This window comes from Marmota monax, unplaced genomic scaffold (genome assembly GCF_021218885.2).
Source record: "Marmota monax isolate L192 unplaced genomic scaffold, Marmota_monax_Labrador192_F-V1.1 WCK01_AAM20220418_F8-fsc00086, whole genome shotgun sequence".
Lineage (NCBI taxonomy): Eukaryota > Metazoa > Chordata > Mammalia > Rodentia > Sciuridae > Marmota > Marmota monax.
The window spans coordinates 7,709,719-7,781,649 of record NW_026693086.1 but is presented as its reverse complement, the minus strand read 5'-3'; the positions used below and the strand labels follow the sequence as shown (position 1 = coordinate 7,781,649).

General features: G+C 44.2%; 2 protein-coding genes and 1 non-coding gene across 7 annotated transcripts; 1 reads left to right on the top strand and 2 right to left on the bottom strand.

The window, feature by feature from the left end:
* Positions 1-384: 384 nt before the first annotated feature.
* LOC124099448 (histone H2A.V-like) lies at positions 385-1,139 on the top strand. The gene has a single exon (XM_046454559.1). The coding sequence runs from the start codon at positions 485-487 to the stop codon at positions 869-871; it is 387 nt and encodes a 128-aa protein (XP_046310515.1). The 5' UTR covers positions 385-484; the 3' UTR covers positions 872-1,139.
* An 18,423-nt stretch (positions 1,140-19,562) lies between these two features.
* On the bottom strand, positions 19,563-19,669 carry LOC124099585 (U6 spliceosomal RNA). The gene has a single exon (XR_006854001.1). It is a non-coding gene; the product is annotated as a U6 spliceosomal RNA (small nuclear RNA).
* Positions 19,670-30,485: 10,816 nt separating this feature from the next.
* Positions 30,486-70,490, bottom strand: Crcp (CGRP receptor component). 5 transcript variants are annotated; one of them, XM_046454608.2, is made up of 7 exons: positions 70,256-70,372; positions 62,288-62,324; positions 60,024-60,122; positions 59,358-59,437; positions 52,905-52,999; positions 45,300-45,357; positions 30,486-32,572 (listed from the first exon to the last, which is right to left on the bottom strand). In XM_046454608.2, exons 5-7 carry the CDS (start codon positions 52,925-52,927, stop codon positions 32,423-32,425), a joined length of 231 nt encoding a protein of 76 aa, XP_046310564.1. In that variant the 5' UTR covers positions 52,928-52,999; positions 59,358-59,437; positions 60,024-60,122; positions 62,288-62,324; positions 70,256-70,372; the 3' UTR covers positions 30,486-32,422. The 5 variants fall into 5 exon arrangements, with proteins under 5 accessions (XP_046310564.1, XP_046310562.1, XP_046310563.1 ...); XM_046454606.2 differs by lacking the exon at positions 59,358-59,437 and having other exon boundaries at positions 70,359-70,490; XM_046454607.2 differs by lacking the exons at positions 59,358-59,437; positions 70,256-70,372 and adding an exon at positions 69,843-70,147.
* Positions 70,491-71,931: the final 1,441 nt, after the last annotated feature.

Genomic DNA, 71,931 nt, shown 5'->3' with positions numbered 1-71,931 from the left:
TTGGCAATACTTGGGACTTCCTAACCCGTTTGTTAGAAAGGCATCATCTTGGACCTACTCCAGTCCTGCTGAGTAGTTTTTGTTTTAAGTTTTTTCTTCTTTTTTAAGTTGCAGATGAACACAATACCTTCATTTTATTTGTTTTTATTTTTATGTGGTGCCAGGGATTGAACCCAGTGCCTCACTCACGCTAGGCAAGCACTCTACCACTGAGCCACAACCCTGGCCCCCTGAGTCGTTTTGTTTTTTTGTTCTGGTACATTCTGTGAGGATCTCCAAGGAATTTGTGAACACAGATTGAGAAGCCATAGCTTAGTATGATTTCAAACACTAGTTGCACCTTAAAACACACTGAGGACCATTAAAAGAATGATCGAGATTGTCCCGACCGGCGGCGGCGATCGGAGCTGCGAGAGCGGCTGCGGCAGCGCGGGGCGGCAGCGGGTGGTCGCGCGGCCCAGCGAAGGCAGAGGCGGCGGAGACCATGGCTGGAGGCAAAGCTGGAAAGGATAGTGGGAAGGCCAAGGCCAAGGCAGTGTCTCGCTCACAAAGAGCTGGACTACAGTTTCCTGTGGGCCGCATCCACAGACACTTGAAGACTCGCACCTCAAGCCATGGACGGGTGGGTGCCACTGCTGCCGTATATAGTGCTGCGATTCTGGAGTACCTCACTGCTGAGGTGCTGGAGCTGGCAGGTAATGCTTCCAAGGATCTCAAAGTAAGGCGTATTACTCCACGTCACTTGCAGCTTGCAATCCGTGGTGATGAAGAGTTGGATTCTCTTATCAAGGCTACAATAGCTGGGGGTGGTGTGATCCCTCATATCCACAAATCTCTGATTGGAAAGAAGGGACAGCAGAAAACTGCTTAGAGGGTTGTTTTAACCAATCCTCTTCCTCCCCGTCATTGTACTGTAACTGGGACAGAAGATAACAGCGGGGATGTGTGGAATTTTAAAAAACAGTTAAATGGAAAGGCATAGACAATTACTGTAGACATGCTAAAAGAAACATTTGTATGTTCTTAGACTCGAAGTTTGATAAAGTACCTTTTCATGTGGTGACAGTGTGTGTTGATTGGCTAGGTTTCTCCCATATGTTTTATACAAAAATGGAATTGATAAACCATTTTTTACAAAATTATTGTCTCAAAATTGTTCTGTTCATGATGTATTGAAAATATTTTGCTCAGCTTTTGAATTTTTTTTAAATCATAATCATTATTCAGAATAGTCTTAAAGTAGAAATTGGGAATACAGCTTTATCGTGATTGATATTCCATGTTGTATTGAATGTTAGATGCTATCAATTTGTTATAATGCTCCATTATCCTATTATATACCACTAAGGAAGGAAAACTCCTTGAATTAATGCCATCAATTATAGGATACATCTCAATTTCAGAGATGTTAGAATATGGAAAAATATGCATTTAAGACCGAAATGGGGTAGTAGATTTACTGGAATCTTTTACTGAATACTTACCACGTGCCAGGCCCTGTGGTCTGTGCTTTACTAATCAAGAAATCTTATCACATTATAGACATGGTTCCTGAGGTTCACAGAAATTAAATGATCTGCCAAAAAATATTTAGGACTAACAGAGCAGAGCTAGAATATACACCTAGATCTTATTGACTCTATAGCCCACACCCTTACCTAGATTTAATGTTAGATTTATCAAACATTTCTGCTTTTGGCTTAAAATTCCAACTTTTGGTGGTCTTTTATTGATATAGTAACAGTAATTTGTACAATCTTTTAAAAATTATTTTTCGTTGTCAGTTTCTAAATAACTGTTAGAAGATTTAAGTTAATGTACTAATTAATGGTCCATCAGAAAATTCTATTTTTCTGTCTGGAAATCTTCATAAAGAAGGAAATTTTTGATGTTTTATAGTATAACACTATCAAAACAAAACTCAATTTTAAAAATATTTTAGTATGGAAATCCTCACAAATACACAAAAATAAAGAGAACAGTATGATTAAGCTCCCCCCCCCAAAAAAAAAAAGAATGATCGATGTCCAATTCCATCTTCCATAACATTGACTTGGGCAAGAACGGAGGTCACAACCACAGGGCAAAAGGCAGTGTGGAACAGATTATTTGCAGAGCTCAAAGAATCTCCCCACAGGTCACTTATTCGTTACCGAGGGACAAGAACCATCTTCTCAGCAGGTACAGCTGGCAGAGCTGCCACAGGGAGAGGGAGGCTCCCTTCACCCAAAGCACTGACCCCTCACTTGGGCCTGCAGGTGGTCAGTAGGCAGTTGAAGTCAGGAGGAAGCACGGCAGCTGGGCCCTCGTTCCATATCTCGCCTTTACTGCCGTGAACTTGGGGTGGGATTCCTGCTCCACTCTGCACCCAGGCATGCCAGTCATCTCAAGGGTGATTACAAAGTCGGCCTCTCCCACCTCAAGGGTGAAGTCTCCAAGGTCAGAGCATTTTCAAGATCTGCAGCGGCGCCAACACCAGCCCTCCCGGCTCCCTGCCCAGCTCCATTCATGGCCCTGCCCCCTCCAGCAAGTGCAACAGCACTGGGCTGACCCGCTGAGCAGCAGCAACCAACTGTGGGATCACACTGGCCCTGGCTGGGATCACAGGTCCAACAGGTGAACGTGGAGCAGCGAGTGGAAACTGTCCCCTTGAGCCAGGGGACCTCTCTGAGGCCATCTTGCAGAACCAGAACTGAAAGACAGTCAACCACATGGGTCTGACTAGACTGTTTACTGGTGCACACTCTCAGCCCCCACCCGGGGTGTGCTCTGTGTGGTCTGGGCTCCTCCCGGGCACCCCAGACAGGGCTGCGGCGCTGGACCACCGTACCTCCCATGGCCATATCCACTGACATCCCTCTCCTGTTTTCCATCATTGTTTTTATTCTGGCTTTTGGGGCGAGTGTCGGGACACCCAGAGTCAGGCCTTGGGCTTAGGACTCTGGCAACAGCACCACCCAAAGAAGAGATAAACCTTCACACACGAGGGACACAGTGACTGCGTGAGCCCCAGGTGTGAAGCCATGGGGACATGGCACCCTCTGTACAGAACGCCTGCCAAGCCCACGGACCTGCTTCTCACTGAGAGGGACAGTGGGAAATCCAAACCAAGGGACAGCCTGTGGAATGGACTCCTGAGAGATTGACCCAGACTAATAGCAGCTGACCCCAATTTCACACAACCTGGGGCTGACCACTTCACTTTGGGGCTCTGCATGTAGCAGAGCAGCTTCAAAAGTCAGCCCTTGGCATAGGGTTTGATTAAAAAAAAAAAATAGGAAAAAAGACACCACTCCTCTGCGCACCTTGTGATGAATCACGTGCTGTCATGGGGGGGCGGGGAGGCAGGCAGGACGTCAGTGTCCCCTCCCAGGTACACTAGCGTTAGCCCTCTGGGAGTAGCAACACAGTGTGCCTCATGCAGGGGGTCGTGCTTACTCTCAGTGATGTGCCAAAGTGCCACAACATCTCTGCTTGGTTTTAAATGGTTCGGGGAAATCCATGTATGAGAGAGAGAGAGAGAAAGAGAGAGAGAGGCGCAACACACCCACTGCTAGGCACACGGCCAGGCTGACAAACCTAGGTCAGGGCTCAGCAACATTTTTTGGTGAAGATAGTAAATACTTGTGGCTTTGTGGCCCGCTCAGTCTCTGTCACAATACTTAACTTTGATGTTTCAACACAAAAATGCCATAAACAATATATAAACAAATATGCATGGCTGTGTTCCCACAAGTTTCTTTCTATGCAGTACTGGACTCAAACCCAGGGCTTTGTGCACCCTGGGCGAACATTCCACCTCTGAGCTACATCCCCACCCCCTGAATTTCCCATCATTTTTATGTGTCATGAAATATTTTCTTCTAATTAGTACTTCTCTCATTAAAGTTAGAACACACTCATTTCAAAAATTTTTCTCTGAAAGGATACCACCAAAGTGATGTCAGTAACTTCCCCTTTAGGAGCAGAAGGGATGAATTGAGGGGAACTTGGTTTGACTTTATTTACTTCTGAACTGTTGGCGTGTTCCAAAGAGGGCTTTGGCTTTTGGTTGGTTTTTTGTTTTCTTTTTTCATTAAGCTGCTTCTTAGATTAGTCAGCTTTTGTGCTGCAGCAACAACAAATGTGAACATCTCTGAGGCTCCTGCTCTGTGAGGGCTGAGCAGGGCCTGCAGATGGCCTCCCTGTGTCCGCTCACTCTGGAACGGACGGTCAAGAACACCCCGCTCCTGGCCAGGGCGGGACCACTGACTACACTGGCCAAACCTTGCAACTGCACTGAGGCTTCTTCTGACCCAGGATGAGCCCTGCACTCCTAGGCCAGAGGTGCAGTGGGCAAGCTGCCCAGGGAGTCTGGGAGGGCAGAAGCCAGTGATGGTGAGACCCTGACACCTTCGCTGCACTTCTTCCAGACTAAGAAAATCTATTTTGAAGAATATTTTCTTTGTTCTTATGTAATTTTCCCCATTTCCTCATTTTTTTCCCTTTTAAATTCCCTATTTATATGTGAAGACTGAAGACTGTTTAGTAGTGCTTTTCAAACTTGTGGGTGGCAACCCATTATTGAGTCAAGAAATTAATTAAATAGGGGCACAATCACCATTTTTGCAGGGGTTGGGGGAGAACCAGGGATTGAACCCAGGAGTACTTAACCACTGAGCCACATCCCCAGCCCTTTTTATTTTTTGACAGGGTCTTGCTAAGTTGCTGAGGCTGGCTTTGAACTTGTGATCCTCCTGCCACTGTGCTTGGCACAATCAGAATTTTTGTTTAAAACAAGAAGAATAGGATAGAATAGATAATTATAAGAAAACATTAACACAGCAAAATAAGAATTGTTTCATGAAATTTTTTTAAATATTTATTTTTTAGGTGTAGATGGACACAACACAATGCCTTTATTTTTATGTGGTGCTGAGGATCGAACCCGGGTCTCGCCCGTTCTAGGGGAGCACTCTACCGCTGTACCACAATCCCAGCCCTTCATGAAATTTTTATTTGCCGTGTCTGTAAGTCTATGTTCTGACATAAACTATATATGTGTATGCACGTGTGTGTGTATTTATTTACTCACTTTTTGTGGTGCTGGGGGCTGAACCCAGGGCCTCATGCATGCCCAGCAATCACTCTGCTACTGAGCCACACCACCAGTCCTAAACATTTTTTTTTTTTACTTTGCATTTCAGTCAAGACACTTTTTTTAAAAAAATATTTTTTTAGTTGTAGGTGGACACAATATCTTTATCTTATTTATTTATTTGTTTATGTGTGGTGCTGAGGTTCAAACCCAGTGCCTCACACTTGCCAGGCAAGTGCTCTACCACTGAGCTCCGGCCCCAGCCCCTCAGTCAAAACACTTTAAAGCTTAGACATAGAGGACAGTCTAGATTAAAGAATGAAGGGAAGTCTGCCATAGAATTTGGTCACTAAGACACGACTGAGCAGAAGCTGGTGGATAGAGCAGACTGGCTGCCCTGGCGTCCACCCCATCCTCCACATTGTTATGTGACTGCCTATACTGCAGGGACCAGAAATCCTAACACTACACTCCCTATTCCAATGGGGGCTGGGTCCCAGGCATCCAGGTGGACAGAGCTCCCACCAGTCCTGTGGCTGTTAAGACTGCACACCATTCTTTGCTACTCCTCCCACTGAGGGGTGGGATCTGGTCCTCCCCTAGAACCTGTTCTGGATTTGGAGGTGTGTTTGGCCAACAGAACACCATCTCTGAGCACAGTCCATAAGAGGCCTTGCAGCTCCCTGGGCCTCTCGGGACGCACGCTCTGAGCGGCCATGTGGGGAGAAGCCCCAAAGCAGGAGATGGCAAGTGGAGGTGCTCCGTGGCGGAGTGAAAGCGCACTCCTGGAAGTGGGTCCCCCAGTCCCCGCTGCCCCAGACAGATGGGGCGGAACCTGAGTTAAGCATGATGGTGGCCTTCAAGGCTTCCCAGGGAGAAAGGGTGGCTTTTTGTCTGGAAGCCCTGAATCGGGTCTGAGAGTAGGGCTGGCTGCAAACAGGACACCTGGGAATCCAGAGCTGGCACTAAGAACCACGGGGGAGCCCAGAACCTGGGCTGGAGAGGCAGAAGTGGGGCACTCAGCATGGCAGGCAGATAGCTCACACCGCTGAGCGTCCGGGCGTTGACTGGGAATATGCCAACCTTCTACAAGCATGGCCACACTTGACCTCCCCACGACCTTCAATGACTCACATGGCAGATGAAGAAATTGAGGCAAGACAAAGTTCAATGACTCCAGGTCACAACCAGGAAATGGGAAAGGCTGGATTCAAACCACCCGACTCCAAACTGCCTCCCACCAGCCACTCACCCCAACATGGCTTCTGAGAGCAAGGCCAGTCCCCGGGCACTCTGAAACCAGGGAGAACACCAGGGACCCATGAGGTGGGCATGTGTTCTTGTACACCGTACAGATGGCTGAACCTCACAAGGTAACTCATGTAGGTGTTCCCATGCCTCATCCTCTAGAACCGGCTGCAGCCTCAGAAACTGTTCCCACACTGTGAGACAGGAAAGTTCCACTGGGCCAAGGGCTCTTTCCATCCAGGTAACCTGAGAGCCTTGGTATTACCGAGAGCCCCAACAGCTCAGACCTCTTACCCTGGTGTAAATGTGACTCAGTGGATGCTGGCAAGGGTAACTGCTAGAAGGAGGCTGGGAATTTTAAGATGTTCCCTATATCCTTCTCCTCTGGTTACTCCCGTGATCATGCCATGTTATGCGGCAAGAGACATCATCCAGTGTTAGCAAGCTCCCTGTTACTACAAGAAAATACCCGCGGTAATCAACTTTGAAAGAGGAAAGGTTTATTTTTGCTCATGGTTTTGGAGTTTTCAGTTCATGGTCAACTGGCCCTACTGCTTTTGGGTCTGTGGTGAGACGGCACATCAAGACCGTGTGCATGGCAGAGCAAGATGCTCACCTCACTGCAGCAGGAAGGAGAGGGTGAGAGCAAGAGACCAGCACCTCACAGTCTGCACTGAGGGCACGCCCCAGTGACCTGAGACCTCTGCCAGGCCCGCCTCTTAAGGTTCCTCCACTTCCACGAGTGCCTTGCTGAGGACCAGCCTTCAGCACCTGGGCCTGGGGGGATGTTCCAGATCCAACTGCCATGCAGTGAGCCCTGTCTAATCCATAAGCCCTTTTCTTTTTAAATTCCACTTTTTTCTTTTTTAAAGTGGAATTCCCTGGCAGGTGCCAGAAGTGACAAAGATACTTCACCAAACTCTCACCAGGCTCCTCTGAACTCTTTTCTCTACTAGGCCTTGACCTTGACCACAAAGACTATAGCAAACTAAGGCGATTTCTATCAGCTCAAGGCTGTACCACTCTTACTCTGTTCCAACATCTAGGGGTAAGATCTCCCAGCCGGTGGGAAGAGAGCCCCCTAACTCCAGTAATGGCCAGCTGGCAAATGTGGTGGGCATAATCACACTCACACTGGCCTACCCTTTTGTAGCTTTCCCTTTCTTGGCTCTATACTGAGAACCTGCTAGCCCCCTCCTACTTGTTCATTCTTTCTTTAAAATGCACAGCCACCTCTCTAAAAAATTAACAAAGTTGAGTTTCACTTGCTCTGGACTCTTCCCTATTGCAATACTGATACTGATTATAATCTGTCCTTAGACTGGGTTTATAGCTTGGTGATGGAGTGCTTGTCTAGCATGTGAGACACTGGGTTCGATTCTCAGCACCACATATAAAAAAATTAAATCTGTTCTTACCACTTTAACTAGATTGCACCTGTGTCTTTGACAGAAGTCAGAGCAGTTCTTTTTTTTTCTTTCTTATTTTGTGCCACTGGGGGATTAAACCCAGGAGTACTCTACCACTGAGCTATCTCCCCACCCCTTTATTTATTTATTTTTTTAAATTTTGAGATAGGATTTCTCTAGGTTGCTCAGGTTGGCCTCAAGCTTGCCATCCTTCTTCCACAGCCTCCCAAGTAGCTGGGATAACAGACATGCACCATGGTGCCTGGATGAAGCCAGAGGATTCCTGAGCCTGAGAATGAATGCACACACAGTTGCTGGCTGGACCCCCGTCTGAGGGGCCACTTGGTTTACATGTCGGGCAGCCTCTGGAAACTGAAGAAGCCTCCAGCTGATAGGCAGCAGCAACATGGAGACCTCTGAGCTAGCAACTGAGTCCTGTCACTGAATTTCTTGGAAGTGGATTCTTTCTAGAACTTCCAAGTAAGACCAGCCGACATCTTGATTGATGCCTATGACAACCCAGGCACCCTAAATATATCTGACCTGTAAAACTATGGGTGTTTGCATAGTAAGTATGCAGTAACTTACTATGCAGCAAAAAAACACACTAACACCCGCTTTGTGTGACCCCACAATCCCACATCTAGGAGTCTGTCCTGAAGACATGCTGTCAACAGTTCAAAAACATGTATTCACTGCAAAAATTTAAACTAGAAATACTGGAAACTATCTAAATGTCCACAAAGAGGAGACCGGTTGACCATACTGGCGTGTATACCACAGAGCTCCAAGAACAAGGACCATTTCTATGGACTGAAAGGAAGTGACCTCCAGAAGATGTTAGGTGAAGAAACTACACTGCAGAAAAGTACATGTATGTATTCTGTCTTTTGCATGAGAAAGGGGAAAGTAAAACATTCATATCTCTGCTTATCATAAAATAAGACACAAATCAGAAGATGATGCAGCTGTTTACATACACAGGGTGAGCAGAAGAGGTAGGAATGATGCATCTCTGAGCATACACCCCTTTTCCACGTTTTTCACTGGTGCATTGCAGTATGTGATGACAGGATTTGTTGTTCCATATTAGTACAAGCACACAGCACAACAATAATGATTTGACCAATGTCACTCCCCAGCATGTCCCCCTCTCCCCTGCCTCTCTCCCGCCCTCTGGTTGAGTGTACTATTTTTTTTTTAATTTTGTAGTTGTAAATTAAACTGGACAGAATGCCTTTATTTTGTTTATGGTGCTAAGGATCGAAGTCAGTGCTTTGAACATGCTAGGCAAATGCTCTGCCACTAAGCTACAGTCTCAGTCCCAGCGTACACCTTTTTGATAGTTTTGAGTTTTAAAAGCATGGCAGTATCCTACATATTCAAAATATATTTTATATGTATGTACATATGTGTGTGCATATATATATATATATATATATATACACACACACACACACATGTGAATGAAAATAAAATAAAAACTGAAAATAATTAAACTGATTCTATTGCAAAATAGTTCCATAACCACACTGAAAGTGGGGGAAAGGAACAAATTCCAGTAACTGAACACAGTGTTTGACTATACACCCTCAGTTAGGGGGCAGTTGTATGGTGAGGAGAACTGTGAACCAATCCTAGGTGTGATGCTGCTAATGGTCTGGGTGAAGCCATTTACAATAGAAGATGAAGCTGATGTGTCGATATAGCTGGGAAACAGATTCTCACTGAGGAAGAAGGAAGTGCAAATATGGAGCAGGGAAGGCAGGAGCTAAAGCACCACAGGGAGGGGTCCAAGTGAATGAATGGTTTCTAAATATGTATGAGGCTTGTGTCATCACGCATTACGAATGTGCAGATGAGCATGCAGATCTGTGTGAATGCACATGCACCTATTTCCTAACTCTGTCCACTGAAAGAGCCAAGCAGCAAAGCAGCGAATACACGGAATCTTCAGTGTCTCCTTAGTGCCACCTACCAAAAGAAATCAGGGCTTCTCAGAGAAGAGGCAGAGCCCAGGGCTGGCGAAACACATGGCAGGAAAATCCTTTTACACCAAAGCAAGGAAGTGATTTTAAAAAAGTATGGATTACATTACAAGGGCAGAGGAGACAGCCTGAATGGGTTCTCACAGGCAAATCTGTGACAATCTGAGTGTGAAAATAATTACGTAATGAGTTGTAAGTTGTTAAAAACAGGAACCCACACATTCCTTATGTGAGTCCATAACCAGGGACAGATAAGGTCTCCCACTCACAGAAGGAAAGGAGGGCAGGTGGAAAGGTGGAGGGGTGCTGAAGCTGGCAGCCATCACGGTGAAGGCTGGATGAGGCCAGGACAGGCGCCGTGGGGCCAGGGCTGAATGCAGAGGCAACTTTGATGAAGAGCACAGCAGCACCTGGCGCCCCTCACCGTCTCACTGCTTATGAGCTGAAAGGCAGGAATAAACAGAAATGACCATCCAGCGTGGCATGGGGCTTAATTCATTTCAAGATGATTTGGGGAAAATGTACATTTATGTTTATATTGTGCTTCTTTTATTTTTGCAACTTTTTATGAATTTGAATTTATTTCCAGTAGTTTTAAAAGTGTGGGAAAAGGAGGCATTACATAGAAAGACTCTGCATAAGGCGGGCTGGGGGCTGACGGCTGACCCAACAGAGGAGGAGCCAAGTATGGTGACCCCTGCTGATGGGCCTGAGGGGCCCACGGGAGTCCCCGACTGCAGTTGGAGAGGCGGATGCCTATCATGCAGCCTGATCTTGGGGCGTCCACAGCAAGAGCACACGCCCGACCTCTGAGCCCCAGCCCTGGGCTAATGGGGAGACCTCCAACACAGAGCTCTCCCAGCTCACCCCGTGTGATCCTGCCTGGCTGGGGCCTGTGCTGGCTGCTGTCCCGACTATAGTCCCCTTCCATGACCTCACCTGCATCTGGCCATCTACCCCGGATCCCAGCACTCAGCCTGTGTTTCCCTCTAGTTGTTCTGGCTCAGGGTGCCCTGCCCTGGCCCTGACTCCATGGTCTGCTTATGACTCAGGACTCTGGCTCCTCGACCCAGGACCGCACCCTGCCTATGTTCTCGGCCTTCCCAGGGGAAGAACGGGGCCTTTTAACCCAGAACCTGCCCAGTTGTCCTGAGAAAGGTCAACATGAGCCCTCTGGTCTGTGACCCCAGCTACTGACCCAGCTAAGCCTGGGGACAAGCAGTGACCCACGGAGCTTCACACAGGGCACCAGTGTGAGCAGCGAGTGCTCTCCTGGGGACCCACATGTCACAGCCATGGCCTGCCTGCCCTACCCCCCTTGCCCCACTCTGGTTAGGGGTGCTTGGGACCCACAAGGAAGGAGCTTCAGAAACAGGATGACCAGGAGGAGCTGTGTGAGTTGTAAACAGAGGAACGACACTTTGGCCCACTGTCCTGAGCCAAGGCTGAGGGGCATCTGGCGATGACTTTCTCACTAGCAGTGCCACAGCACAGGGTGTAACATGTCCCTTTGGTCTCTCTCCCTCCCCTTGTGACTGACGCATGGTATTCAGCATGGGCTTCACTCCCTGGCCTAATCTGACCTCCTCCCTCTCAAGAGACCCAGTCTGTGTTGTGTTATGAGCAACAGAAAACCAAAAAGACAAATTCAAATGGATGCGTCTCCAAAAGAGACACCTGTGGCCAATCTGCACACGAACAGACACTCAACTAGTAATCCTTAGAGAACTGCAACTCAAAGCCAATGTGAGATACTACTTCACACTGCTCAGGATGGCTACTCTTAGAAATAAGCGGGGAAGAAAACCCCCAGAAATCGAAGAATCCCCAGAGTTGGTGAGGAATAGGAGGCTGGAACTCGCACTATGCACGGCTCCTTGGAGTGTAAAACAGCAGCTGTTGTGGAAGACACCTGGGCAACTCCTCAGAACATCAGGTGCAGAACTGCCACAGGGCAGGCAATCCCACCTCACACAGACAATTAAAAGCAGAGACTCAGACACACTTGCATGTGAGCATTTAGCACAGCCAAGATAGGGAAACAAGTCGAGTGCCCATCAACAGATGAAAGGGTATGCAAGCATGGCAGAGATATACAAAGGAATATTAGCTGGCCATAAAAAGGATGGAATTTGGATAATGGCACACGTTGGACAAACCTTGAAAATTCATATGTAGTGAAATAAGCCAGACACAGATGGACCATGCAAGGTACCCAGAGTACAGAAGAGGGTACCAGGGCTGAGGGGAAAGAATGAGAGTCACAGTTCTGGAAATTGCAGTGGTGATGGTCACAGCATTGGGAATATACTTTAAGCTACTAAGTCATAAGCCTAAAAATGGTACATTTAATGTTGTGCGTATTTTACTACAATAAAAGACGTGGGTGAGGGCAAAGGCTTTGTGCTAAGAGCTGAAATATCTTGAGCATCACTGTGAACCCTCCAAACCAGCTGGTGAGGGATCCTTTCCAGCCCAGGCCCCATACTGAGGAGAAACTATGGGGGCTGTCAAAAAACGGAACAGGGCCAAGGCACCCAAGACAAGGGAAGTCCTAGGCCAGAGTGACAAAGGGCCAGCAGGTACACATTCTGGAGGGCAGAGTCCATGGTGTAGCTCCTCAGCGCTGCTGATTCAGACTAAGAGCACCCATAAGCAATACACAAAAGATGCACATGGTTGTATTCCAATAAAACACTACTTAAAAAACAGATGGGCCAGAACTGTGGCTGTGGCTCAGTGGCAGAGCACTTGCCTAGCACGTGTGAGGCACAGGGTTCCATCCTCAGCACCACGTAAAAATAAATAGTAAAAATAAAGGTATCATGTCCATCTACAACAAAAACTAAAAAAGCAGGCAGGCCAGGCATGGTAACTCCTAATAGCTTGGGAGGCTGATCATGAGTTCAAAGCCAGCTTCAGCAAGTTAGTGAGGTCTTAAGCAACTTAGTGAGACCTATCTCAAAATAAAAAAAATAAAAAGGGCTGGGGATGTGGCTAAGTGGAAAAGCACCCCTGAGTTCAATCCCTGGTATCAAGATTAAAAACCAACCTGCCGCGTCCGGCTAACGGAGCCGAGTCCGGCGAGGGACAGCGGGGTTAAAAAATACACAGGACACCAAGGTTCTTCATCCAGGAGGGAGCATGTGCGCGCTTTATTGCCAAATTTGTTCCCCTTATATATCTTTTTAACAGCTGCGGGAAATCACTCAAAAGTGAGGAGGGAAGAGTAATAACTGCGTCCTTGGGTTACCGTCACATCACCGTCCCCTATCAGGAGGCTCGAACAGGTCAAGATGTTCCCGAGAGACACATATGCGTGAGGCAGATAAACAGGGAACCGCAAGCCCGAGTCATGGCCTTGTGAGCTGGCCACATTGACATGCATAACAAAGAACTGGGGGTTGAGTCCCCAGGGGCCAGGGCGGGCCTGCTACCAGCACAACCAACCAACCAGCAACATAGCAGCTCTGAAAGGTAATGATGGGATATCAAGAAAAGCAGGCTCATAAAATAGTGAACCACTTTATTTTTATTTGATAATGGCAACTGAATCCACAGGTGCTTAGCCACTGAGCCACATCCCCAGCCCTTTTTATTTTTTTGAGAAAGGGTCTCACTAAATTGCTTAAGACTTCACTAAATTGCTGAGGCTGGCTTTAAACTTGTGATCCTCCTGCCTCAGCCTCCAAGATTACAGGAGTGCACCACTGCGCCTGGCCAATCCACTGTATTGAGACAACGTTGATCTAGAGATAAAGCTTGTATATTTCACACAAACAACTTGATGAAATCTGGAGATGGATACACGACCCTGAAAGCATTGTGGTCTATGCCATTGACCTACCCATCACCCTGGAAGTTTCTTCCTACACTCTTGATTTATTACTATGACTTCTTGTGACAAGAACACTTGTGGTGAGATTACCTTCTCTGCAAATCTTTGCATGCACAATGTAGTATTACTAACTGTACTTCCTGCTATAGGAGACATCTTGGGACTTACTCATCTTGTATAACTGAAAATCTGTGTACCTCCCTTGCCCCCGTCTGTCAACCACCATCCCACTCTCTGCTTCTGGAAGTCCATTTTAGATTCCTCCTATAAGTTTGGACCTGTTAATTTAAGACCAGCTAAAAATCATTAAGAAAATAATTTGAGACATGAAAACACCACATTAAATGAATTGAGAAAAACTCAGAAATTAGTAAATAAGAAAGAAAAAAAGCAAAAAAAAAAAAAAAACCAAAAAAAAACCAGGAAACAAATAAACACAATAATGTCATAAAGAAATAGGAAAGAAAAAATTTAAATTGTGAAGAAATCACAGAAGACAGCAAAATGATTTCAACGCAAATGAAAGAGATAAAGAGGAGTCAAGAAGTGAGACACAGTGGTGCACGCCTATGATCCCAGTGACTCGGAGGCAAGTTCAAGGTCACTTCAACAACACAGTGAAACCCTGTCTCAAAATAAAAAAAAAAAATTTTAAAGAGCTGGGTTGTAGCTCAGTGGTAGAGCACCCCTGGGTTCAATCCCGAGTACCAAAAAACAAACCCAAGAAGTTTCATTTTTCCTTTTGATAGATAATTCCTATGTATGTACTGGATTGCATCTGCCTGGCCATAGAAAAATGGCCATGTGCCCGGTGATTTCCTCCACAGTCTCCTAAACAGATTGCCTATAATGTGTAGTACAGTCTGGCTCAATGCTTATTCAATACTACAGCTGCTTTTTCCCTGAATTTTGTAGAGAGCGATTTTTGCATTGACAGTTTTTAGTTTTAAATATATTTCCTCCAAATATGTACCTGAATACATATTTGAGGGAAAATATCTCATTATAAAAATATCCCATTTGGGGCTGGGGTTGTGGCTCAGTGGTAGAGTGTGTGCCTAGCACATGAGAGGCCCTGGGTTCCATCCTCAGCACCACATGAAAATAAATAAAAGTACTGCGTCCAACTACAACTAAAAAATAAATATTTAAAAAATCCCATTTTATAAATGGAATTGATCTGAACTAAGCAGAACAAGTTAAAAAATAAAAATAAATAAATGGAATAGATTTGATAGAACTAGAGTTGGGATCCCCTGTGACCTAACAGATATAGGCACCGAGAATCAACAACTGCCTTTATCACAGATAGATACACAATACCATCTGTCATCCCAGAGGGATCACACCTGAATAGTACTAGCTTCTGCATTCAAATGCTAAACTGCAAGATAAACTCAAGACAGAGCAACCAGTTTAGTGGTACTGTAAGGAGGCATCAGCAAAGCCCAGGGCTATGGGGAAGCCTACAGACCAAACAGCCTGGGCTCTTCTCTGAGGAATATGAGATAGAGGCTATGCCTGCGATGAAGAGACTTGAAGGTATGTTAAAAAAACAAACTACCAAGAGTAAAGAGAACAATCATAGTGAGGGATGCCCACATGGGCATGAACCAGGCAGGAAACCAAAGAGCATTAGAAAACACTGAAGTATCCTCAGGACCATGGTCTACTCACCCTTCATACCCACACACTACTCGAGAACCTTCCTGACTCTCCCAGCAGGCTCAGGACTGCATCTGGGACTGGGTAAAAGTAGGGCTCTGGAGCAGCTGGCCGAGCTCTGCTTTTGACCTGGGAGTTGTTAACAAGGATGCTCTCCTTGTAATCCATTGAGCTATGAATTTTAACCCACAATCACAAGCTGTCCGTATCATTCCCTCCTCATGACCCATGTCTTGTATAGAACTTTTTGGTAACTGTGTTTTACTGAGCAATAAAAAAGTTAAGATCATTTCAAGCCAAGTCCTGTCATCACTGCTGTCCCCAATATCCTATGTGGACACACAGCAGATGTGACTCACCTTGAATTGAACAGAAGTGGAATCAGGGGCAGTTTCTGATGAACACAAGAGGGCCAGGCAAGCATCGCTACACATGCAGGGCCATATCTGGCTTAGAGCTGGGTCAGGAACAGATGGTCCTGTCCACAGCAGAGTGGCCCTGCAGCACAAGGTGCTCAGGAAGGATTTCTCAGAGAAGGGCAGGAGCAGCTCTCAAGCTGGAATCTGGGTATTTGAAAAACCAGGTAGTACAAGCAGATGGCACAGTATGCACGAAAGCACGGGCTAGAAAACACTGAAGTATCCTCAGGACCACGGTCTACTCATCCTTCATGCCCATACACTACTCTAGAACCTTCCTGACTCCCCCAGCAGGCTCAGGATCTCCATGATGTGCTGCCTTGGTTCCCTCTCATTTGAAACTCTATCCACAGCTGCAACTCACTAGTGAATAGTGAAGATGGTCGTTCAACATCTCTGCTCTCTTCCTGGTGGTTGGCAATCTCCCCAGACAGCCCAAAGCCTGTATGATCAACACATAAGAATCCCTTCAGGAAATGAGTGCATGAGCCCATTGGCTGGCAGGACATAGAGATAAACCCAATTCAGATTCATTTCTTCCTAACAGGCTCCCAACACAAGTCTCTTCCATGATCACAACATATGTGGGGGCTTCTCCCCACTGGCCACCAAGCCACCAGGTCCACAGCAGACACCAGCTGGGTATCCTTTACCACACTTCTGACACAGGGGCTGAGACTGCTCTCTGCTTCCAACACCAGTGGCAAGTCTGGGCCTCTGGAACTTCTGACTAACTGGCTACGAAGTGGGGTTCACATGCCCCCTTTCTGAGTTCAATTAATTTTCTAGAGTGGCTCATAGAACTCCGGCAAACACTTCCCAGTTATTATGTACAGGATGCAGACAAGGACACAAATAACAGTTGCATGAAGAGGCAGGCAGGGAAGGGTCCAGAGTGCAGGAGCTGCCCTCCCAGTACAGTTGGGCGCAGCACTGTCCATTATGTGGACACATTTTGCTCAACATCCTGCTGTCCTCCATGTGCTCAGCTACCCAGATGTTCACTGAGGCCCTTCCTTTGGGCTTCTATGGGATTTCGCCCTGTGTGCATGGCTGAAGCATGGGCGAACCTGCGGAAGCACGATTAGACAATATGGGTGTGATCCACTATGATCAGGCCGAGTAGGGAAATGCAGCAAGGCCTGTGTACACCTTCCTGGCTGCCTGCAAAGTGCTGCTCCCTCCAGAGTAAGGAAAAGGATCCTTCTGAAATGGGGTCTTACTATCTACTATCAGACAAGGCAGGCCAAGAGCTTAAGGCCAGTTCTAAGGGGGAAAGGCTGGGAAAATGATGATTCTAGCTTCTGCAGCATCCCTTGGGGAGAAGGAGCAGGTGAAGGAGGGTAGAAGGCCAGAAACACTGCTTCCTGTGCCCTGAAGTACCTCATGTTACTATATTATAAACAACAGTAATGACGACTCACCTTTAGTATTTCGAAGCTGTTCTGAAAGCTGCTTCAGGAACCAAGTACAAAAGGGCAGATTTATGAGCTAGGAACCACAGATGAAGTATGTGTACACCAGGGAATCAGACGGCTGTGTGAGAAACTGACAAAGCCGGAAGCTTCTGTGAAGACCAGATGCGAGTGACCAAGAATTCCAGGGTTACATGTTCACTTCTTGGATAAGAGAGGTGCAGCTCGAGGGTGGGCGTCATCCGATGGGGCTGGATTATACCCACTTGTTTGTTGTAACTCTGCCCCTTGCCTTCTTTGAATGGCTTCTCCCCAATAACCCAGGTTAGAGGCGTGCTCTCTTTCTTGCCTGCCTTGCCCCCTTGTGGAAGCTGTGCCCAAGGAGTGGTCACTGAACCCCAAAGGGTACTTTCTGTGTCTGTATCTTTATTTAGCCAAAATTCACTTGGAGTGACCTTGACCACTTTAGTCGTGTGTCGTGACAGAAGGGCACTGACACCCTTGATGAAAACCATCTGCCCTACGTGAGGGCTTTGCTTCTGGGCTCTCCTACCCTGTTCATCTATATATCTGCATTTATGCTAGTATAACTCTATTTTGGTTATTCACTTTGTACTATATTTTGAGATCAATAAGCAATTTTCCAGCCTTTTTAAAAATATCTATTTTTTAGTTGTAGTTGGACACAATACCTTTATTTTTTTTATATGTGGTACTGAGGATCAAACCCAGGTCCTTGCACATGCTAGGCAAGTGCTCTACCACTGAGCCACAACCCCAGCCCCTACCCTTTCCAACTTTTAAAAAATTAGTTAATTTTAGCTACTCAAGGTCCCTTGAAGTTCCACCTGAAGTTTTAAATGTTTTTCTATTTGCACCAAAAAAAAGTCATTGGGGGGCTGGGGTTGTTGCTCAGCGGTAGAGCATTTGCCTAGCTTGGGTGAAGCACTGGGTTCGATCCTCAGCACATCATAAAAATAAAATAAAGGCTTTGTGTCCACCTACAACTAAAAAAAAAAAAAGCCATTGGGATTTTGATAAGAGTTATGTTGAATATATCAGTCACTTTAGGTAGCACTGACACATCTTCCAATGCATGAACATGGAATGTGGGCTGGGGATGTGCCTCAATGCCAGAGAACTTGCCTAGTTGGAGCGGGAGGCCTTGGGATTTAATCCCCGGCACCACACACACAAAGAACGTGGAATGTTTTCCATTGATTTGTATTAATTTCCTTTAGCAAGGTTTTAAAGTCTTTTGTTTTGTTTTTAAGCATTCAAATATTTTTCTTGGTCATTTTGAATCTTAACTATTTTTTAAAGACAGGGTCTTGCTATGCTGCCCAGGCTGTTTCAAACTCCTGGGCTCAACCAACCCCCTCAGACCACAAAATCCCAAGTAGCTGGAACTTCTTTATTTTCAATGTGGTTACAAATGGAATAGTTTTACTGATTTGCAGATTGTTTGTTGTTGGGGTAAGAAAATGCAACTGAAGTTTGTGTTGATTTTATATCCTGTCACCTGCTTTTTCTGAGCTGATATGCCTGTAGGCAGGTTCCCCCTTGTTCTGTTGATGTGGTACATAATGCCTACTGATTCTTACTTGAGGCATCCTTACATCCAGGAATAAATATCATTAAGTCACAGTGCATCACTGTCCTTATACACTAGTGTATTCTCTTGAGGATTCTGCATCAAAATTTGCAAGGGAAATTGGTCTTTAGCTCTCTCTTCTTGAGGTGGTATCATCTAGATTTGGTATTGAGGTTAGTATTGGCCTCACAGTTAGGAAGTGCTTCCCTTCTTCAGCATCTTGGAGGATGCTTGGTAGAATTCATCAGTGAAGCCCAGGAGGGCATTTCTTTAACACAGGGCTTTGATTATAGACTCAGTCATACGCGCGCGTGTGCGCGCGCACGCACACACACACACACACACACATACACCGTTGTTTATTTACTTTTATGTGGTATTGGGGATTGAACCCAGGGGCTCACTATGCTAGGCAAGTGCTCTACTGCTAAGGCACAGCCCCAACCCCTAGATTCAGTCTTTTTTTTTTTTTAATTTTTTATTGTTGGCTGTTCAAAACATTACATAGTTCTTGATATATCATATTTCACAATTTGATTCAAGTGGGTTATGAGCTCCCATTTTTACCCCATATACAGATTGCAGAATCACATCAGTTACACATCCATTGATTTACATATTGCCATACTAGTGTCTGTTGTATTCTGCTGCCTTTCCTATCCTCTACTATCCCCCTCCCCTCCCCTCCCCTCCCCTCCCCTCCCCTCCCCTCCCCTCCCCTCTTCTCTCTCTGCTCCCTCTACTGACATTCGTTTGTCCCCCTTATATTATTTTTCCCCTTCCCCTCACTTCCTCTTGTATGTACTTTTGTATAACTCTGAGGGTCTCCTTCCATTTCCATGCATTTTCCCTTCTCTCTCCCTTTCCCTCCCACCTCTCATCCCTGTTTAATGTTAATCTTCTTCTCATAAAAATATGGAACGCTTCACGAATTTGCGTGTCATCCTTGCGCAGGGGCCATGCTAATCTTCTCTGTATCGTTCCAATTTTAGTATATGTGCTGCCGAAGCGAGCACTAGATTCAGTCTTTAAAAGCTGTGGTCTATTGAGATTTTCTTAGCTTTTTCATTTATCTTCTGGTGTTGGGGATTGAGTCAGGGTTAGGGTTAGAGCACACGCTCTACCAGAGCCAAACTTGCATCCCCAAGATTTTTTCTTTCTTGGCACTTGCCTGGCAGGTTTGCAGGTATTTGCACATTTCATTCTGGTTGTCAAATTTGCTGATGTACAGCTAGCTGTCCATCATACTTTCTTATAATCCTTAGTCAGTAGCAAGGTCCTCTTTCTGATTTTAGCAATCTGAATTTTCTTTTCACTTAGCCAATCTAGTTAACTGTTCATTTGTTACTCTTCAAAGAACTAAATTTTGATTTTTTTCTTATTCTTATCTAAGTTTTTAAAAAATATTTTTATTGTTGATGGACCTTTATTTATTTACATGTGGTATTGAGAATTGAATCCAGTGCCTCACACATGCTAGCCAAATGCTCTATCACTGAGCCACAATCCTATCTCTTAAGTTTTTCAAAATAATAAAATCTAATTTTTTTCTGTTAGCTTTGGTTTCAACTTGTTCTCTTTTCCCCATTTCCTTAAGGTATCTGTTTAGGTTGCAAATTTGTTTCTTTTTAAAATAGAAGTATTTGCAACTATTCATTTTCATCTGGCACTGCTTTTGCCACATCCCTTAAATTATGGAATGTGATTTCATTGTCTCATTTTCTAATTTCCCTTGTGATTTCTTCTTTGTATCATTGGTTCATAAACCTGTTTAGTTTCCACATAACTGTTAATTTTCCAGTTTAAAAAGTATTTTTAGTTGTAGATGAACACAATACCTTTATTAGGCTTATTTTTATATATTTATGTTGTGTTAGGATCGAACCCTGTGTCTCATGCATGCAAGGCAAGTGCTCTACCATTGAGCTAGAAACCTTTAATTTTCCAGTTCTTTTGTTACTGATTTCTAGTTTCATTCCATGGCAATCAGAAGAGAGTCTGTATAATTACCATACTTTAAAATTTGTTCTTGGGCTGGGTATGTGGCTGTTGGTACAATGCTTGCCTCATATGCACAAGGTCCTGGGTTCAATCCCCAGCATAATTAATTAATTAATTAAAAATTTATTCTTATCTGGGCAAATAGCACACAGCTCTGTGGTCCCAGCTACTCAGGAGGCTGAGGAAGGGGAATCACATTTGGAGGTCAGGCTCAGCAACTTGAGGCCCCGTCTCAAAGAATAAAAAGGGCTGGGGGTGTTGCTCAGTGGTAAGTGTCCTGGGTTCAATCTACAGTGCTGCAACAAAGAGTGCATCATCTTGTCTTATCCTGATACATGTTTCCTCCTGGAGAATGTTCCACATGCACTTGGAAAGTGTGTGTGTTATTGTTTTTGAGGGAAATGTCTTCATGTCTGTTAGGCCCGGTCAGTGACGCTGTTGGAGTCCTGAATCTCTTTACCAATCTCACCTCATTGTTCTATTCTGTATTGAAAGGAATACTGAGGTCTCCTATAATTAGGCAATCATTGTTCTCTTCAATTGTCAATTTTAGCCTCATGTATTTGTATGGGCTATTTTTTACAGATGTAAACATATAATTATTGTTAAATATTCTTGCCATGTTGAACCTTTCAATATCTTTTAAAAAAACTATTTACAAAGCATTTTGTTTATTGTAAACTTCTTATTTAAAATTTAGAATATTTTGTCTGATATTAGTATATTCACTTCTGCTCTCTTTTGGTTACTGTTTTCAAGAAATATATTTTTTTACCCATTCACTTCCAACCTATTTGTGTGTTAAATCTGAAGTGAATCTCTTGGTGATAGCATATCATTGGATCATGTTTTCTAAATCTATCCCGTCAACTTTTGCCTTTTGACTGGAGAATTTAATCCATTTACATTTAAAGTAAGTGCTGATAGGGAATGACTTATTTTTGCCATTTTTATATGTATTGTTTTTGTTCATTTCCTCCATTACTACCTTCTTTTTTGTTCAGTTAAGTTTGTTACTATGACGTTTTAACTAGCTTCTCATTTCCATTTGTATACATTATAGCTATTTTCTTTGTGGTTACCATGGGCGATTATATATAATATCCTGAAGTTATAACAATCTCTTACATTTCTTGTTGTAGTAAAGCACACATAAAAACTTACCATCCTAGCCATTAAGTGTCTAGTTCAGAGACGTTAAACACATGCCACCTGTTGAGAAACATCACTATCATACCTTTCTATAACTTTTCATTTGGTGAAATCTGAAACTCCACACCAGTAAACAATGTTGTCACGAGCAGCTTCTCAGCCTTGTCTGGTTACCAGGAGTTCCCTTCCGGATATCTGCACTGGACCCCGGACCGCGACGTACGCGAACACCAAGCACGAACTCGATTGCCTTTTGAAATGCTGGTTTATTCGCACACCACACAAAGCAATACACGAGGTGGCTGGCACACAACTGCACGATCTTACTCTCAGGCAACGAGAGTTAGTTGTGAGCAAATACATGGAGTTTCCCTCGCGCTTATATACTCTATATGTTTTACATTACATCATTCACTACTAACTTATCTAACATTGGCATACTACCTCTACCTTACATCATTTACTTATCATAGGCATACTGCCTACATTACATCATCTTCTTCAACTTATCTAACACGTACACACTATCTAGTCATCCTCCAGCCAGAGCATGTTTGTAACTAAAAATCACTCAGTCACTGCAAAGCCACTACAAAGTCCAAAACAAGTTCAAACAAGTTCTCCTGCTGCTTTATGCTGTTTATTCATCCTTGATGTCTACTCCTGTCAAATGTCTCCCCATTCCTTCCTCCCCCAAGTTCTTGGCAACCGCCATGTTAGTTTTTGTTTCTATGATTCTGACTACACTAAGTACCACATGAAGGTGGAATCATACTACTTTCCGGGGCTGGGATTGTGGCTCAGCAGTAGAGTGCTTGCCTAGCACATGTGAGGCTAATAAAGACATTGTGTCCAACTACAACTAAAAAATAATAAATATTTAAAAAAAAATTTTAAATCATAGTGTTTTCCTTATCATGGCTGGCTAACTCAGTATGATGTTCTCATTCCATGTCACAGAATGTAAGAATTTCCCTCTTTCTCAAGTTTAAGTAACATTCCCTGAGCGTGTGTGACACATCTGGCTCACTGGTGCACCCATCAATAGACAGCTAGACTGTTTCACAGGTGTGAACAATGCTGCTGTGAACATGGTTATGACAGATATCTCAAGACTCTGCTCTCAATTCTTTTGCATATACACCAAGAAATGGAATAGGATATGGTGCTTCTCTTTTAATTTTCTGACAAACTGTCATATTGCCTCTCAGAGCAGCTATGCCATTTCACATTGCCACCAGCAGTACACAAAGGTTTCAGTTTCTCCATACTTTTTTGCTATTGTCATTTAAGATTAGCCATTCTAATTGGTGTGAGGTAGTTCTTCCTTATTTGAAGGAGACTTTCAGGTACAAAATTTTCTTGGTTGATAGTTTTTTTATTTCAGTTTCTTAAATACATCATTCCATTGCTTTCTGGAATCCATAGTTTTTTTCCTGAGGAGACAGTTTTGAATAATCTTTTTCTTGCTTTCTGCCCTTTTTTTGTTGGTACTGGTGACTGAAACCAGAGGCACTTTAACACTCAGCTTCACCCCCAGTCTTTTTTATTTTTTAAAGACAGGGTCTTGCTGATAGTAGGCCCTCCCTGGCCCCTGGGGACTCAACCCCCAGTTCTTTGTTATGCATGTCAACATGACCAGCTCACAAGGCCATGACTCGGGCTTGCGGTTCCCTATTTATCTGCCTGGAGCATATGTGTCTCTCGGGAACATCTTGACCTGTTCGAGCCTCCTGATAGGGGACGGTGACGTGACGGTAACCCAAGGACGCAGTTATTACTCTTCCCTCCTCATTTTTGAGTAATTTCCCGCAGCTGTTAAAAAGATATATAAGGGGAACAAATTTGGCAATAAAGCGCGCGCGCACATGCTCCCTCCTGGATGAAGAACCTTGGTGTCCTGTGTATTTTTAACCCCGCCGTCCCTCGCCGGACTCGGCTCCATTAGCCGGATGCGGCATCTGGAGGCTCCCACCGAGATCCGGAAAGTAGGGGTAAGCGGACGGGGCTCACCTTCTAAAGGTAGAAGGGGGAGGATTGGTTTAAAGGTAATTTAAAGAGACAGGGTACGTACCATGGGTAACTCAACAGCTAAGGTTCGTCTGGCCAACGAACTAAAAGAGCTGTTAAATACACAAGGAACAGGAATAAAAACTAAGACTGCAACCGAATTCTTTGAAGTTATAGCCCAGGCTTGTCCTTGGTTTCTGACAGGAGGCTTTCTCAATAACAATGATTGGGATTTAGTTTGGCAACAGCTTCGCAGGGCTGTGTTGTCTGGAGGGGATTTTTTGTTGTGGAAAAGTGAAAATCAAGAGAGGTGTCTCGAGCTAGCCCAAGTCAATCAGGACGCCGGCTTCCCACGGCGTAACCTCGAAATGTTAACAGGCTCGGGACAATATGCTGTCATAAATCAGCAAATTAATTATGATCCTGGGGGTCTATGCTCAGATAGCCTCAGCTGCGGTCCATGCCTGGAAAGCCTTCTAAGACTGAAGCAAAAATTTCCAAGATCTCTCAAGGGCCCTCTGAACCTTATTCGGACTTTATAGCCCACCTAATGCAGGCGGCTGGAAAAATATTCCCTAATCTGGAACAGGCTATGCCACTTATTAGACAACTGGCATATGAAAACACTAACACTTACTGCCAAAATGCTATTAAGTCCTCCCGGGCCAAAAGTATAGATGACATGATTCGAGCATGCAAAGATATAGATGGGCCTCATATTACTGGTCAGGTTTTGGCTGCTGCCCTTAAGACTGGAATGCAAAAATCTGATAACAGGGGAACCCGCTCTAAGGGGTGTTTTAAGTGTGGGAAAGAGGGACATATAAGGAGAAACTGCCCGGAAAGGAGCGAGGGTGCTGGCAGAGGGATGCTTGGAATTTGTCCTCGATGTCATAAAGGAAATCATTGGAGTAGTGAGTACAGGTCAAAATTTGACATCCAGGGTAACCCAATACCGTCGGGAAACGGGAGCAGGGGCCCGCCCCGGGCCCCGGAAGCCAAAGTGTACGGGGCAGTGCAGGGATGAAACAGTGCCCCGGGGAGTGGGCGTCTCCGCCGCCTCCCCCTGACCAACCCCTTTCCATCCGGGAACTCCCCAGGGGAACACCGGGAAGTGCAGGATTGGACCTCAGTTCCACCTCCCGAGCAGTACTGACTCCGCAGATGGGTCCCCAGACCCTGCCTACTGGAGCCTTTGGCCTTTTGCCGGAGGGAATTGTGGGACTGATACTGGGAAGAGGCAACACCTGTAAGAATTCTGAGCCCTTTATGCAGAGTGTTGCTCTGATTACCACGGGGAGTTAAAAATTGTTGCCGAGGCTACCCAAGGGATCGTTATTATTCGTCCCGGAGAATGCATAGCACAATTATTGCTGTTGTTGGCGGCGTCCCTACCCAGCCGCGCCCTACAGGCAGCCCGGGGTAATGGCAGTTTTGGTTCCACCGGCTCCCCTCAAACCTTTTGGGTAGCACACTTGGACTCCCGGCCACAGTTAACCATTAAAATACAGGATAAAATCTTCAAGGGGATATTAGATTCAGGAGCTGATGTCTCTGTTATCTCTAAGAAACAATGGCCATCTGCTTGGCCTCTCCAAGATCCCTCAGCTGTATTACAGGGGATTGGGCAGACGAGACCAGAAAAAAGTGCCTCCTTTCTAATATGGAGAGATGAGGAAGGACACAGTGGTTATTTTCAGCCTTATGTAGTGGCTGGACTCCCCACAAACCTTTGGGGAAGGGACCTACTTCAACAAATGGGAGCTATCCTCACCACTCAGACCCTAAAAGGGAGTAATAAATTTGTTAATGACATGATGTTAGATATGGGATGGCTTCCCGGAAAAGGACTGGGGAAAAGACATGAGGGAAGGGCAACGCCTGTGGACCCTACAGAAGAAATTACCAGAAGTGGAGGAGATCGGAGGGGACTAAAAAATTTGTCCTAGGGGCCACTGAAATGCGGCCACGTCCTCTATCTATTACTTGGTTATCAAATGACCCTGTGTGGATAGAACAATGGCCCCTAACTAAGGACAAATTGCAGACCACGACCCTTCTGGTTCAGGAACAGCTTAGGGTAGGGCATATAGTGCCTTCCACTTCCCCCTGGAACACTCCTATTTTTGTCATAACAAAGGGGTCTAAAAAATGGAGGCTTCTCCAAGACCTGCGGGCTATTAATAATACCATGCAGCCCATGGGACCTTTACAGCCAGGACTACCCTTCCCCACGGCTATCCCTAAAGATTGGCATCTTATTATTTTGGACCTAAAAGAGTGCTTCTTTTCTATTCCCCTGGCCCCCCAGGATTGTAAACATTTTGCTTTCTCTTTACCTTCAATAAATTTTAGGGAACCCTATCAGCGGTTTGAATGGACTGTCTTACCTCAAGGAATGGCCAATAGCCCTACTATGTGTCAGTACTTTATAGCAAAAATTCTGCAACCCTTTAGGCAACAATTCCCAAACTTTTACCTCGTCCATTATATGGATGATATATTGTTGGCAGGCCCTGATAGGAAAGCACTTTTCTGGTCTTATGAAGTCCTCCAGTCCCTGTTAAAGGGGGCCGGACTGATTATAGCCCCAGAGAAGGTGCAGATTCAGTATCCTTATAACTACCTAGGATATACTATTAACAAGGTAGGGATCACTCCCCAGAGGCCTCAATTTCAGGTGAACCAGCTCAAAACCCTGCACCAATGGCAGACATTTCTGGGGGAAATCCAATGGCTGCGGCCTTCCCTCCATGTCCCTACTGGTGAACTTAAACCCCTGTATGACCTTTTGAGAGGAGACCCCTCACCCACCTCCCCGCGAAAACCTACTCCAGAAGCCTTGAAGGCGCTTAGATTGATAGAGACAGCCTTACAAGAGATGCAGGTGATGCAGGTGGACTACTCCCAGTCCTTGTTATTCATTGTTCTGCCATCAAAACTCACCCCGACTGGAGTCTTTTGGCAGACTGGTCCTATTTATTGGGTTCACTTACCTGCATCCCCCTCCCGGGTCTTGATACCTTTCCATGATCTGGTAATACAATTAGTTTGGAAAGCAAAATATCTAGGAGATGCCTTGTTTGGGAAAACCTTTGATGTTCTCATATTACCATATAATCAAGACATTCTTTCTAAATTAAGACAGGAACATGATCTCTGGTGTCTTTTCTTCTGTAGTTTCATGGGACAGGTTGACAATCACTACCCTAAAAGCAGGCTCCTTGAAAGTCTAAAGACATGTCCAATAATTTTCCCAAAGATCCTAAAAAAGGATCCTCTCCCGGGGGCACAAACCGTCTTCACTGACGGGGCCAAAAATGGGTTTGCTGTCGTTTCAGATGGGACCCAAGTCATCCGCAAGAAAGTGGCCAATTGTTCGGCCCAAAAAGCAGAGGTTGCAGCCTTAATATTGGCCTTACAGACCTATAGCTCGGTGCCCCTTAATGTTTTCATAGACAGTCTCTATATCGCCAGGCTCGCCTCCGCGATTGAGACGGCACCTTATATTGGAAAACAATCCACTATCATGGATCAACTACAAACAGTGCAGCTTCTTATATGGGCTAGGGCAGACCCCCTCTTCATAGGTCACATTAGAAGTCATTCCGGACTTCCAGGTCCTCTGGCGGCGGGCAACGCCATGGCAGACGCTGCCACACATGCCACTAATTTTATATATACAATAACTGAGTATGATAAGGCCCTACAACTTCATAATAAATTTCACCTAAACGCACAAACTTTGCGTTTCTGCTCAGGATGTTCCCGGGATCAAGCTTTAAAAATTGTCTCCCTATGTCCTACTTGTGCACCTTTTATCCATTCCCCTTCTCTGGGAGTCAACCCAAGGGGCCTTCAGCCAAACGACATCTGGCAAACTGATGTAACTCATATTCCTAGTTTTGGAAAACTGTCTTTTGTGCATGTCAGTATAGACACGTTCTCTGGTTTTATCTCCGCTACTTTACATTCAGGAGAAAAGGCTAAGGACGTGATACAGCACTATGTTAAAACCTTTTCCTTTATGGGAACCGCTCGATGTATAAAAACAGACAATGGCCCAGCTTATATTAGTCAAACCTTCCAAAAATTTTGCTCACAGTGGGATATTATACACAAAACAGGAATCCCATATAACCCCCAAGGACAGGCCATTGTTGAACGGGCCCATCAACATCTTAAAACCTATTTGCAAAAAACAAAAGAGGGGGAGATATACCAGAATTGTCAGGGACCACAAGCATTCCTAAGCATAACTCTATTCACTTTAAATTTTTTGCTCACTGACGCCGAAGGCCGTACAGCGGCGCAGCGTCACTTTTCCCCTCCCACCATACAAAAAGCACAGATAAGATGGAAGGATCTGGCTACAGGGAAGTGGCAACCCCCTGCTCCACTCTTGGCTAGAGTGAGAGGAGCTGTATGTGTCTTCCCTCCAGGGACGGAAAAATCCATTTGGATCCCGGAACGCTGCACGAGACCGGTAGACGCAGACTCGGGAAGGAGCAACGACCCTGGGACTTCAGGGGGAAATTGACTCCTATCTTCAGTTGGCTGGGTGCCAGGGTCAAGTTGGTAAGCCCTCCTGTTGGCCCACTGAAGCCCCCACAGGGATCTCTGACTGGGGGGGGGGGCACGGATTCTGTTAAACATCTTCAAATCATCAGGCTTTTGAAACCACAGGTCCCTGACCTCATATACCACCCCTTGGTGCTGCCTAAGTCTCAGCTCCCAGATCTGGATGCCAATACATTAGATATCCTAGAAACTACCTTTTCTTTACTTAACAGTTCCAATCCTACCCTTGCTGGTGATTGCTGGCTCTGCATGACGGCAGGTGCAGTCATGCCATTGGCAGTCCCCATTAATTATACCATTGATGATGACAACACATGTCAATCTGGGCTACCCTTTAAGGTGCAGCCTCTAGGTGGTTTTATGTCTTGCCTTCTGGGCATGATGCAAAATAATACCTATGATGTTGATGTTGGAGTCTCTTCCTTTGGGAACTGCTCATTAGTAAAGAATTATTCTTCACCTACTCCGCCCATTTGTCCCCCTAATGGTACAGTTTTTATGTGTGGTGGAAATTTAGCTTTTCCCAGGCTCCCAGCAAATTGGACTGGCGGTTGCGTTCTGGCATTACTGCTTCCTGATATCACGATTATTTCAGGAGATGAACCCCTACCCATTCCTAGCCTAGACACCCTAGTTAGAAGACACAAGAGAGCTGTTCAGGCCTTACCACTCCTTGTTGGCCTTGGAATAACCGCTGCTGTGGGCACAGGCACAGCTGGACTGGGTACGGCTATACATTCTTATCGCCGTCTATCTCAACAGCTTATAGATGATGTGCAGACCCTATCTGGCACTATTAGGGACCTACAAGACCAAATTGACTCTTTGGCAGAAGTGGTCCTCCAAAATAGGCGAGGCCTAGACTTACTGACTGCCAATCAGGGGGGAATCTGTTTAGCCTTAGGAGAAAGGTGCTGCTTCTATGCCAATAAATCAGGCATAGTTTGCACTAAAATCAAGGAGCTTCAAGAAGACCTAGAGAAAAGGAGAAAAGAATTATTCGAGAACCCTCTTTGGACTGGGATGAATGGGTTCCTGCCCTACCTTCTTCCCCTCCTGAGGCCCTTACTGGGTCTTCTTTTGATTGCAACCTTGGGACCTTGTGTTGCAAATAGGATAACTCAATTCATTAAGGACCAGATTAACATTTTAACCTCCAAGCCAATACAGGTTCACTACCAACGCCTGGAGATGGATGACTCCGCCCACGAGGTGTACTTACGACCCATCCGGAGATGAGATGTAACTGGACAGGAGCCAATACCCGAGCCCTCCTATGTATGCCTGCTTTTGCCCAGGTCCCTAATTACCTGCCGACTTGGTGCCGTCATCCCAGACCCTTACGTTCAGAAAGCTCCCTGGTCATAGCTATCCCACTGGCAAAGATGATGACTGGGATCCGCAGTTGTGTCCTGCAGGCCATGACATCCTTACTGAAAAGTGTCCGTTTACGTAGGACAAGAGCTGATCTTGTAGTACCCAGTGACGGGCAACTTCCACGCTTGCACTGCAACCTAAGCCAGGGGAATGGGGCCTCCCCAGAGATGGGTAAGCAATGCAAGGGCGGTGGACGACCTAAGACAGGGGCTACTTGATTCCCATTGACATGCAAAAAACAAAAAAGGGGGACTTGCTGATAGTAGGCCCTCCCTGGCCCCTGGGGACTCAACCCCCAGTTCTTTGTTATGCATGTCAATGTGGCCAGCTCACAAGGCCATGACGTGGGCTTGCGGTTCCCTATTTATCTGCCTGGAGCATATGTGTCTCTCGGGAACAGGTGGGAACATCTTGACCTGTTCGAGCCTCCTGATAGGGGCCGGTGACTTGACGGTAGGGTAGGGTAACCCAAGGACGGTAACCCAAGGACGCAGTTATTACTCTTCCCTCCTCACTTTTGAGTAATTTCCCGCAGCTGTTAAAAAGATATATAAGGGGAACAAATTTGGCAATAAAGCGCGCGCGCACATGCTCCCTCCTGGATGAAGAACCTTGGTGTCCTGTGTATTTTTAACCCCGCCGTCCCTCGCCGGACTTGGCTCCGTTAGCCGGACGCGGCAGGGTCTCAATAAATTGCTGAGGCTGGCAGCATTACAAATACAAGTCTCCTCTTTACTCTGTCCAGCAAACTAAGTAAGAAGACAACACAAGTCAAGAACAACGAAAGAGATCTACACACATAACATCCAATGACAGCCACTAGGCCAGACACTGGCCTGGTCAGATGCTGCAGTCTTCCAAGCTCCTCCCAGAAGGCAAGAGTGCCTGGGCTGGGTTCAGCCTCCATTCAGGAAAATTCAACTGTCAATTCCAAGAGCAACAAGCAAATGGACATTTTTTTTTTTTAAAGACTAAAACAGTCACATAGCCAAAAATTAAAACAGTACAGAAAGATACAAAATGAAAAGCAAGCTCCGCTCCCCAGATGTAATCCTGGTTTTCTTATATAAAATGACCTTATTTCTGAAACATTTAACATGGCAGGAATATATACATTAGGGTGTATGTATTTCTCATGCATGTTAGATATGTTCTGATAAAGGTTAAATCTTCCAGAGACTGATTGCTGAGGCTAAATTCAGGCCCCAAATATAGAGACAAAATTTTCTTGAAATCCGATAAAGAATTTAGAACAGATTCAACCTTTTTTGAAAAAATCACATTTTATCCTTTAAGTCATTTTACTTTTTCAATCTGTAACAATATAAACTCTTGAAGAAAAATGACACCTGCACCTGGATGCTCTGACAGATAATCAATAGCTCCAGATGAAACTCCAGACCTGAAAAGCTTAGCATAAACTCTCCTGGTATACCCAATGCCGCCCACAAGCCATTTCAGTGGATCCTCAGTCTGTGGAGACAGACACAATGCAACTGCTTGCAAGTGGAGTAGAAAGGTCTTAAATGGACTGGGAAATATAAGGGGCAGAGGTAATCCAAGTAACTTTTAAACAAAATGAGTACCAATTTGGAAAATTAATGTTTATGGGCATTTTCTTCCCCAAACAGGGACCAGTGAATGCAAGAAATCAGGCTTTAAGCAAGACTCCTAGGATCTAAGGCAATCACATACTTGGAACAAATAAACTTTCCAAAGAACACTTAAAATGTCTTGACTGTAATTATCTTAATATTTTACATTAAAAAACTGATGCAAACTTGCAATGGAAAGCAAATCCAAACTCTTATTAATCATCTTCTGGTTTATTTTTTCAACCTCCAGTTTTTACATGATCTGTTCACAAAAGAGCTAAATAACTGTGCCCCTTTTAAAGGTGTAAATGACTTGCCCATCATGCAAACAAAGCTCACCTGGTCTCAACAGGCACTGTGTGGCCCGGGCTGCTGACTCAGTCAGAAAGACAGCCAACACAGTATTCCTGTTGCCACTGTCATACTGTTTAGAGTTTCTACCTTGAATTGGAATGAGTTCGTCTCTAACATTCAAGACTCATTAGTAGGTCAGTAAACAAAGTCTGTTTGGGCAAAAGAAAGGGCAGGCTGGACACAGTCTTATCTCTTTTTCTTATCTCTGCTCTCAAGGAAGTTCCTTTAAGGTGAGCCAACTTTGTGGTTCATTTTAATCTAGAGCCACTATATGCTGCTCTGGGAGTCTTGAGCCAGCTAATTGTTCTCACAGTTCAGCTCACATCCCAACAGCACACTGAGCTTGGGACTTGGGAAGTTCCTAGGGAAGCAGATGAAATTCATTAAGACAGAGCCCATCAAAGGCAAGAGCATTTTGCCATCTGTGTATACAGACCTCCCACAGCTGTGGCAAAGGCCACAGAGGAAGTATTTCTACCACAGAGAGGTCCAGTCATTGTTCTCCCCTCTTCAGCTCTCTGCCTTGACAACCTCAGCTGCCTCCACCATGTTTCTTCTCTCTGAGGCACAGACATTTCTTTTCAGCTTATTTTTGTGATTTTTTCCCCCCAACTAACCATGAAATTGGGCCTATTGGGATAGAGGGTAAAGTCAAATAAGCAATCCTTTGTATGTCCAGGAAACGGCCACCGGGCTCCTCTATGCTGGGTCCTCTTCGTCCATTGCTGCATCGCTACTGGCATTCTTTGTCTGCTCAGCCTCTGGCCCTGCAGGCAGAATGCTCATGACAGTGTGGAGAAGAGCTTCAATCTGCTCCTCCGTGAGCCGCTCTTCACTCTCTTCCACCATCTGCCCAAGGAAAGAAAGTCTTCATGAGTCACATTGAGCCTAGCCATCCTGCCCCACCCTGCCCAGAGTTCAGCATCAGGGTCCTGAGCCACCTGGTCCCCAGGAGCCTCTTCATCTAGGCTCCAGGGTCGGGCAAAGCCAGGTCAAATCCCAGGACATGTCAGTGCAAATGCTCAAACTGCAACTTGCAGGATTGCTGGGAGCCATTAGCCAAGTAGGTATGACAATTTCCTTGCCAGCGTACCCCATGTTGCTGACATGTTGCAGTGACATTGAATGTAAGTGACCTTGCTCAAGGACCAAGGCAGATTAGGGTGTTCCCGGTTTTAAGATAATCTTGTTTAGGGCGTTCCCAGTTTAGGTTCCAGGTTTAAGGTTTAAGATTATTCCTGCTGGGAATAGGGCGTATCCTGCTGCCTGAGTTCCCCTTGAGTTCTCACGGGATTCAGACAGTATATTTTGGAGATAGAAGCCCAGTGGAGGTGAATTTGGGAGAGAAGGTGGATTTGGGAAGAGAACGTGGATTTCCCCAGAACATGATTGTAGACGGCTGGTGTGAGTTCGGGAATAAAGAGTTGCTGTTTGAATCTACAAGCTGTGTGGTGGCTCGTGATTGTGTGCCCAGCCAGACTGCGGCATTTGTGCCCAGCCAGACTGCGGCATTTGGCGGCTCGTACGGGGAACTTCTGAAGCTTAGAGGTAAGTGAAATTGCTCGCCCCTGAGGAAGAGCGAAAGAATGGGTGACCAACTCAAAAAACAATGTGTTATTGTTTTGATTTATCTTGTTTTTGTTTCAAGCTGCCTATCCCTAGAAATTTCTCAGGCAAACTGGAAAAAATGGTTGACTAAAGGTTTGAAGTTTGTCGGCCCTGAGGAAGAGAAAATTGATACAACGATTTTTTATTCCGTTTTTGTTTCATTCAGTTTCGGCTTTGTTTTGTGCTATCTTATTGGGTTGCGTTATCTTTATAGTAGATTAGAAATTAGTAAAAAACAAACCGAAAAGATGTTAAGTAAATTGTTAGAGGTTCAGACCATGGAGAAAGACATTTTTGATCAAGCAAAAGAGAAGGTCTCTCGAGCTAGTCAGACAGAGGAAGAAAATTTAAAGGAAAAGGGGTTGTTAGGAAAAAGGCCACAACAGGAGGCTGTTACTAACTCCATTTTATCACAAGAGGGCATAATTCAACCAACAGCCCCACCGATGGAGACAGCTGAGTGGCCCTCAAACCCCGTAGTTGATAAATGGGATCCTGAGACAGGACCTCAAAGATTAGCATGCCCTGTACTTGAACAGGCAGGAGGGCAGCGAATTCACCGTGCTTTAGATTTTAAAACAGTGAAGCAGTTAAAGGAGGCTGTAACAACCTATGGTCCCCAAGCTCCCTTCACGGTAAGCATGGTTGAGTCCATTACTAACTTGGACATGACGCCAGCAGATTGGGCTAGCATGTGTAAATCTGTACTAAATGGAGGACAATATTTGTTATGGAAGGTTGCCAATGAGGAATTTTGCACGGAGACAGCTAGGCGAAATGCAGCAGCCGGTTACCCTCAAAGAAATCTAGATATGTTGTTAGGAAAAGGACCTTATGAGGGTCAACAGCAACAAATTGAATATGATCCTGCTATATATGCACAAATTGCTGCAGACGCAGTTAGGGCATGGAAGACTTTACAAGGACATGGAGATTTACAAGGTCAGCTATCTAAGGTAATACAGAGAGCTAATGAACCTTACGCTGACTTTGTAGATAGGCTAATTCAAACGGCTGCCAAAATTTTTGGGGATACAGAACAAGCAATGCCATTAATAAAACAACTGGCTTATGACCAAGCAAATCGTTGCTGCAGAGAGGTTATTAGACCATGGAGACATGAAGATTTAAACACATATATTAAATTATGTAGAGATATTAATGAACAAGGGCAAGTCTTGGCAGCTGCAGTACAACAGGCTTTAGATGCCAGGCCAAAAACATGCTATGATTGTGAACAAACAGGACATTTTAAAAGGAATTGCCCCATAGGAGGAGGGTTTAACAAAAGTAGGTATCAAAGGAATAGAATACCAGGTATTTGCCCACGATGCCGTAGAGGGAGACATTGGGCTAATGAATGCCGTTCTCAAACCACCATAGAAGGTACTCCCTTATCAAAAAACGGACAAAGACCAGGTATTTATCCAAGATATCGTGGAGAAAGGCATCAGGCTCCATTGCCAAAAAACAGACAGGGGGGCCCAATGCTCCGGGGCCCACAACCACAAATATACGGGGCAGTGGAGGATCCCAGCAACACCATCAGGGTAGTGCCCAGGACACATTGTCCATTAAATCCCTCATCAGACAAACCCGAGGGAGCGCAGGGTTGGACATCTGTGCCTCTGCCAGAGCAGTATTAACTCCAGAGATGGGAGTTCAAATCATTCCCACAGGAGTAAAAGGACCTCTTCCCCAAGGAACAGTAGGCTTATTACTGGGACGTAGTTCATCTACATTAAAAGGACTTATGATAAGTCCTGGGGTAATTGATCCCGATTATGTAGGTGAAATAAAAATTATAGCTAGTTCTCCAAGAGGTATATCAGTAATTTCACCTGGAGATAGAATAGCACAGTTGTTAATAATACCCAGCCTACATAATAAATTTCCTAGTCATAGTGTAGAAAGAGGTTCCAGGGGATTAGGCTCCACAGGTGTAGATTGGGCTATGTTGTCTTTAAATTTAGATTCTCGCCCAATGCTAAAACTAAATATTCAAGGTCATGAGTTTAATGGGCTACTGGACACAGGAGCTGACCTTAGCATCATATCTCGTCAAGAATGGCCAAAACATTGGCCATTACAACAAGCCACTCAAACGCTTCGAGGCCTAGGAGTGGCGACTAATCCCCATAGAAGTTCTATGATATTAGATTGGAAGGATCCTGAAGGATGTGAAGGAACTATACAGCCATATGTATTGGATCATCTTCCTATAAATTTATGGGGACGAGATGTCCTAGATCAATTAGGTTTGACGTTAACAAATAATATCAATCCTAATGTGCCCACTACTAGAGCTAGACAAGGCTTTAGGAAAGAAAAAAGATTAGGAAAACAAGGGCAAGGTATAGCAGCACCAGTACAAATAGATCAAGGAACAGACAGACATGGGTTGGATTTTCAGAAAGGGCCACTGAGACAATCAAAATTACTTGGAAATCAGAAAGACCAGTGTGGGTTCCTCAGTGGCCCCTGACTAAAGAAAAGATACAAGTAGCCCATGATCTGGTCAAACAACAATTAACGGAAGGACATATACAACCTTCCATATCTCCCCATAATACTCCCATTTTTGTCATCAAAAAGAAATCTGGTAAATGGAGATTATTGCAAGATTTAAGAGCCATTAATAATGAGATGGTTGTTATGGGACCTGCTCAATAAGGGATTCCTCAATTGTCTGCTTTGCCAAAAACCTGGCATGTTTTAGCTATAGATATTAAAGATTGTTTTTTTTCAATTCCAATTCATCCCGAGGATAGTCCACGTTTTGCATTTACTATCCCTGCATTAAATCATGAAGGTCCTGATCAGAGATATGAATGGAAAGTACTCCCTCAAGGGATGGCTAACAGTCCAACTATGTGTCAAATATATGTTAACAAAGCAATCCAGCCACTTAGAAATCAAAATCCTGAACTACAAATATTTCACTATATGGATGATGTATTATTGGCACATAAAGATAAAAACATATTGCTGGAATGTTATGCCACACTTACAAACTTATTAAAAAATTATAATCTAGAGATAGCAATAGATAAAGTACAATTAAATTTTCCAATTAATTATTTAGGAGTTCTATTATCCTCAACCATGGTCCGTCCACCAAAAATTCAAATACGAGTAGATCAACTCAAATCACTTAACGACTTTCAAAAGTTATTGGGAGACATAAATTGGATAAGGCCTTATCTAGGTATACCAACAGGAGAATTGGGACCTTTATTTGATATTCTAAAAGGTCCATCAGATCCAAATTCACCCCGCATGTTAACTCCTAAAGCAAGAAAGGCATTAAAAATTATTGAAACATATATGGAAAACATACATTTGGATAGAATTGATATAAGTTTGCCTTTATTATTTATTGTACTACCAACAAAAAATATTCCTACAGGAGTATTTTGGCAAGAAGGTCCATTATTGTGGATACATTTATCTTATTCTCCTAACACTATTCTTACTAGGTATCCTGAGGCTGTAGGACAATTAATACTCAAAGGAATAAAAGCAGCAAAGGGAGTGTTTGGAATTTCTCCCAATAAAATTATTACTCCATATACTATGGATCAAATTGATGAGTTAGCTAATGAGTTAAATACTTGGGCAATAATCATGTGTAAATCTAATGTTTCATTTGATAATCATTTACCATCTAATCCTTTGTTGTCTTTTTGGTCTAAGCATCCTGTAGTTTTTCCTAAAATGACAAGAAAAACACCTATCATGAATGCTCCAAATATATTCACTGATGGGTCAAATAATGGTACAGCAGCAGTAGTTACCCCTGATCAAACTTTTACATTTTTAGTACCCAAACAATCAGCTCAAAAGGTAGAGCTTAATGCAGTTTTACAAGCTTTTGTGATGTTTAAAGATTCTGTATTTAATTTATTTTCTGATAGTCAGTATGTAGTTAATGCTATAGTATCTCTTGAAGATGCTGGTAGGATTTCCCCTTCTTCTACTGTTTTCTCTTTGTTTTCCACTATACAAAGTCTAATCTGGGACAGAAAAGATCCATTCTTTATAGGACATATTAGGGCACATACAGGATTGCCTGGAGCCCTTAGTTTAGGCAATGATTTAGCAGATAAAACTACACATGACATACATATTTTCTCTACATTTGAAGAAGCTACAAATTTTCATAAAAGGTTTCATGTTAATGCTAATACTTTACAAAAGCGTTTTAAAATAACTAAGGAACAAGCCAGACATATAATAAAACAATGTCAAAATTGTGTGACATTTTTACCACAAGTTAATCTTGGAGTCAATCCTAGAGGACTGATACCTAACCATATTTGGCAGATGGACGTCACACACTTGCCAGAATTTGGAAAATTAAAATATTTACATGTTACAGTCGATACTTCTTCTGGATTTTTGATGGGCTCCCTTCATGCCGGAGAAAAAACTAAAGATGTTATAGCTCATTGCTTACAAAATTTTGCCACTGTGGGCGTTCCTAAACAGTTAAAAACCGATAATGGTCCTGGCTATACCTCTACCTCTTTTAAACAATTTTGCTCATCATTTGGTATTACTCATATAACAGGAATCCCATACAATCCACAGGGACAAGGCATAGTTGAAAGAGCTCATCAAACTATTAAAACATACTTATTAAAGCAAAAAGAGGGAATTGGAAGGGGGTATATATCCCCCAAAGATAAACTTAAAATAACGCTTTTTACTCTAAACTTTTTAAATTTGGATTCATCAGGACTTAGTGCTGCGGAAAGGCATATGTATCCAAAAAATGTACATAAGCCTAAAGTACTTTGGAAAGATATTCTAACAGGACAATGGAAAGGTCCTGACCCAGTGATTGTCTGGAGTCGGGGGTCTGTTTGTGTTTTTCCACAGGGAGAACAGCAGCCCATTTGGATTCCAGAGAGATTAACTAAAACAGTTTCTACAGATCGAAAAGAAGATGATTTGACTCAAATCCATAACAGTTGATATCCAGAACTCCAGCTTGGCCATTCTTACATCTGCGACAGTGATTAACCAGGATGCTTTTTTCAATAGCTATTTTATTATTGCATTTTTCCACATCATAAGGTTCTATTTTTATTTTTTGAGCTCATACAAACCTAGGTTAATGTTTTTCTGATCAGTTTTATTTTTTGACTGTGGAGTTTTTAAACATTGCAATGGAGATTTCACCTAGGTAAAGCTACAAGGCCTTTACTATTTTCTTATGTGTTGTACGTTTGTGTACACTCTTGTGTTTTGTGTTGTATGTCTGTATGTGCGTATGTCCATATTTCTTGTATGAGGAGCGCTCATGAAAAAATGGATCCGAATTATTATTATTTTTTTATTCACGTGATTTAAATGGTTTAATTTAAATTAGGTAAACAGCTGTTAAGGATTGTTTTTAAAGGTGGTTAACAGATCTGTTTGTTTACTAATTTAAATTAGGTAAAAAGCTGTTAAGGATTGTTTTTAAAGTAGGTTAACAGATCTGTTTGTTTACTTTCACCTTTCCTTTTCATTATATTTAATAATTCTTTTCAGGATAATGTCTCTTTAGCATCATTGCCAGAATTCCTATCTCCATCCCAGTGCCGGTGAAGAACTCAACAAGTAATGCTCAATCAAAGAGTCAACTTACTTTGGGAGGAAACGGATTTTGGGAGGAAATGGACATACTGATAGATTCCTCTGCTTTGAACTGCTTGCAGAACTTGCCTGGACTATGTAACTATCGTTTGGTGCAGCGAATTGTGGTAATGCTGGCATATCTTTGCTGATGGTGTCACTAGTGATGCAATTTTTATTTCCTTGCCAGCGCACCCCATGTTAATTGTGGTAGTGCTGACATATCTTTGCTGATGGTGTCACCAGTGATGCAATTTTTCCCAAGGAGCCGTCAATTGGCTTGGTGTCGTGGCATTTCTGTATCCTCCTCCCTTCTGCTAGTGATGGTCTAAAATTTGGGGGCCAATGGCTTATGCTGGACCGGTAGTCAGTGACGGGTATGATCCAATTGCAGTGGTATCAACCTAAGACAGGAGGCTGACGCCTAAAGGTCAGTTTTCCGATGACGGGTAAGAACCATATGTTGAATTGGACAACCTACCAGGCACGGTCCTTAAGCCACATTGCTTGTTGTTTAATTAATCAGAAGGGGGGAGATGCTGGGAGCCATTAGCCAAGTAGGTATGACAATTTCCTTGCCAGCGTACCCCATGTTGCTGACATGTTGCAGTGACATTGAATGTAAGTGACCTTGCTCAAGGACCAAGGCAGATTAGGGTGTTCCCGGTTTTAAGATAATCTTGTTTAGGGCGTTCCCAGTTTAGGTTCCAGGTTTAAGGTTTAAGATTATTCCTGCTGGGAATAGGGCGTATCCTGCTGCCTGAGTTCCCCTTGAGTTCTCACGGGATTCAGACAGTATATTTTGGAGATAGAAGCCCAGTGGAGGTGAATTTGGGAGAGAAGGTGGATTTGGGAAGAGAACGTGGATTTCCCCAGAACGTGATTGTAGACGGCTGGTGTGAGTTCGGGAATAAAGAGTTGCTGTTTGAATCTACAAGCTGTGTGGTGGCTCGTGATTGTGTGCCCAGCCAGACTGCGGCATTTGTGCCCAGCCAGACTGCGGCACAGGATCATATTAAAACAAAAACAAACAAAAAAACCTAATCAAGGGCTGAGGTTATAGTTCAGTGGTAGAATGCTTGCCTCACACATGTGAGGCACTGGGTTCAATCCTCAGCACCACATAAAAAAAAATAAATAAAGATATTATGTCCATCTTTAAAAAAAAAAACTCTCAAAAAAACAAAAAAACCTAATCATTCTATACTCATCCACTTCCACATACAGATATGAATTTTTTTTGTGCAAAGAAAATCCACCTCTGGGGAGTAGAACAGCACTTTATAAACACATCTGTACCATGATCAACTGTATCTACAACTCCTCTTTCTCCTAATTCTTACTAGCACTCAGGAGATCCCTTGGGGGGCCTCCCATGTACCCGGGGATGCACATTGTGCATGAAGACTACTATCTTCTTTTAACCCTCACAGCAATCCTAGCCAGGGGCAGAACTGGAATCTGAAGCCCCGCCCACGCGAGTCTAGTGCCCACCACCTCACACCCTTCACATGATGGTTTGGATCTTGAACTGAATCTGTACACAAGGGGGCCTGGACCATCTGTCACCACACCTTTCTCGACTCTACCTTCCCGACTGAGGGCCTGTTCTATGGTATGTATCACAGCAATCTCTTGAAACCTGGCAACAGGTACCAAAGGAATTCCAGAAAGAAATCCTGGCAGATTTAAGTAAAACAAGGTTTACAGTCCTCAGAGAACCTCTGACTGTCCTATTTCAAGATGATAGCACAAAAATTAGAGAAGTTACCAGACAAGTCCAAGAGCACACCACTCTCTCCTGACAAAGCAGCCAAACAGCTTCTCCACAACTAGAAAATTGTCCCTGGTATCACAATGGGAAAGATCCTGAGCAAACCAATAGCGGCTACTTTCCTTCATGCAGTGAAATACAATGACATTTTCTGATGATTCAGTGGCTCAGTAAAATGCAACTTCTTTGCTGATCAAGAACAATCCTCAAAAATACATATTTTCCAAATATTTGGTTTTTAGTAGTATGAACACCATACCTTTATTTTATTTATATGGTACTGAGGATGGAACCCAGTGCCTCTCATGTGCTAGGCAAGTGCTCTGCCACTGAGTCACAACCCCAGCCCATTCTTTATTTATTTTTATTGCATTGGAAATTGAACCCAGAGTGCTTTACTACTGAGCTACATCCCCAGCTCTTTTTATTTTTTAATTTCGAGAAAGGGTGTGATTTTCCCAGGCTGGCCTTGAACTTGCGATCTTCCTGCCTCAGTAGCTAGAATTACAGGTGTGTTCCACCATGCCCAGTTCAAAAATGCATTTTTAAAATTAGACATGCAAAATTAGGTCCTGTGACAGCAGTAATCAAATATAGACTCCCCCAAAGAATGAGGGAAGCAGGGAGACACACAATTTGATTATTTATTTTACAACAAAAAAATGTCTCCAGGTGTAAAGCCATTGGTCTGGACAGCTGAGAAAGAGCCTCCCAATAGTTTACAGTGCTTCCCTGTGTCGGAGGCCCTCCTCCAATCACAGATACCAGTGTTTCTCCAAAGCCCGGCACACAGTCAGGACATGGGAGTTTTTTCTAAGAAAAACTTCACCTGGGCTCAACAAGTAGGCGTGAGGTCTTCTGGTGCTAAATGGCAGCTCAGTAGAATGCCATGGCCTCCACAGGAGGTTAATCATTTTCCTCTCTCAAAGATGCTATACACAGACTATAGCCCACTGGTTTGAAAGTCTGGCTATGTGTCCTCTGGGGGCCTTCTTCTTTAGAAAACCAGAGAGGCCACCTTCTTCCATCCTCGTCTCTGGCTTGGCACATGCAACTCTGATCAGGTGTCACCTAGTTGTGTTTATCAGCAAAATGGCAAACCTGGCAAGAGCAGAAGCTTCTGCCAGCACGCAAACCCCAGGGGTCATCAGAGTCAGAAAACCTTTTTTTTTTTTTTGTTCCAGTCCAAGATTCCCAGTCACAAGAAGAAATCCTAAGCTGCATTGAGCTAAATAAAACATACACAAAGAAGTTTTAGAAAGAAATGTATTAACAGCTCTTGGATCAGTGGAATAAGTGACAGCTACACCATGCCTCACCTTTTCCTTCCAACACAGAGAAACAGAGCCTGAATAAGGAAGCACAAAGCAGCACACTAATATTCTCTGATACCAAGGGTTTCCAGTTATTCAGAATATAAAGGCAAATTAAGTTAGCTATCCAAAGTACTGGCAGATGGGTCATGACAAATTTTTATTACATACAATGATTATATTAATCCCCAGGGTCTGTCCAACTGGACTGGGACTCCAAACATGGCTGTTTCTCATTTTAAGGTGCCAAGCCTAATGCATTCCTTTCCTCAAAACAAGTGAAACCCTTTCTGAGTGCCAACATGACACCTCTAGTGGAAAAGCCTGCACTGACCACACGTGACAGCCTGTAGTTACAATGGAGGCTCAGCAAAGACGCAGCACAGGGTGCTATGAAGCATGAACAGCCTGGGTGAAGATGCGGGCTTGTCCCCAGGGTATCATCACGTACACACAAATATTCCAAAATGAAAAACACTGTGGTCCCAAGCATCTTAGACAAGGGACGCCCAACCCGTGGCCCCAACAGTCACTTCTCGCTGTGTTAACAACAGCTGACTACCTTCTCTGACTGCAGCTTTCTCCAAGGTAAAACCAAAGCAAAGAGAAGGTGCATCAGTGTCTCTAAGCCAGGCAGGGAGTGCTAGAAGCCATGAGACAGCCCCACTTCCCACAGACCCAGCCACAGGCAGTCACCAGAATGTCAAAGCCACTGTCAAGGCACAACCAGACCAGTGAGTCTCAGCTTCCAAGATGCCTGCTCCCAACCCAATACCAACAAGCACTGGGAGCCAGGATACTTTCTGGACTAAGGAAGAACCCATAGTGCTGAGTTCAACACAGAGAAAGTCTCCAGTCCTTGCATTTCCACTGTGAATGCCTCCCTTCTCATTCTTTTGTAGTGAGGAAATGTGGCTAGAGGCCCTGGCAAATGACCTGCTACCTTCTGCAGCTAGACCCTAGGATGGGAGGAATCTGGCTATGCAATGGTCCGACTGCTCAGAAAGAGTTTTGATCAAGGCCTACCTCTCTGAGGAAGGGAGAAGAGACTTTCTTCTCTCCAGCTGTGTCAGCTGACTTCAGGTGTCAACTTGACTGTACCAAGAACACCTAGAGGACTGGCAAGGCACTGCTCTGAGGGTGCTCCTGGAAGACTGGTGTGTGAGCTGGAGGGGGAAATCCACCTTTGAGGTCAGTAAGCACCATCTAGCTGGCTGGGGACGCCATGGACTCTCCCTCCTGAAGCTGGGACAGTCTTCTCCTATCCTTGGACATTAGAACTCCAGGTCCTGTGGTCTCTGAACTTCAAGACTCACGCCAGCAGCCCCTGAATTCTCAGCCTTCAGTCTCCGAGTCACCTGATCAGCTTCCCTGGTTCTGAGGCCTTCATATATGGACTGAGCCACGTTGCTGGTACCCCAGATGTGTGAAACTTCTAGGCCTCCATAATCACATGACCCACTCTCCAAATCCTTTCATCTCTCTCTCCAGAACCCTGATTAATACACAGGACAAAAATACACGGCTTGGAGGAACCAAGGGGAGGTTCTGAATGAGACCTAATGGGCCACACTCCAAACCTCTGGGCTAAGTGGAGAGAACACTGTCCCTTCCTACACAAGGGTGAGGGCACTAAGTCCAGCTAATCTGACCAACTAATGACAGAACTTTCTATGGACTCTGGGATGAGGTCATGCTGTCCTCCTCTTCTCCATCTGTCCTCAGCCTGAGTACCATGTGCTGCTGGTTAAAGCTGGAGGAGACAGGACATGTGATCTGTGACCCTGAGGGGCAGGGATTAGTTTCTTACTGTTTTGTTTTTTTCTGTCCTGTAAATTGAATCTCCCAACAGTCTAAAGTATCAGAATAATGAGGATACTTTAAAAAAATTACCTCTATTTAGCCTAAAGGCCAATTCATCCAGAAAGGCATGCTAATGGAAGGAATTTTTCTAATTTATTTTTGGGCACATGTTGAAGAACAGAAACAACTCTGGGAAGACAATGAGGGTTTTAGTCAAAATTCTGAAGAAAAACTGCAACAAGAGAATCCAGAGAACATAGGTTTTTTTTTTTTTAAATCATTTTCTTGCATATTTTTCTATGGAGAATTTCACAAAAAGCTGAGTATTCCTATAAAAGTAACTTTGGAAATGGCTTTATTCTTTTTTTGGAGGGGAGGGTACCAGGGATTGAACTCAGGGGCACTCAACCACTGAGCCACATCCCCAGCCCTATTTTGTATTTTATTTAGAGACAGGGTCTCACTGAGTTGCTTAGCTTTTGCTGAGGCTGGCTTTGAATTTATAATCCTCTTTCCTTAGCCTCCTAAGCCACTGGGATTATAGGCATACGTCACCCGCCCCGCAGAAATGGCTTTACTGCTGTTGTATTAACTCTTTAGACTGAAGTTTTTTTTAATGATGGTCAGAGACTCTGCTCAGTACCTGTAGCTTACTGAAGCACACTGCCACGCCCAGAAGGAAGCTGCTTCGGTGTACCAGCAGATCAGTCACTCCTTTATCACTGGACCTCATTCTCACGGTCTCCTCATACCACCTCAGGGCTCCCAATCTGGCTGCCCTCCCCAGTTCTAAAGCAAATTCCCAATGTGGAATTTACAAATGCTGGCTCCACCAAATAGCTCTGTGCAGAGAAATGCAATCACACTTGTGGCTTAAAAGATGATCTATGATCATGGCATAGAGGAAGGAACTGCAGGGGACCACATAGGAGGCAGGGAGAACGGGGGAGGACAACTGCAAGAGGAGGGCTAAGAAACAATAACAGAAATCAATGCCGTGAAGCAGGGAGAGAAGAAAGAACAGGCAGGTGGGAGGTGGGAGGAACAGGAGAGGGGACTCACTGAATGTGAGATGAGGGGAGAGATGACTTCCAGGTTTCTGGCTGAAGAGATGAGGCCAGGAGAGAGGATGAGTGTGTGGGAAAACATACACATGCACCACTAACCAGGAAAGGAGGGACAGGGGGAGATAACCTCCACTAGGCAGAGAAACAATGGCCAGAATGGCCCAGAACATGACAGCAAAGAGCTGCCAAACTCCACGGGAGAAATCAAACCTCCTCCAATTCCTGCACTTTCCCTGAGTCTATTCTAACTAGGATCAAACTGGTAAGGTCGCTTTTCTCTTACAAAACGGGGACTGGGCAGACTCTTCAAAACAACTGCAGTTCCTGCTTAGCCCTTCCAGATTCCAGACCCAGAAAACACTCTGGAGCCCAAGATTCTCACTCACCAGCTGGATCTCAACAGCAGTCACAGGCCTGTGATTCAGCAGCTGCAGCTTTTCAGCCCTGTCAGGAGAAAGCACAGAGCATTTAGACTCTTATACCCTGGGCTTGGTCAGACATGAACTGAGACACACTGTAAGGAGGCCCCCTGTTGGCTCAGCTGTAAAATGAGAGAAGGGTACAGGAAAGTGCAGCATAGGTGTGTTCCAGGGCCCTAAAAGGCAGAGAGAAGGGAGGGCAAGAAATGGAGTGACAGGAAAGGTATGGTTTTAAAAACCACATTTGACATAGTAAGCTTCATCTAGAAAACGTGAAGAAAATAGTACTTTCTTAATCCAATTTAAAGAAAATAAACAAATACATTGGTTGGTCATTACTTAGAGATGGTTGAAAATATCTTTTTGAGAATAAGACAAAATGTTACTAAGATTTGATCTGCTATCTTAGGAAAAAAACACAATAACAACAACAACAACAACAACAAAAAACGTACTATAAAGGGACAGAAATTAATACACAAAATTATAAAGAGGTTATATTATATGAAAATTTCCAAAATAAAAATTTCAGAAAAGGGTGAAAGAGAACATGTCTCTTCTGTCACAAAGGCACACACAGCTACTGCTGGTGGGGTTGAAAAGGTGAAAGGGCTTCAAAAGAAAGGGGACTTTAATTGCCACCCCTGTGCAGGAATAATTTCTAAAGTTCCCCCTCTCCAACTCTGGAGATTCAGACCCATCTTGCGATTCAGTTTGGCAAGGTTCACTGCACTCAGACACACTGTGAGTGAGAAGACAAGTCGTCACTCCTGCAGCTACGTGCTGGGAGAAGCAGTGCAAGTCACTCAGTGTCCTGTTTCCAGTCCACCACGGGTGAAACAGGGTTGGTAACAGAGCTTAGCACTTAGGAGAGGGTCATGAGGGCTGATAATCTCCTACTGAGTGTGTCAGCAGCAACCGTCTATTGCTTGTTTCCACGTGGTTATCACATTTAACCCTTGGACTCAACTGAGGCCGAGACAGGAAATAACCTGTCCACAGCTACACAGCTAGTACAGGAAGAGCTGGGCTCTGCACCAAAGCTCAAGCTCCGGACCTCTGACTCTCGCAGAAATGTGACAACATGGGAAAGTGTTCATCAAGAGGCCGTCCCACAACAGTGCTTCTGTAAATGGTGGCCATTCCTAAGGCAGCTGTAGCCTGCTCTCCTCCTCTTAATCCCTTACTGACTGTAGACTCAAAAAGGGGACCTCACAAAACAGATGACCTTTGCACGGGGCCCTGAAGGATTTTCTAGGCTAAAGAGATGGAAGAGCAAGAACAAAGGTGAATACCCAGAACAGTAAAAGTTTTCAGAGTTTTAGGCTGCTAGGAATGTACGAGACTGAGGCTGGACGCTACTTTGTAGAACTGAGCGGCAAAAAGGAAAGGAACACCGCACTCTGGCTGGTGCTGGCAGCAGTTCCAGGACAAATGCAGAAACCACTGGAAGACTCCCAGGTGAGAAGGTGAGGTTGTGAACCCTGCAGCAGCAGCAGGAGGAATGGCAGTGAGAACCTGACACACAAAATGCTCCTGGTCACCCTCAGGAAGAATCATCCAGATCTGCCACCTGCCTAGCAAGAGTGAGGATGAGGCAGGGTAAAGGAAGCAGGAGAGTCGAGGTTAGCCTCAATGCTTGGGAAAAAAAATTATTTAAAACTGCGTTTGCAGAAGTTTAATGACTATTATGAATAAGTGTCTGTCAAAGAGTTTATCAAATCTGGTCTAGAATTAACTAAAAAAAAAGACCAGATCTAGACATGCAAAGAAAGTTAATAAGTGAAACCACACTGTGACCCAAAACCAACTGTGGAGCAGATGAAGACCCAGGGCAGAGCAGCACAGAACACCTCCACTTCAGGGCCAGGAGAGAAGACAACCTGGGGTGGTGTCAGGGAAGCCCAGAGAGGACATATCAAGACAGAGGGATCACCAGCAATGTTAAGTGCTGCAGGGAAGTAAGGAGGTTAATAGTGAAGAAGTCACTGAATTTGCCCAAAGAGGTCACTGGCGGTCTGTGTAAGCAGTTCACTGGTATCAGTGGTGTTGACAACTGGGTTGTAGGGACTGAAGAATGACTGTGGGCTGGTGCTCCACCAAGATCACAGGAACATGGAGAGGGGCTCTGAAAGGTGTGACTGCTTTCTGGACCACCTCTAGGGAAGCACAAGTGAAGCGACCCCGGGAGGGCTGGGAGTGAAGGACAACATGGACCAGATGCTGCAGAGAATCTGGTGAGGTGAGGCCCCGAGAGAAGACCAGAGGCAGTGCTGAAGGCCCAGGTGAGATGGAATCTGAGCCCTTGTGCAAAACAAAACTATGGTGGCTTTTCTGAATTTCTTGTTTTGCAACCACACAACAGTATGGATTTAAAAAAAAAAAAAAAAAAAAAGAATAGGAACAGAAAAAAGGTATAGCGGAACAAAAGAGTATCTCCTCTCCTAATCAGCCAAAGCAGCAGAACGCAGTTCCAACTGTCCTTATTCTGCCAGGCTCTGAACTCCTGGAAAAGCTCAGTGCCACACTCTGAAAGACCCCCAACTCTGGGCCAACCAAGGAAATTCCTGTCCCATACCACAAAGCCGTGCACTGCTGGAGTAAAACCACAGACCTGCATGCTACAGGCTCAGAAGAAACTCTCCCACCATCTCTATAGCCTTCTCAGTTCACTCAGTTATCTCCAGTCTATTCTGACTGTGCCGTTTGACTCTGCTGACCAGTCTCTCCCCAGGATCCCACAGCGCCACTCTTCCCCAGTTCTCCCTCTCCCTGGGTTCCTCTTCTCTTGCTTGTCTCTGTCATCCCACAATGCACCCTGCACCTTCTGACCCTCCCCCCAAGTTCCTCACCCACACCTCACAATCTCAACAGCTACTATAGTTCGTGCCCCCAAAATCCAATGTCTTCAAGGTACATGAAGAGAGCCACACCTCCGTGCTGACAGCACATCTCCACTCAGACCCTCTGAGCTGGACATGTCCCTGGGTGACCCGACAGACCAACAGCCCTCTGTACTCCTCATATGGGTGAAGAGCCAAACACCCAGGCTTGAAGACTGGAGACCAGATGTCTCCAACTCTTCCCTCTCACCCACTCCCAAGGCAAACATGACTGACTGTATCTCTTTTTTTTTTTTTGGTACCAGGGATTGAATCCAGGAGTACTTAACCACTGGGTCACATCCCCATAGCTTTTTATATTTAATTTAAAGACAAAGTCTTGCTAAGTTGCTTAGGGCCTTGCTAAACTGCTGAGGCTGGTTCCAAATTTGTCATCTTCCTGCCTCAGCCTCCCACTCCGCTGGGATTATAGGCATGTGCCACTGTGCCCAGGATTGATGGTATCTATTTTAAGATGTCTGAGGGCTCCTCACCATTTTTAAAGGCCACTTTGACCTCTTGGTTGTAGGACAAAGGCATCTGTCAAAAGACGACTGCCACTTTTTCTATCTATCTTTTACAAGGCATAAACAAGCTGGTGTGCCACTGCCTATAATCCCCTGAGGCAGGAGGATCACAAGTTCAAAGCCAGCCTCAGCCAGGAGCCAGGACCTAGCCATGAAGAAAAAAGTCTGCTGGCTCCCTCTCCTGTATTGTGCAACCCTGATTGCAGCTTCTGCTCTAGTAGTCAGAGGGCCAATTTATTATTTATTATTGTTGTGTTATTATTATTTGCAATGCTAGGGATTGAACCCAGGGCATGTTAGGCAAGTACTCTACCACTGAAACCATCCTGAGCCCTATAGGACCAATTTAATAAAAGGCAGAGATTAAAAGGCCACAAAGGACTTTATAAATCCTCAGTTTGGGGTTCAAATGGAAAACAGAGCTAAAATTAATCCTCCAAACTTACGCAGATTGCAGTCAAGGATCACTTTTCAGGGTTATTTCTATCTGCAGCTTTCTTGAACCGTAGCCACATCCATATTTAGTGAAAAAGATGGAAGATTAGGAAGCTAAACACAGCCAGACAATTAGCTGAGAAAAAACAACAACAACAAAAAACCCTTAAAAATCAACCATTAAGATTTCTATTGTGGGGGCTGGGGATGTGGCTCAAGTGGTAGCGCGCTCGCCTGGCATGCGTGCAGCCCGGGTTCGATCCTCAGCACCACATACAAACAAAGATGTTATGTCCACCGAAAAATAAATAAATAAATATTTAAAAAAAAAAAAAAAAAAGATTTCTATTGTGTAAAAAAAAGACTTCTACTACAAAGTGAGTGCTGTTCTGTGGTGCATGCCAGCAATCCCAGCTATTCAGGAGACTGAGACAGGAGGATCTTGAGTTCAAGGTCAGTCTGGGCAATTTAAGCAAGACCCTGTGGAAAGGGAAAGGAGGGGTAGGGATGGGGGGGCAACGGAAAAAAAATGGCTGGAGATGTGGGTCAATGGTGAAGTGCTTACCTAGCATATATATGCAAGGCCCTGGGTTCAATCTCCAGTACTGACAAAAAAAATTTGTAGACAAGATGATATAAGCCCACTAAGGCCTGTCTCTCCACTGATTACAGTGAAAATCTCTGGACAGAATATAAAAGCAATAGCCTGAGGACTCTGTAAAGCAAGCCAAAGCAGGTGGATTGAGGGAAACAACAGATAAAGAACAACTGGGGAGAGTATGGAAATGAATTTCTTACCCACACTCCTCTTAGGTCCTTGGACCTAGGGTGGCTCACAAGTAGTTAAGAAAACTTCAAGAGAAATCCGGTGTGAAAATCCAGATGAATTTCCTAACTCAAGGGCAACTCCCCAGCAGAGAAACAGCAGCAGGAAGAGACCTTCAGGTGCAAAGTGCCCCGTTTCCCTTTCTTTGCTCTCTCCCTGCTGCACCCCAAGGGCAGCCCCAATGACAACCACACCAGCAGAGAAAACACACTGCCACTGAGCAAATCAAACCGTCATGCAAAATAAGACCCAAAACAGCCCAGACTTCAGAAACTGAGCAGATGTGGCAATCCTTGCCCTTGGAAGGTAGATTGGCCTGAGGTCTGAGCCTAAGTGGGCTGACTGCTCACTCCAACAGGAAGAATAACATCGACCAGAGGCTTAACAGAAGTCAGAGACTCAACTACTTAAATATAATATTTTAAATGCCCAGGACACTACTTAAAATTATCCCAACCAGGAAGATGTGACTCATTCTCGCACATGTGAAGCACTGGGTTCGATCCTCAGCGCCACATAAAAATAAAGATATCGTGTCCATGTATAACTAAAAACATTTTTTAAAAAAATGAGTTGGGGGGCTGGGGATGTGGCTCAAGTGGTAGCGCGCTTGCCTGGCATGCGTGCGGCCCGCGTTCGATCCTCAGCACCACATACAAACAAAGATGTTGTGTCCGCCAAAAACTAAAAAATAAATATTAAAAATTCATTCTCTCTCTCTCAAAAAAAAAAAAAAGAGTTGGGTGCCTGTAATCCTAGCCACGTGGGAGGCTGAAGCAGGAGGATCATGACTTAGCAAGACGCTCAGCAACTTAGGAAGACCCTGCCTCAAATAAATAAATAGATAGATAGATAGATAGATAGATAGGACCGAGGGCACAGCTCAGTGGTAAAGCACTGCTGGGCTCAATCCTTAGTACCAACAAATAAATAAATATGGGGTTATCTTTTTTTGGTACTGGGGATTGAACCCAGGGGTACTTAACAACTGAGCCCCAGCCCCAGCCCCTTTTTTGTATTTATGTAGGGTCTCGCTAAGTTCCTTAGGAATTCAATAACTTGCTGAGGCTGGCTTTGAACTTTGAGATTACAGGTGAATGCCACTGCACCTGGATTGAAAGCAGGATCTTAAGGAGCTAACTGTATACCCATGTTTCTAAGAGCATTATTTACAATAGACAGAAGTTGATGTATACAAGTATACATACTGGATGTTGAATAAACAAGATATGGTTTATATATAACATGGAATATCATTCAGCCTTGAAGAAAAAAAAAAAGTGTCCACACAAGCAGCAACACGACACCCTTGAAGACACTAAGCTGAACAAGCCAGGCACAAGGACAAACACTGCACACACGCACTCCCTGGAGGGACTCAGGGGTCCTCAGGTGCAGAGACAGATGCAAAGTGACAGCTGCCAGGGGCTAGGAGGGCAGGGGTCCTGTTTAAACAGGTAGAACTCTGGCTTTGAAAGATGGAAACTGTTCTGTGGATAGATGGCAGTGAAAACTGTACAGTGTGAATACATTTACTACCCCTAACACCCACCTAAAAACAGTTAAAATGGTGAAAAAATAAGGGAGATTAAACAATACTCATATTTTTTTAAAAAAAGACAAATACTATATGATTCTACTTATACGAAGGAGTCAAATTCACAAAAATAGAAGAATGAAGGTTGCCAGGGACAGGGAAGGAGCAAATGGGGAGCTGTTTAAGATACACAGAATTTCAGTTTCAGAAGACGAGAAAGTTCTAGATATTGGCTATATAATACTTATCAATATTATACTTAAAGTGGTATTATGTATATTTTACCATAGTGAAAAATAAAATATATATAACACATACACACACATGCAAGATGTTTGTCTTCAGAGTTCTTTTCAAGGAGAGAGGTCAGGTGAGGAGCGTTCTTAGTTTACTGGTTGTATAGCAACTGTGTGCCAGAAATAACACTACACTGTCCCTCCAAAAGAAAATCATCCATTACCCTGAATGATACAACAAAAGCTACTGGAATTCATCAGCACTAGTATTAAAATTAATGATATTTTGGACCCCACCATAAGCTTCAGTGAGTTACTATCTTCTCGGTTTCCAGGGACTGGATGGTAAAACTGATTGCTTCTGTGCTGTCTGCAGAAAACAATGCTTTTCTGCTTTCTTATTGTTGTCCTAGCAGGATCCCTGTCCAATCACCCGCCCACCCCCACATGGAACCCTGGACTGCCCATGGCCCTCCCCCAACTTCACTCTCTCCCAGCAGGAGGCAGTCAGTCTGAATCAGGCCCAAATACCCTAAAAGAATTTAGAGACTGACGTCCTTAAAGGCCCCACCCATATGCTAGTCAGCCATGAATGGGTAAGCAGAGGAGCAGGAAGACCCCTGAAGATCACAGGGAGCCTTACCTGACAGACAATCCCTTGAAGACGGGAGATACCTGTGTTAAGCCCTCCCAGTCTTAACTGATAAAAACTAGTGCTGGGGTGGTGTAGAAAACTTAGGTAGTTTTTTTCTCATGTAAACTCGATTTATAGTGATGTTAATTTTTATAAGCTGAAAGACCAAAAGTAACTGGACACAGCAAGAGCAGAGAGAACATTATAGGCACTTTTGCCTCATACCAACCCAAGTATCAAATGACCTTACTGTGAACCTTTCAATCCAATCTGGCCTGATCACTCGGAGGAGGTAGAGGGTTAGGCCATGTGAACTGGGACCCCAAGAAGGACTTTGAGACAAACATGAGGTTCTGTCCTTGCTCCCGAAGCACTTGTACACCTCTTAGCTGTTTTATCCCAGGGCGTCGTAGCCACACAGTAGTAAGGGCAGCCCTGGGAAGCCTTCACTTTCACCACGTGTCCCTCTCGTCCACTCGGCTGATCTTCACTTACTTGGTCAACTTGTGGCTTTTCATTGCTGTAAGAAATTCTCTGACAATTTCAGGACTCTGGTGTCTGCACGGTGTTTTTGATATGTATTTTAGCGTCTACAACAAAAAACAAAAAACAAAGAAACCTACTGAGAAAAAGGGAGCAATAGCTAAAAATTAGTATTCTGAAATTTTGTTTTAAGAATCCTCTATAAATAAATGTCTTCAGAAAAACCAATCTTCATATAATAGGAAGGGGGAGTGTGAAGTTGAACAGGAGAAATCAACAAAATTTTAGAAGAAAATTCATTCCATTTTTAAAAAGAGAAACAAAAACTCAATCTGACAATTATGTTACCATATTTCAGACCAAAAAAAAAAAAAAAGTTTTTAAAAGAGGGAACCCGAAGAATAAAATCACCATAAGACTCTATGGATTGTACAGGAAAAAACAAACTCAATTCCTTGTAAACGTCCAGGGTACATATGGTTTTTCCTGCTACCAAGTACGCAAGGCTACATCAGCAGTGAACACCACTGGGTGTCCCCCAATCCAACATTCTGATGCTGCCTACTGGAGGGAGCCTCGGGCCTCAGACTGAGGGCTCGACCCTGCAGGCTGGCTCTCCAAACCCCAGACTGCTCAGCTGTTGCTTTCCAGGGTAACAGGCCTGAGTCTGTTAGAAGGGAGAGAGCGGGTCCTCTCAGAGAGGAGAGGGACAGAAGGCCTTCTGCCTTCCAGTGTTGCCGGGGGTCAGAGCAGTTTCCAGGGAACTCTGCCCAGGCCCATCTCCTTACTTTTGACTGATAGCACACTAGCTGCCTGGACTGACCACCTGCCTGTCTCCAGGAGAGGATGGTGTGGTGCTCAGAGTCGGGGACTTTAAGAAAACTGACTCCCCCTGCTTTTGCCTCAGTTTCCTGCCCCCCTTTGAAAGGCCCTCAGCAAGCTTTCTTTGTGAGGGTCTTGATGTTTTAGTTGCCAAGGTGATTGGGGGCTGAGATAAGGGAAGGTCCATGCCACGTGATAGAATGTGACAAGACCCTGAAACAGCTTTTCTGCCAAGAATGTGACCTTGGCTGGACATAGAGAGCCTCCAGGTGCTTATCAGGTGTTGAGAGCCACAGCCGAAGGGGCCCCAGCAAACTTCCAGCTGCCAGCAAACTTCCAGCTGCCAGCTGATGATTGGCTCACAGTGGCCCCAGCAAACTTCTAGCTGCCAACTGATTGGCTCCTCTGTGGTGATGCTCATTGGGCTGTTTCCCCGCCCTTTCAGACCACGGAGCTGCTCACTGGGGGACTTTTTTTGGCTCTGCCCACGCGACCCAGCCAATCAGCCTCAAGAGCAGGAGGAGTGGGGGAGGTTGAGAGGCTTGTGGGAAGCCAGTGATGGCAGTTGGGCTCTGAAGGTTTTTCCTGAGGAGCTGTGTGGTTTGGTGTGTGTGTTCTAAAAATAAAGTTCGTTTCTTTTGACAAGTGGCTCCTGAATTGTGCCTAGCCAGACTGCGGCAATCAGGTAAGGCTCCCTGTGGTTTTCAGCAGCCCTTGCCTTTTCCCTGCTCTCCCCTTCATAAGCCCAGGGTTGTTTTACCTGTGCCTCTAACAGTCTGGCTAGAAATTCAGGTTGCCACAACCCTCCTTGGGTTCCATTAATTTGCTGGATTGGCTTACAGAACCCAGGAAACACTTAATGTTTAGTTTATTATAAAGGATAAAAGATAAGAGATGAAAAATTGCACAGAGGAAGGCACAAGAGGAGGGGCAGGGAGCTCTCTATGGCACTCCCCTCCAGGAAGCTGCAGTCGGCTTTTGGAACCTCCAAATCCTATCCTTCTGGGTTTTTATGACGCTTCACTACATAGGCATAACTGATGAACACACAGGCCACTGGGGATCAACTACCCTTCAGCTCTTCTCTCTTCCCCAGAGCCAGTGTAGGCTGAAGGTCTCAGCCCCCAATCCTGCCTTGGGGTTCCTGGTGATCAGCCCCATTCTTAAGCCACCTAGAGGACACAGATATCAGTCAACTCATTAGCATACAAAAATAATCTTCAGAGAGTCCGAGGATTTTGAGTTGTTTAGAAATAGAGATGAAGACCAAATATGTATTCCCCACTATCACAGGATATATGCAATTGAATAAATAACAGACAACTTTTCTTATAGAAAAAAGGAGGGGGGAAAAAAATCACCATTAGGCAATTGTACCTCAGTTGATAATCACTGCAGGAAAGACCCCTTGATGAATACTAAGTTAACTGTCTAAAGTTAAGGGTCAGGTGGACATCTGCACACCTCAGAGCAATTCTCCAAACACCTGCTAATGCTGTGCTGGTTCTAACACATCCCAATTCTTTGATGCTCCCCTTCAAGAGGGGATGCTTAATCCCCTTTCCCCTGAAGGCACGAGACAGGGACTCTTTCCTAAGAGAATAAGGAAATGGAGAGAAAATCACTTTACCGTGCAGAAACCAGGCCAACACCATCTTCACCAAGTGATCAGTGTCAACATCATCGGTAAAATCACATTGTGCCAGGCACCCCAAAGTCTCACAAGGAGAAGGGCACGTCATCTCTGCAGGGTTCTTCCTTCAAGAGCCATAACCTCTGTAATTTCACCTGTGAAACATCTCGGAAATTTATCTCCTTTTCTGCCTCTCTAGTGCTCCATCCCCAGTTCAAGCAAATACAGCCTGTCTCCTACACTATTTAATAGTCTTCTAACTACATTCATCTTCCCCTGTTGTTCCTCTTGACTATTTCTCCCCACAAAGGCCAGAAGAATATGTCCAAGATGCCAACTTATCATTTTTTTCCTTACTTTAAGATAAAGATCAAAATCTAAAAATAATACAATTTGACCTATCTCCTACCTAAAAGGTGAACATAATGCGGTGATAACCCTATAAGCTCAGTTTAGTCAGGAAACAACATCAGTCCAATCAAGGAACATTCTACAGAATACCTGACCATTATTGTTCAGAAGCGTCAGGGTCACGGAAAATAAAAAAAGAACTAAGATTGGAGAATATTAATAAGACATATTAACTAAATACTGTTGAGTGAGAACTCTTGAGACTGAAGTTCTCTGAAAAAGCAGGGCTTACTGAGCTGTTGCAGATGCCAGGCAAAAAAAGGCGCTGTTTTCTGGGACACATCTCCACAACTACCAGCAGCAAAGCAGACAAAAGTAGAAAACACGTCCACTAGACCTACAGCCAAGAGTATTTTTAGGACACAAATTTAGGGAAGGAAAGCCTAAGATGTTTACAGTGAACCTAGATTGGCTGCAAAATAAGAAAGGCAGAGCATCAAATCAGGAAGCTCTGGAACAGGAGGGCAGCCCAAGGAGAGCCAATGCTGCTGGACTGGTTGGGGTTAGGAGCCCAGGAATTGCAAACTTACACAGGGCCCAGGGCCCTGTGTGGCTAGGATGGGATTTGAGTACATGTTTCAACACTTGTTCAGGAATGTGAACTGGAATCCCCACAGCTGTTAACTGACGAATTTCCTTGTCTCTGCCCTTCTCCATTCTCCATCCTTGTAATTAAATTGTGGTCATCTTACCGATACAAAATGGTATTCTGAATTAGACCCTGGAACATAAAAAGGATAGTAGTGGAAAAACTCCGGAGATAAAAATAAAATCCTTAGTTTAATAGTATATACCAATGTTAACTGCTTAGTTTTGATAATAGTACTCTAGTTATGTTAAGATGTTAAATGTTAGAGAAAACTAGGAGGAAAAGTCTATGGGAACTTCCAATACTATCTTTGTAACTCTACTGCAAAATAATTTTAAAATAAAAAGTTTTTTTTTTTTTTTTTTTTGGAAGAGGAAACCCCACTTTGACATAATTTGAGAGGAATTTCAAACCTAAAAACAAATAGTAGCCTTAAGTGTCAAAGAATCTCTCAAAAATTGTAAAAATCACATCAGTCTTAGATTCTTGCCTAATATAATACCTATGTTAAACCAAAACTCTAGAGAGACCCAGGAAGCTCTAAAATAAAAGGGCTTACTGAGCTATTATAAATGCTAGCCCCTAAAAAAAAAAAAAAAAACAAACCAGGTCTTGGGACAAGTTCCCACAACTACCAGCAGCAGAACTAGTTAGCAGTTAAGAAATATCCAGCAGATCAGAGCATTTATTCTATTGTTTTTTTGTTGTAGGGCTGGGGTAGTCTTTGTGCTAAGCAAGAGCTCCATCACTGACCAATGTATACCAGCCACAAGAATATTTCTTATGACAAAAATAGGGAAGCATAGCTGTTTGCATTAATATTACACTGGCTGCAAATGAGAGAGGCGAGGAAGAGCTGGGAAAATCTGCCGCTTCTGGATGGAGGGCACTGCAAACAGCATGTGGTGGGCCAGGGGTGGGGAAGGCGTCAGAGCTCAGGTTTCAGCATCCTTTCAGGAGTGTGCTGGCCCTAAATTACCACTGATGAGCCTCCACCTCTACTCCACTCCATCCTCCAACCCTTGCAACTAAACTCAGGACATTTTGAACTTTTTCTCTGATCACCAATAAAACCCGAGAACTTCATATTCAGACAAGTTGTTGTTCAAATTAAAAACACCAGAAATAAGCCAGGCATGGTGGTGCGTGCTATAATCCCAAGGGATCTGGAGGCTGAGGCAGCAGGAACGCAAGTTCAAAGCCAGCCTCAGCAAGACCTGTCCCTAAATAAAATATAAAAAAGGGCTGGGGATATGTCTCAGGCTCAGTAGTTAAGCACTGGGTTCAATCCCCAGTGCAAAAAAACAAAACAAAACAAAACAAAAACACTAGAAATAAATATTATCAAGTATCACAAGCCTCGAGACATTTACTACCATAACTTTCTTACATAAGAACTTAAGGAAAAAGAGAGTGGCAGCAAGTTTCAACTAATCTAAGTATACAGAGCAGGAACACTGAATGGTTTGAAATGTGGTCAAAAAACTAACAAACACTACCTTCTAAGAAATAGAGGACTATGTGATGAAAGAGAACATGAACAAACACAGGAGGGATGGAGTTTTGTACAACCCGCAGGAGGAGGGTGAGGAGGGTGAGGAGGGGAGTGCCAAGTCCTCTATTTTCCCTGAAAATCATTAGGACAACTTGAATAAAACTCAGTAATGTCTTTGGAAAGATGAAATAAAGACAATTAAAACCAAATTCTCTACAGGGGCAAAAATCAGAATTGTAAGGAAACAGAAAGAAAAGAAAATCAGAATTGAAAGGAAATAGAATGAAAAGACAAGAAAGATTCTTTTTGGACAAAGCACAGGTTGGAGAGAACAAGGCAAACCTGCAGCCAGCCAGCATGTGATGAGCGGCTTCTGCTTTCTTCTTTATGCCCTCAGCACTAAGCGTTCTGCAATAAAATATATCACTTCTTGTGCGTATAAAGAAGCTAGCATTGCCCAAAGAAAAGCTCTGGCCTGGGGTTGGGACTATAGCTCAGTGGTAAAGTGCTTACCTCGCATGTGTGAGCTCTAGGTTCGATCCTCAGTACCACATAAAAATAAATAAAGATATTGTGTGCTCACCTACAAATAAAGAAAGAAAGAAAGAAAAGAAAAGAAAAAAGAAAAGTTCTGTTCTGGCCTTTGTCCTGGGCTTCCAGAAGGTAATCTTGAGGTCCTTGGAATGCTATACCTAATGGGAGTACCCTTGCCTGGGCCCGTGGTTCACAGTGGACAATTGTGTGTGTGTGTGTGTTTTGTTGGGGAATGAATCCAGGGGAGTTCTACTACTGAGCTACAGTGTTTCTCACTAAGTTGCTGAGGCTGACCTCAACCTGTGATCCTCTTGCCCCAGCCTCCCAAGTTGCTAGAATTACAGGCGTGTACCACCAGACTAGGTTTGCACCGTGGATACTCTTTAACTATGTGACTTAGGACAGAGGTTGGTCTAGTCTCTCAGCTTTAGGGTGGAAGTTGGTTGCTTGCAACAACTTTGGATTTCAAGGTTCGCCAGAGCTTCCCTGGTTGGCAATATTCTGTGCACATTGCCACATAATGATTTCTGGAGAGTCATGTCCTGATACCAAGGGAGAAGACAATGGAAATTTTGTGTCTGGTATATATCCTGGACTTTGCTCCCATTTTCTTCTTTTCTTGGCTATTTTTTTTCCTCCAGTACTGCAAATTGAACCAGTGGTGTTTTACCACTGAGCTACATCCCCAACCCTTTTAAATTTACCATTTTGAGATACAATCTCCATAAGATGTCCTGGCTAGCCTCAAACTTGCAATCCGTCTGCTTCAGCCTCCCAAGTAGCTACAATTTCAGGCATATGCCATGGTGCCTGGCTAAATAAGAGATTTTTTTAAATGCAGTGTTGGGAATCAAACCCAGGGCCTCATACATGCTAGGTATATGCTCTACCATCTGCCACGCGACCAGCGCTGGCTTCATGAAAGAAGGTTCGATTCATAAGTAATTGCTAGGGAGTTTTAAGAGACAAGACTCTCATTACCTTTAATACCAGCTCTGAGATGGCTTCTCCTAGCTCCCGTCTCCAGCCACCTAATGCGGTGGTGAGGTTTACAGAAGAGACTAGCGAAAGAGAGAGAACACGCCAGGGAGTGGGCTTTTATTGAGGAACGAAAAATTCAAGGGAAATTCCCATCCAGTGAAGGTTAAGGGGGGTGGCATCCCAAGGTCAGAGGCGATGATTGGGTCTTCAGGGCAGTGGCCAGGCATGCCTCTGCACGGACAAGCCCTCGGACATGGGAAAGGGTGGAGAAGGCTCTAACACAGCTGTGTCTAAGCGCCTCTCACCCAGCCAGCGAGGTAACTCAAATCACGTGCGAGGATGGCCTCCCACACTACCACAAAACTGCCTCCCCAGCCCTTTGGTCACTTTTCATCTGCATCCTTTCCCTGAAACACGGAGTAACTATAAATGATGGCTTTCATTGAGCCTACTCCCAGGGAACCGCTGAATCTGAGGAAGGTTCAGGGGGAAAGCCCCAAAGGTACAACATGTTTACAAGTGAACGCAGTCTTCCACTCCACTCCCTCTCTAAACAACAGAACCTAGGTTACTGCCAACCCACTCCAATCAGGGAAGAAGCCAGCCATCAGCAGAGTACACCGCCTCCCAGCGGTGGCTTAGGCGGGCTTTAGCAGCCGGGCTCACCTCGTAGGTGATGGTGTTCAGGTTCTGCTGCCCAGAGCTGTGCTTGTTCTTCCCGCTTTCTTTGCGCTGCTCTTTCAGATCAGTTAGTAACTGGAACACCTAGCAAGAGACACACAAAAGATTCCTGTAAATCTGAGAAACGTACCTACTACAAGGTTTCAAGGGGAAATAAAAAGTCTAATACCTCCTTACTTCCCATAAACCAGCCTCTCAACTCTTGGTTTAGAGCAAATGCATCCCAGAAGCAGGTGACTTTTTTTTTTAAACATTTTTTTTAGTTGTAGATGGACACAATATCTTTGTTTTTATTTATTTTTTTTTTATGTGATGCCAAAGATTGAACCCCAGTGCCTCATGCATGCAAAGCAAGTGCTCAATCATTGAGCTACAACCCCAGCCCACGGTGACAATTTTAAGCGTTCTTTTATCTACACTGAATACATTCATTAGTTTAATTAAAATATTTCAAATGTTTCCTATCAATATATACTACATTACTGATTTTGATCTCAAAGCCATATTCACTATTCCAAAGTAAATGTTCCTAAAATAAATATTTTTTTAAAAGGAGTCTGCCTAATACATATATTTAGTATAATTTCTTTCTATAAGAAAAAAATTGTTGGCGAAGTAGCTCAATGGTAGGGCACTTGTCTAGCATGTGCAAGGCCCTGGGTTCAATCCCTGGTCCCAAAACAAGAGAAAGAAAAAAAGAAAAAATTCTGAGGCAAGTGATAGTTCTTTAAAAAAAATGGATGGGCTGAGAGTGTAGTTCAGTGACAGGGAGTTGCCTAGCTTATATGAGGCCCTGGGTGCAGTCCCAGCACGCCTAAATAAATAAAAATCTAAAAATGCTGTAGATGTTAAATAGTAAACTTTCCCCACAAAGAAAAAATATCTGCCTTAGTATTGGAATGGGGGTGGGTGGTCTGTCTTTCCTGTTTGAGATTCCACCAGAAAGGTGAGGGCAACAGAGGCTCAGAGACCATAACTGGGTGCAACGCAAACCCTTCCTACCAACTAGTCCTTTCAGAAAGAGTGGCACAAGACTCAATGAACGCTGTGTTCCCCCCAAACACCACACCAAATCCAAGCTGGACATGGAGATTCCTGAGAGCCAATGGCTTGGCCTCACCCCACTGCATTCCTATCACAAGCAGCAGTCATGCAAGGGTTAACCTTTAAGACCAGCATGCCCAACTGCATTTATTCTGCATACACATCAAGCATAAGCCAGAGACCCAGGTTTCCTCCACATCTCCACAAGTCTGGCCTTTGATGGGATGTGTAGAAAACTGACGTGGCTCATTCTACACCTGGCACTAACCCATCAAATGGTTTTGCTAGTACCAAACAAGATCCAGGCAAAGCAGGAGGCAGGTGAAAATACCATTATATTTCCCTTTCCTGTCTTTCACCAATAGCTCTACCCTCAAGCCCCCAAAATTAAAAACCTGTTAATCCCTTATTAAATTATTCATAATGGTGAGTTGACTGAACTCTTACTTTCAAAATGAGGACGTTAATACCTTTGTGACTATTAAAGATCAAAGTAACATAAGCATGTTATAAGTCAAGGATGATAATTAAGAAAAGGCATAAACCAGGCACAGTGGCGCACACCTGTAATCCCAGTGGTTCAAGAGGCTAAGACAGGAGGATCCGAGTTCAAAGCCAGCCTCAGTGGGGATGGGGTTGTGGCTCAGAGGTAGAGCACTTGCCTAGCATGCGTGAGGCACTGGGTTCAATCCTCAGCACCACATAAAAATAAAATAAAGGTGTTACGTCCACTTATAACTAAAAAAAAGTCAGCCTCAGCAATGGCAAGGAGTTAAGCAACTCCGTCAAACTCTTATCTCTAAATAAAATACAAAAACTAGGGCTGGGGTATGGCTCAGTGGTCAAGTATCCCTGAGCTTAATCCCCAATACATTTAAAAAAAGAAAGGTATAAATGTTTTACTAAGAAACTTGTGTGGGCACTCAGAAATGGCTCTAAAACAAATGCTTCTGTTCCTTGAGGGCATCCCAAAAGATGACCTACAATCTCTGGGACTTAGGGAAAGGGACCTATTATAAACCAAAGTTTACCAGACTCCCCAAAGTAACAAGCTTAGCGTACTTCAAGGTCCACCAGATAGTGCCAATTGTCCTGTTTTAGAGCAGAAAATCCAAATGAATTCAATGATTTCTAATCAATAATCCTTACATCGAAGGGCAAGCAATGAGGAAGGAAAGAGAAGGACCCACTGTAGAGCTATTTACCTCATAGTTACTGAGCAGTGCAGAGCTTGCATCCTTCCTGCAAAAGAAAAGAAGCCATCATCAGTCCAGGCTCACAGCCTTCCTGAGCGTTCTTCTTGTAAAATAATTCTGTTATCAAGAGCTAGTCATCTAGTTCAGGAACCTAAAACTGAGAAACGTCCTAAGTCCTACACGTCTTATCAGGCTGAAGACAATTTCAGAGCAGACTCTCCTTTTTATAGACACAGCATATCACACACCCATCAGCAGGCAGGTGACTAAAACACGACACTTATTCCAAATCCACGTAGGCTGGAGTTCAGCACTTGGGAAGTGAAGGCGGTCGGACAGCATGGAGAAATGAACTACAGGAAGAACAGGAGGGCAAGACCATAGAGGACAGAGGGTTCAAGGAACAGTGACAGTGTGGGTGCCAGAGATGCCTGGAGAAACCAAGTGCCGCTCCCTTCTGAACCCAGGGCCCCTTCCCATTGGCCAACAGAAATGATCTACCTGATACAGTGTCCTACCTAACATCCACCAGGAATTCCAGCAATGGCCAGGAATCCTGTGAGACATCCACAAAACGTTAATGTGTTCATCCTCTGTCAACTCAAGAGTCTCTACATGGGGCAGTCGTTAAAAGCCTGTTGCACCTGAGAACCAAACAGTGCAAACTATCATCTTTCATGTATGACTGAACACAGCAATGTGACATGTCAAATTATAACTGATGTACCCTACAATATCACATCAGAAAGTATTTACTTTCAGAACCCTAGAGCCAGTGCAGTATGCCAATCCAGAACACAATTTTGAAGTCAGACATATTTGGGTACATAACCCAGCCCTGCCACGTATAAGGTGTGTAAGTTTTAGTGCATCAATTTCTAAGTATATCCCTCTAAAACAAGAAATGGGGATAATTCCAAATCTGGAAGGGCAGCCTGGATTCTAAACCAAACTTCATCATGCACTAGCTAAGTGAATTTGGGAGTTATTTTATAGTTATGCTTAAGTTTCCTATCTATAAAATACAAGTGTACACAGGATTAAACTGAAACAGGAAGAGTATCTGAAAACAGTAAGCTCCATAAATGCTATTATTATCATTACTATGACTTTAGCCATTACCACTACCACCTCTTCCTACCTCATAAAACTGCTAACGAGAAACTTAGTACAGTTCTTGGTACTTACTAAGATCTCTATAAATAAAGGCTATTAATATTTTTTTAGTTGTCAATGGACCTTTATTTATTTATATGCAGTGCTGAGAATTGAACCCAGTGCCACATGCTAGGCAAGTGCTCTACCACTGAGCTATAACCCTAGCCCCTTTTATTATTAAAAGATAATCACCCTTATTCTCACTAAAATTCCTGTGACACAGGAGCTATTAGTATGATCTCTACTTTATAAATAATGAAGCTGAGACTCAGAGATTAAGTAATCAGCTCCAGGTCACACAGTAAGAAGTCTAACTAAAACTGGAAGATAACTACAGAATAGTGAAAAATGAGACTGGATTAGATGAATGGAAACCAATAATCAGAATCCAGAAATTCACATTGGGTAGTCTGGATCTGACATAATGGGCAACAGGGAATACTATATATTCTTAAAATAGGAGTGGAGCTAGACGATGAAAATGGCAATGATAAAACTTTAAAAGTGAGGCAAACAGATGGGTGATTCCCCCAGTCAACAAATACAGCAAAGCTGGCAGAAGCTTATCAAGGGGACTTACCATGACCCAAGGTCATCAGCACACAAAGCTTACTCAAATACTAGCAGTAATTCAACAAATGGCTACCATTTCACAAATGTACTGCTTTGCCCAATAATCACACTGGACTCAGGTCACATGCAATATTATTTTTAAAAAGAACCCAATCCAGGAAGGACAACAGTATTATGTGATATGGTTCATTTAAAATTGAACATGATAAACCAAACAGTGTCTACTTAATCAGGAAATCCATCATAAGGCTCCCTTCAATCTTTGCCAGAAACTGAGTTACAACTCCCCATATTCTCAAAGGAGCATTTTGTACCTATGATGTCAAGGCACTAAGACATTCCTTTTAGGAACAGTAGAATGGGGGAAAAGTACAAATGTCAATTTTCTTCAGAGCCAATGGATCCATCCCAGGTGCTGTTATTACAACTTCATTTCCAAAACAAACCCTGTCCCTCTATCATGGAGAATATTCCATTCCCTGATAGATTCATCCTAGGCCTTTCCAAGTTACTGCCCCACTACTCAGTCAATAATTAGTGCAAGAATCCAAAGAATATAAGCTGCCTTTTCTAGGATATAGGAAGAGAAGGGAAATTCTCTTTCATATACATTTAATTTTTTGCAGTGCAGAGACTGAACCCAGGGCCTCATGCATACTAAGCAACTGTTCTACCAATGAGCTACCCCCCAGTCCCTTAACATACATTTTAATGAATCTATGTTTAAACTACGAGAAGAACAGATGTTTAAACAAGAACTGCATCTTGTACACTCTTGCTGGCAGAAGCTAATGCATTCATTGATGTTCTTTCATATAAATAATTTTTTACCCATTTATATGAGTATATGCCAATATATACTAGGCCTTCCTTTATTCAGTAAAATGCGGGTGAGGGCTGGTTGGTACTTTAATGGTAGAACACTGCTTAACATCAACAAAGTCTGGTACAGTCCCCATTATTCCCCCACCCAGTCCCAAAAAAGGCCAATGAATACAATATCTGTCTTTTATGGAGGTCTAAATAAGCTATATACACTAGGAAACTCCTTTAAAGTAAGTTTTTAACTTCAAGGAGTTAAGTGACAGGTTGTTGGGAACAAGATATGAGATCAGACAGATATCAACTTAATCAAGTTATACAATTTAACAGCACCAATAATAAGGATGTGATGCACTGAGACACATGCCTTAAAGCAACTCTGCCAAAAAAAAAAAAAGTTTAATTTGAATCTAATCATGAGAATTTAATCAGACAACTCCAAACTGAGGAACATTCTTCAAAACAGCAGCCTAGATTCTTCAAATATCAACATCACTGTCACAAGGCCAATGTTGCAGACAAAGCCTAAGAAAACTGTTGTAAGGAAAATGAAAGAATCATGCCAACTAAATGCAATGCACAATTCTTAACTGGATCCTGAAGCAGAGGAAAAAAACCTCAGCTAAAATGACATTATTGGCTAAGAGAAGAAATGTGAATATGCACTATTTTAATAATAGTAATTACATCAGTGCTTCAGTTTCCTGGGTGTGGCAATGGTTCTGTGTTACATGAGATAATGCCCCTTTTCAGTAAGAGGTGGGATAACATGAGGGCTACAACTCTTAGGTGATACAGTAAACTGTGTGTGTGTGTGTGTGTGTGTGTGCGCGTGCGCGCGGGGTGGGGGGAGGATGTGGGTATGAATGCACTGAATGGAAAGACAGCTTGTGCATGTACAAACGAAATACAGCAAACATCACATCAAGTGGGCTGGGGTTGTGGCTCAGTGGTAGAGTATTTGCCTAGCATGCATAAGGCACTGGGTTCAATCCCCAGCAGCACATAAAAAATGAACAAATAAAAGTATTGTGTCCACCTACGATCAAAAAAAATTTTTTTAATGTTTACAAGTAACTCTAGGTAAAGGGTATAAAGGTATTTGAGTGCTACTTTTGCAACTATTCCTTAGGTCTGAAATGTTTCAACCTAAAAAGTTGAGGAAAATGGACATGTAAAATAAAGAATTCATAAGGTTAAAAAAAGTCACCGCTATAATTTATAATTGACGATATAAAATACACTTCTATTCAATGCCTTTGAGAGCTACAAAAAATCCGTCCTCTGGCATGTTGTCAACTACACACTTATAAAATGTTGATCCCTGCAGAGCAGGCACTTCTCTCCGAAGCCAAAACCTGATGTCATGAACACATTCACATGCGCTCAGACTAGAGAAACTGCCCACCCACGCAGAAGTATGAAATTCTTCTGTAAAACTTAGTACTGATTTATTGGTGCTTAAATATTCCAAATGAATTTTAAAGACTGAATTTATACTCCTAGCTACAGTTTCCTTACATAATGACTTACTGGGCTGAAACTGATTATTTGAAATTTGACCTGTAAAATCTATTTAACTTGCTGAGTCAATTTAACGAATGTGAACAACTACTGTGGAAAACCAAATTCTAAATAAACAGTACAAAATGATCTATTGACAGATTTTCCTTAAAAGCACACAAACAAAAGCCCACACAAACAGCGTCTACTAATTGCCACACAGTTAACTTACGAATGCAATGACGAACAGAATTGCTCAATTTCCATGCTCAACCTATGCTATCAATTCATGTTTTCAAAAGTTAAGCTTTGGTACAAGAAAGCTACACAGGCTTCAAAATCAGAAGTCAGCTGTAGCAACATCTCTGAAATCAACCAGCAAGCCTCCTCTTTCCAGGCCTGTTACTAAATCACTACCTACATACTAACTTTCGACCCTCAGTATTTTTAGCTATAAAGTGGAAGAAATCCTGAAAAAATCCTCAAAAAATGACACAAATGACAACAGTATCCACTTTCTTTACTCTGTGCACTAAGTTCAAGAGGAAACAAAGAGCTTTCCAGGTACACACATGATTCCAAAGAACCAGACAAAATTAGCTTAACAGTAAATGCCTCACAAAGAACAGTTCTTAATCTTGCTATGACTATTTTTTGTTCTTTTACCTGAGGCCATCACTTCCAAACAATGGTCAAGAAGCTGTTTGCTCATACTGGGCATGGTGGCACATGCCTATAATCTCAGTAACTCAGGAGGCTGAGGCAGAAGGATCATGAGTTAAAAGCTAGTCTCAGCAACTTAACCAGGCCCTCAACAACTCAGCAAGGCCTTGTCTCTAAACAAAATATTTTTTAAAAAGGGGTTAGGGATGTGGCTCAGTGGTTAAGTATCCCTAGGTTCAATCCCTGGTACAAAAAAAAAAAAAAAGTTGTTTGCTCATAGAGCTGCTAAACTTGCTGTGACTACTTTATGTCCTTTTACCTGAGACATTATTTCCTAACAATGATCAAGAAGTTTAATTTTTTGGCAGAGCTGGAGATTAAACCCAGGGCCTCATGCCAGGCAAGTGATGTACCACTGAGCTACTGAGCTATACCCCCAACCCTGCCTGGTCAAGAAATTTTTAAATTATCATTTGGTCAAATAAATATACATGTTTAGGCCTGGTGCAATGGTGCATGCCTGTAATCCCAGCAGCTCAGGAAGTGAAGGCAGGAGGATCGCAGGTTCAGAGCCAGCCTCAGCAATTTAGCGAGGCACTAAACAACTCAATGAGACCCTGTCTTTAATAAAATATAAAATAGGGCTGGGGTTGTGTGTGGCTCAGTGGTCAAGTGCCCCTGAGTTCAATCCCTGGTACCCAAAAACAAAAATTTAAAAATAAATAAACATACATGTTTAAGAAACTTCTGAAATATGTATGTGTGTTATTTACTCAGTGGGTATTTACATCATAACTGAAGAAAAAAGAAAAACCTCAGGATAAGTTTTTCCCCTGTGCCTCCTCACTTCAGGTCCCTGGAGTGCCCTCAGAGTCTCAGGATTCTACTGAAGATGCTGGAGACCAAACTGCCAGAGGTCACACCTCATGCTTGAGGCCACACAGAACTAGAAGTGAGGCCTCTTGATCCTTCCACTACCAAACCACATTATCTACCCCAGCAGACTTCACTTTCTATAAGTTGATAGCTGAAAATTTCTTGAATGGTTTCAATAAGCCAATAACTTCTTGGGAGAAGTTGTTAGGTTGCTATAGGAGTAAAAACCACTAACTTCATCTGTTTCACTTAGGAAAATCAGAAAATCTATATGCCCACCAGTCAGGACGCTAGCCAGTTAATTTATATTTATTAAACTAACACTGTTATATTTCTATATTCAACACACATTTTCTGAATGCCTACTCTGTGGCGGATGCAGTGCTAAGCACTAGGTGAACAGATACCAGTCCCAGCCCTTATGGACTAGGGAAGTAAACAACCTTCTATTATTACCACTTACAATTATTTAAGGGAAAAGTGAACCGAGCAGCTATGAGACAAAAAAGAAGACTTATTTTGGACTGAAGAAATAGGGCGGGTAACCTTGAAAAGGGACATTCAACCTGAATAAGACAAAGGGCAGGAGAAAAAGTATACCAGTCAGAAAGAAGAGCAACACGAAGATCTGAGGCAGGAAAGAGCTCGGAAGGGCACAGGAACTACCTATTAAGCAGTAAGCATGTGTGTGTGTGTGGTGGAGGAAGGGAGGGTGGCAAGAGATAAGGCTGGGTTAAGGCAGCAAGAGATGTATATTCCTCTAAGTGCAATGGAAGGCCACTGAAGGGTTTTACGCAGGAGGTGACCTGGTCCAGCTAAAGTTTAAGATCACTTTGGTTGTTGTGTGGAGAATAAAATGGAAAGGGTGGCAAGGGTGAAAGCCAAAAAGGCCAGTGCTAACCCAGACCACCGAAGATGGACTCCAAGGCTGGGTGGAGAAGGTGGAAAGGAATTGCATTCAAAATGTATTCTAAATTCAAATTGCATTCTAAGGTATAAATAACAAATTGGCTGTTAGGAGTGAGGAAAGAGGAAGATTTATTTATTTATTTATTAATTAAATCTAAGCAATCCGGCAGATGATAAAAGCCAGAAATACACTTTGGGGAACCATTAGCATATGGATGAGTAAAATGACAGAGCAAATATGAAGAGAGGGGTTCCAGGACTAAGCCCTAAGATATCTCAACATTTAGACACAGAGCAAGGGAAGAGACAGGAAAAGATGCTGAGAAGTAGTCCAATGCACAAGGAAGTCCAGGAGTGCACGTCATAGAGTTTCTAGTTTGTCTATCAACTGCTGAGTGATCAAGACAGTTGATGCCAGAAAAAAGAATCTTTGGATTTGACAAGATGAAGTGCTCAGACCATCTTCACAGAAGCCATTTTAGTAGACAGAAACAAAGTCCAACAGAATGGTGGACAGAATAAGGGGATAAACAACACTTTAAGAAATTTCGTTGTAGGCGGGTGCAGTGGCACACACCTGTAATCCCAGTGATTCAGGACACTGAGGCAGGAGGATAGCAAGTTTGAAGCCCACTCGGCATCTTAGCAACACCCTATCTCAAACACTAAAAAAAAAAAAAAAAAGGGCTGGGGATGTAGCTCAGTGATAAAGCACCCCTGAGTTAATCTTCAAAACCCAAGCAGAAAACAGATGGGAAGCAGAAACAGAGCTACAGGTAGATATGAATGTGGGGACAAGAGATTTTTTTAAGTTGGACAAATTAGAGCAAATTTGTATGCTGCCAGAAAATGTTCTAGAAGAGGGAGAAATAATAATGACAACTTCAGACTAGTGTATTATACAGTCAGCCCTCCTGATCTGCAGGTTCTGAATCCTTGGATTTAACCAAGTGCAGACCAAAAATATTAGCAAAAAAAGTGTCCATACTGACCTTGTGCACACTTTTGTCATTATTCCCTATGCAATACAACTACTGCCATAGCATTTACTAGCACTTACTGTGTAAGTAACCCAAAGATGATTTAAAGACTATGGGAGGACGTGCAATTATAATTCCCCAGCAAATTCTGCGCCATTTATGTGCCATGTTGAGTGTCCCCGGATCTGAGGAATCTGCAGAAAGGAGACTACGGGTGTCTTTCAAGTCACAGTTTAGACCTCATAAGTGGGTTAAAAACTTTGATGGGTCGATACTTTCAGTAAGAGAATAGATGACGTCAGAATATTGCAGCCGGACAAGTGTTGGTTCGGGAAACTTTCTCTTCGAGTTGCACGAACACAGTGTCAAAAGAAAAAAGCAGGGGCTGCAGGCGCGGCTCGGGTCCCCCCATCGGGCCCTGGGACTGACGCCCGCGCCGGGGACGGTCTGAGACTCGCGGTTCACCTGCGCACGCAGCAGGAGGCCCGCGCACCTGGAACGCGTCGCGGGCCCGCGGCCCGACCGCCAAGGAGTCCGGGGCTTGCCGCCCCGCCCCGCCGCGCTGCCCACTCCGCCAGGGTCCCAGGGCGGCTTACACTTCCATGTTGTCCGGCCTCACGACGGCGGCCGCTTGCCGCGCTGCCGCTTCTGCGATGAGGGGCCGCGGGCTCCGCGCGCCGCAATGCAGGCCCGGAGGGACGCGGTGCACGGCGGGAGCGCGCGGTGCACGCCGGGAGCGCGAGGTGCACGCCGGGAGGGCAGCGCTGCGCCGAGCCGGACCTCGCGCTGCACGTCGGGGGCGCGCGCCGCACGCCGTCCGCACTACTGCGCGTCAGAGCCGTCGGGAGCGCGCGCCCCAGCGATTCGGGTGGACTCTGCCTTTCGCCCAGCCAGAGTCCTGCCCCGTCCGTGGCTGGGCCTTGTATGCGCGGTCCAGGTTTCATTAGAGCTCTGACAAGCCGGCCCCGTGCGAGCCGTAGCAGCCCCGGGACCCTTCCCAGGAAAGAGGCTGGGCTCGTGGCGCTGTGCGGCGTGGGGAAGCCGGGAGCCCGGGGCGGGAGAGTGGGCAGTGCACTGCGCTTTTCTGCTTGTTAGTTGGGTTAAATGTTAAAGAAATCTCCTGCAGTCGAGGAAGCAGCGCGATCCAGGGGTAGCTCAGTTACACACGCTGAAACATGGGAGGGCCCAGATCTGTAGCGAATTCCGGGGCAATTGGTATTCTCCATACTTGAATGTGCCGCATGTGCACTGGGGGGAAAGAAAATACCATGGCGCGCTGTAATCGCCGTATCGCACGTGGAAAATACAATGCCTTAAATAAAACTATGTAAAATTGGCAAGCCAGCGCGGTGGCACACGCCTGGAGTTCCAGAAGCTCAGGAGGCTGAGGCAGGAGGATCGCGACTCGGCAAGACCCTGCAGCGGGTGTGGCGCAGTGGTTAAGCCCTGGTTCAAACCTCCCCACCAAAAAAAAGGGCATAGAAAACAAATGACTAGGGATAGGGAGAGTCGGGTGGAGGCTAGTGTCCTCATCTCACTACTTTTTGTGTGTTTGGAATTTTCCCCTTGGGAAGTGAGGCGGCGCCAGCGGTCTCCGAAGGATGAGTCCAGGCCGTCAGGGGGCTTTTCAGGCTTTCCTGTCCCGACCTTTGCCAGTACTTAGTACCTGTTCCTCTGAGAGGACCGTTCACAGAGCTGGGGTGCAGCCCAGGGCCTTGCCCCTGGCAGCCCACCATCTGCCCTTCTTGTGATCCTCTGGCCTCGGCCCCGGGCTGTAAGCCGCAGGGTGACCCTTACAGGGTGCTGGGCACGCCACAGGTTGCTCACAGGTGCTGATACTGTCGCAGGACGATCATGACATGCTATGAGTAGATCCACAACTATGCATATTTTGTAATTGGAGCAATCGAGGCAGGCTTGGAAAGACTGATTTACCCAAGGTCACTCAGCCGGAATTTGTCCCAGAGAAATTGAACCCCAGGTGATCTGAACAACATAAGTAGTGTCTGATGATAGGATAAACAAAATGTTCCAGATTCATACAGTGGAACACTATTCATCAATAAAAAAGGATGAAGTACTGTCAAATGCTACTGCACAGATGACCCTCAAGACATGACCCTAAGGGAAGGAAGCTAACATAACAGGACCACATCTGGAATGATTCCA

What these genes read in the sequence shown, in the direction of transcription:
- Crcp (XM_046454606.2), bottom strand. An exon ending in CACTGCTCAGTAACTATGAG is followed by an intron (nt 60,123 to 62,287) that starts GTAAATAGCTCT and finishes GTCTCTTGCTAG; the next exon opens with GTGTTCCAGTTACTAACTGA. An exon ending in TGAACACCATCACCTACGAG is followed by an intron (nt 53,000 to 60,023) that starts GTGAGCCCGGCT and finishes TTTTTGTTGTAG; the next exon opens with ACGCTAAAATACATATCAAA.
- LOC124099448 (XM_046454559.1), top strand. Translation starts at nt 485, where the DNA reads ATGGCTGGAGGCAAAGCTGGAAAGGATAGTGGGAAGGCCAAGGCCAAG.